We start from the raw sequence: 72,089 nt of genomic DNA, 5'->3' as shown, positions 1-72,089 counted from the left end.
TGCAAAAACCTCCTGTTCAAGTTACGTACCGTGTGCACAGAGCATTACCGTCAAATAAGTAAAAATTATTCCAGATTCGATATTAACTACCCGGGTAGAGAGTATCATAGATTTTGAATAGCTGCTGCCGGACGCCCAAAACATAGGAAACATCCCAAAATCTCTCCAAGAAAGTAGAATCAGACGGATTACCAGGTCCGAATTTAGCGATACCGACGACTACCCCATAATGGACCAAGACGCGGGCCGTTCCGCTAACGCTGTAGATATCGCGACTACCGAATTATTAGAACGAGTGCAATTACTAAAGCAAAAACAAGCGGTAATTGAAAACTTGCACACGAAATTTGTCGAACCCAAAATGCATTCGGGCGTAGCTACCAAATCGGGCGGCCCCACGTTGGAAGGTCTTTCCGAACAGATGCAAGCCATGCAAGGGCTGATAGAAAAACTTCTTGCACCCCCGCCATTCGCGAATAATTTTTCCACGCCTGGTTCCTCCCGTTTCGATAGAAAACCGGTGCCAAATTATAATAAAGTTCCTGAGGCATTGAATCGTAACTATATTCCGGACCAGGATCCAGCACCCAAGATCACGTTAAAAGACGCCATAGAAACCGTCCCTAATTTTAACGGACATAATATACCAGTGGTGCAATTCGCGAGAGCCTGTAATAGGGCTAAGCTCTGGTTTCCCCGCAGGCTGAACCCCAGCTGGCGAGGTTGTTGCGCAATAAACTGCAAGACCACACCTGTTTGGCCGTTGAGGATAGGATTTTTGACTCTGTAAATGATTCAATTAAACAACTTAAACGCACTTTCTCCCCTGTCAAAACTTCGGACCACTATCATGGGGAACTTGCTAATATTATTAAAGGAACTAACGAACACGTACTAGTATAATAGCGAATCGGAGATCTTTAACGCGCGAGATGAATTTTAATTCATCTCGCGCGTTAAGGTTCTCCGATCCGCTATTTTGGAAGTGGGCAGAGAATATTATCGCGACTTCGCACGGAATCACCCCGAGGTCCTAGATCGTTTGACGTTACACTCATTTGTGGATGGCCTTCCTCCCCATATACGAACAAGACTACTCCAACATAATTTCGAAACGCTCAATGAAGCTTTCGAGCTAGCTGTACTCGTGGATAAGAATATTGACAGGGATCGTCAAAGGTTTTCCGAACAAAGGGCTCCTAAATTAATATGTCAAATTTGTAATAAGACAGGACGATATCCCCAAAACCGAGTTGCGGGATATGGTAATTAGGCCCCTAACTCTTTGCTCCCTTACTGGGACAAAACTCGACCTCCTCCCTCAAGACCTACAGAATTGCGTATCTGTGCGTATTGCAAAAGCCCGGACATTTAATCTCAGAATGTAGAAAACGTTTATTCAATCGCAATGAGAGAAACCGTGGAACCTTCCAGGAACGAGACTCGGGAAACGCTCTGCCCCCACGGTCAACTATGGAGGCGTACCGTGGAACGGGCCAAGCGGCAGCGCATCCAATAATAATACAAGCGGAACCGGGAATGCCAAAACTAGTATCGCCACATGGTTAAATACTGTTGGCGAAACCCCGTCCGTAATTATCTAGCCCCCAGACTTTGAAATAGCACCAGAATTAATGATTGATACTAGCTCTGAAGTGAACTTATTCAAAATTCACGCCGTAAAACAATCTCAAGATATAGACATGAACAAACAGGTGCAACTTAGGGGCATTGCTAAGGACCTTGTCTCCACCCTTGGGACAATAAAAATAACTCTATTGGGCAACGATGTTACGTTCCACGTAGTCAAAAACGACTTCCCTATTAAACCACACGGAATACTAGGAACTGAATTTTTTATAAAACAGAATGCCTCAATACATTACTCAAAGAAACAGTTGGAGCTCAACGGAATTCCCATTCCGTTTGTAAACAAGGCTCAACTCGTGCTACCCGCTAGATAAAAAACCGTTTTCTTTATTAATGTATTAAATTCAAATATAAAGGAAGGGTATTTACCCCGGTTAGACTTAGGCACTGGGATTCATGCTGGTAACGCTCTTCTCCGTAATCAAGACGGCAAAGCGTACTTACAAATAATAAATTCTAATGAAATGGACATAACGATCGCAATACCTACTGTTGAATTGGAAGAATTTGAAATTGTGATTCCAGAACCCAAACAAAGACGAACAAAACAGACTATGACGTCTAAATGCGTCACTCCTATCCCCGCCCTAAATTCAAACAAGTCCCTCTTACCCCAGGATCCGTCGATCCACCACACAGAGGCACCCGCGAAAGTGCACTCACTCTCACCCCCTGTGCATTATGCCAGATCAACCCTCCACGCACATTTCCTTGAGTCTCTTATTATTGCGTCGGGTGAGGAAGTATCGATAATTTCTGAAAATCCCACAACAAGGATGGAACAAGTGCCCGAATTAATTTCAACGGAACATATGAATCCGGAGGAAAAACTTCATGTCCAAGGAATTTTAAGTAAATACCATGACCTTTTCCATCTACCAGATGAGAAGTTGGGTCATACGAACGCTATCCAGCATGGGATCCAGACAACGGACCCAGTGCCTGTCAATACTAAACAATATCGCATCCCTCCAGTACACAAGAAGGAAATCGATAAACAAGTGCGGAAATTACTAGATCAAGAAATAATAAAACCATCATTGTCACCTTACAATTCACCCATCTGGATTGTGTCCAAAAAGCCAGGACCCGATGGGGAACCCCTGTGGCGAGTAGTGATTGATTTTAGAGATTTGAACAAAAAGACCGTTCCTGACGCTTACCCAATTCCTAATATCAATGAAATATTGGACCAATTAGGAGGGGCCAAGTACTTTTCCGTGTTTGATCTAGCCCCAGGTTTGCACCAAATACCCATGAAATCTGAGGATGCACATAAAACAGTTTTTTCCACACCACATGGGCACTATGAGTTTTAAAGGATGCCATTCGGACTTTGTAACGCACCAGCTACTTTCCAACGTCTAATGGACCATACCCTTACTGGACTCCAGAGCACGGAAATGTTCGTATACTTCGACAATATCGTCCTTTGCGCAAGTTCCCTTACTGAGCATTTAATTAAATTTAAAAAAAACTCGCTCACCGTTTGCCAGAAGCAACCCTTAAGTTACAACCTATGAAATGTAAATTCCTACGTAAGGAAGTCGCTTACCTGGGACATATAATTACCGAGGAAGGAGTAAAACCGGATCAAAATAAAATCCAAGCCATTCAGAAATACCCTGCACCTCGTACTCTGAAAGGAATTAAAGAGTTCCTCGGTATAACCGGCTATTACAGGAGGTTTATTCCCGAATTCTCTAAGATGGATCGCCCTTTAACCTCCCTATTGAAAAAGGACGTATCATTTGACTGGGGATCGTCCCAGCAAACCGCGTTTGACCACTTAAGATCCGCATTACACAAGGAACCTATTCTGCAGTACCCAAATTTTGAAATGGAATTCTATGTCAGTACTGACGCATCTGAATACGCAATAGGAGGAATACTAAGTTAGGCTGTTGATGGAAAAGAAGTACCAATTGCTTACGGTTCCCGCCTCCTAAATAAAGCCGAAATAAATTACGCAACCATAGGGAAGGAACTTTTAGCCATTGTATATTGCGTTAGACACTTCCGACCTTATCTATATGGAAGGAAATTTATTTTATTTACCGACCATCAACCATTGATTTGGTTACATAAGGTAAAGGACACTACATCACGTCTCGTTAGGTGGCGACTAAAATTAGCTGAATATGAATACGAAATTCGCTACCAACCGGCAAAAAGCAACAAACTTGCCGACGCCTTGTCTTGTAATCCTCCTGTAGTGGAGGAATGTGCCATATGGCCCCGTGAGGAAGCCGATTATCAAGGGGATTATGACCTTACGTTCATCCTGGACCACTCCGAATTCCTTGAAACCCTTGAATACTCCTATCCCCCTTTCTAATTCATAATCCCCCCAAACCTTGTACATAACTCCAAATTTCCTTCCTTCCTATAATCATATCTCCTTATAAATAGATCCTTTTTTTCTAATTATTTCTTTATTTACCATTCTTGCCAAACAAGCTAACCGTTTTATTTTTCTTATTACCATACGTTTTTATTTTTTTCTTTATTATATGCCAAATAGGCGATATCTTTTTATTTTATGCCAAATAGGCTATACATATTATTTTCTCCCCCTTTCGAACCACCCGTACCTTATGGTAAGAAATGTACGCATTTCTTCATATAAGGGGGAAGGTGTGATGACCCACTAAATTTTCGCGCTGTATTATCTTAAGTCTCCCTCATAAACCACTCCGCAACTCCACCAAAATCCCCCAACTCAGGTCTTACCCCTTTTATTCCCCAATCACTGACCGCCTTGGCAATGTACCTTAGCGGTCCCCATTTCAAGATGGTCAGTTACAAAACTCCTTCGACTATTCGCCCTGTGAGGCGCGAAATCCTCCCTAATATCTAAATTCAAACAAGTCCCTCGTCCCAAAACATCTTAATTCGAGACCTCGTCTCACCCCTTCATTACGACTCACCGAGTCAAAGTCATTCAAACCCCTTTCCCGTCAAAACGCCTAAAATCCACCTAATGGGTTGAGTGTTCTCTTATCAATAGCTAAACAGAATCTTGGAAACCTTATTGCGACGCATATTTCACGCATGATTCATAAACATAGTCTAAGTATAGACATTTATAAAAAAAAACGGAAGTACTATTGCGACGCATAATTCGTAAATGGGTCAAGGTGGATACCGCGCAACACCCCTCACACCTGACATTCCTGTATACCATACAAATACGAAGGTTCGAGAGGCCAATTGCTTTTTCTTCGACAGAAATCATTCTTTGACAGTATATTCTTTCTTTAGAAGTATATTTTAAAGTGTTAATATCAAACTAAGTGCTCTACGGCAACTACCGTAAGCAATTATTATTACCTATTATTATTGTGCATATCATCTCCATACCATTTATTATTATTGTCTATCTACGCTTATTGCATATATATAATTCTTGTCTATCAACACTTATTGCATATATATAATTATTGTCTATCAACGCTTATTGCATATATATAATTTTGTATTACTAACGTTTTTCACTTTCATATTCTCTCGTTAACGCTTATTTTGTTTATATATCTTTGTCTTATAACCGCTTACTGCGATCATATTTCTTTATATTATTAACGATCATTATAAAAAGTATTTCATTCTATGACTTATATATTGTACCTCATGACCATACCTATATTATAAATGTCATAATTCATATTATAAATGTTATGTGCCAATGCTCAAAGTCCCACGCATTATTATAATTTAACGTTATAAACGCTTCAGCAAAGTTAATAAACCGCTTTGTTTTAACCACGTCTAGGCGAAATTCTCAGAAATATTACGTGTAACTTCTTGTACCTATGCAACGGTAAATCTAATTAGTGAAACCAAAACAAAGTGCTCTAACGGGTGTCACCACAGGGACCATAACTATTTAAACCTTCCCTGGTCGTTCAGTGCTACGCATCTGGCATTCGCGCCTGCATTCCCTCAAACATTCAGTGCCACGAATCTGGCATTCGCGCCTGCCTTCCCTATTTACTCTCAGTGCCACGAATCTGGCATTCGCGCCTGCCTTCCCTATTTACTCTCAGTGCCACGAATCTGGCATTCGCGCCTGAGTTCCCTCAAATATTACCCATCTATGCCACAGCCCTAATGACCTCACCCGGGACGTGACACATTTATAGATCAATTAATTCAATTAATCAATTAACTGAAATTAAATTCTTAAATTTGACCACCCCCACTTTAGGGAATAAATTAAATTTGTGAATATCCAGGGACTCGCTTGCCCTCTAGAAATCGGATTTCAGATTTTCAAATTTTTAATTTTATTAATTAATTTTAATTACTGCTACAAATTAGAGTACATTTTGTACTGTATTAAACACCCTAAAAAATTATAAATTTGTATACAATCTAATTGACAATCCCTTTTAATTATATTAAAAGGGTTTCTTTATTATAATAATAAATATAATTATGTCACTAATATAAATCAATTTTATATTAAATAATATATATTCATGAAATTATCTATTTTATACAATACTATACAGGGTGTCCCAGAATTGAGAGATATCTCGGAACATGCAATATCCTGATGCAAAAAGACATCGAAAAGTCCTTAACCGTTTTGGCATCTGGGGTTTCGTTTTCGAGATATTAAGAAAAAAGCCCGACCAATCACAGCGCGAGCCTTCCGCTGGAGTTCCCGCGCTAGCGTGGCCGCGCGCCGGGCCGCGCTGCGACTACGAACAAGCAAGGCGGCATGCATCGAAGGAAATTGCGTAGAATGACAATTGAAAAAGACGTAAAAAAAATCTAATCTTTTGCCATGGTTTGTTTGCCATTTTAAGTGAATAATGAATAAAGGATAAATGGATGAAAATCATGTGTAACGTAAAAAGACGAATACACAGTTCTTTTTTTTTTAGAAGAATCGAAAATAATAATTATTTGGAGTGAGAGGATAAGGAACACGTAAATTTCCCTTTTTAATAACGTACAAACGAAAAGGTATGCAACAGGGAACGAACGAAAAGTGATCGTAGTTGGTTATTATGATAAAAATCCGTAGTTCAATAACGGCCAACACTGTTGTTGATAATGAATAAGTCCGTTTAAAAACTGCGAAGAAAAATTTACGTACGGAAATTTGGAGCATTATCACCGGAAATAGCCATAGCCTGCGTTAAATTAAAAAAATAATAGTTGCCAATAATGTAACTAAAACTCACCCTTTCGGAAATTCACCTACAGCTTGAAAACCTGAGTCACTAGGTCACTGAACCGATCCTGGTCATCGACAGACGCGCCGAGTGCACAGCTGATCTCAGGTACACGACACCATCCAAAGTTAAGGGTCGCAACGTAAAGTGCGTCCGAGTTAATGTACTGAATATTCACTTCACTGCACGCCTACTAACACTGATCACTTAATTTATTTTTCATGAAACGTGTTGTTCTTACGTTAAAAAAATTTGTGGAAATGAATAAGAACTTGGCTATCGGAGCCGTGGGTATTCCTGCGCAAATTCTCACACAGCAGCACTTGCGTCCCCGTTGTTCGGGGGGTACACTCAGAACCTCGAGTAATACTCTTGAGCTGAGAACATTTCTGCGACGCGATTGCTTGCTGACTGACAAGATTTTTCTTCCAAGCGACTTCTTCTACCCCCAAATAGTTTCTCTCGTTCCATCATGAATTGACCCCCACCAGCCCAAGAGGCATCAGGTAAAAAGAAGCCAGCACATTTTCGAAACACACGTGCTTGGCAGAAGTGCAACGAACGGACTATCGTGCACTTTCACAAAAGTCCGTGTTCCGATATTTTACTGCCAATGTAGCCATTGCTTCGAGGTAGCCAGCAGACACCACGTGTTTCGGTTCGAAAGGGTCCAAACAGAAGAGAAACAGACAGTGTTCGAGTTGCTATAAAGAAGAAAATCCTGTTTCCCTTTTCTGATACCCTGAGTTCACGTCTGCCACGAGGCGGAACGAACTAAGCCATAAATTACCCAAAACTGTAGGAAACCGTTGTCTACCGTCGACTAGCGGGACAATACGGTCATAAATCGCGACCCTAGCGAAATGCTCTGGCCGATCAGCCTGATTAATTTTTGGCAACTACCAATTAAAAAGTATTATTCAACATCAATGCGGCTCGCGAAGAGACACAGGAAGATAGAAAGCATATAGTTTGCTGACTGCGCGTAGTCTCGCCTGCTTCGTCCTACCTTCAAATTAAAGACGGATCCCTTATCTCTCGAGTATAAACACGCGCTCGAATTTCAAAAGAAAAGCACGCGTCGACGTATTCCGTGCGAGAGGAGGTGGGCCTTGTGGAGGCGATATTGCTGTGAAGAAGGCCTTTTCAGGACAGTGGCCGTTTGGGAGGGATGCAAGGCAGATTGGTTAGTTTGGAGCCAATCGGACTTTAAGTCCACCGTCTCCCGCACGGAATACGTCGACGCGTGCTTTTCTTTTGAAATTCGAGCGCGTGTTTATACTCGAGTGATAAGGGATGTGTCTTTAATTTGAAGGAAGGACGAAGCAGGCGGGACTACGCGCAGTCAGCGAGTTACCCCCTTTCTTCCTGTGCCACTCCGCGAGGCGTATTTAAAATTAATCAGGCCAGAGCATTTCGCCAGGGTCGCGGTTTATGACCGTATTGTCCGGCTAGTCGGCGGTAGAGAACTGTTTCCTACAGTTTTGGACAATTTATGACATAATTGGTTACGCCTCGTAGCAGACGTGAACTCGAGGTATCGGAAAACGGAAACAGGAATGGTATGCCTTTTCTTCTTTATAGCAACTCGAAGACTTTCTGTTTCTCCTCTCTTCGGACCCTTTCGAACCGAAACACATGGGGTCTGCTGTCTATCTCGAAGCAACGGGTACATTGGCAGTAAAAGGACGGAGCACGGGCTTTTGTGAAAGTGTAAGATGGTTCGTTCGTTGCACTTCTGCAAAGCACGTGTGTTTCGAAAATGTGCTGGCTTCTTTTTACCTAAAGCCTCTTGTCCTGGTGGGAGTTAACTCATAATGGAACGAGAGAAACTACTTGCGGGTAGAGGAAGTTGCTTGAAAAAATCCTATCAGTCAGCTAGCAATCTCGTCCTAGAAATGTTCTCCGTTCAAGAATATTACGCGATGTTCTGGGTGTACGCCCGGGACAACGGGGACGCAAGTGCTACCGTGCGAGCGTTTGCACGAGAATACCCGCACATCCAAACCCCCAGCGAGGGTACAATTCGGCGTTTGGCGTCAAGATTATACTCGACGGGGTCGATGATGTCGCGAGGCAGTAACGTGGGTACACCCAGAGCCGCGCGGAACCTTGCGGTAGAAGAGAACGTGTTGGACGCAATAAACGAAGATCCGACCGGCAGCGTGCGCGACTTGGGCCGCCGCCTAGAGTAAGTCACAGTACAAGATAACTGCAGCAATTATTAATTGAGGAAAACGAATGTTATCTAATAATGGATGTTTCTGCATTTTCTTCTAGTGTCAGCAGAATGACGGTACACCGAACTCTGAGGGAAGACATGTTGCATCCGTACAGCTATGTACGGGTGCAACATTTGCACCCCGGGGATGGCGACCAGCGGGTTGAGTATTCAGCGTGGCTGTTGGGAGCGGAATCCGTCGTTCTGCAAATACATATTGTGGACGGACGAAGCGTATAAAGTGTTTTTAGAGTATGTTCTGCCAGATCTTCAATAGGGAAGGGTGCTTCAATTCCCACAATCGGCATTTGTGGAGCGAAGAGAATCCACTAGCGCTTCGGACACGCGCAGCACAAGTTCGTTGGTCGATTAATGTATGGGCCGGCATTTGTGGTGATTACATCGTTGGGCCGTACATGCTGCCAGACAGGATGGACGGCCCAGCGTATAAAGTGTTTTTAGAGCATGTTCTGCCAGATCTCATGAACCATATTCCAAATCAGATCCGAGGGAACATGTTCTATCAGTAAGACGGGGCTGGACCTCACTACGCCACAATTGCCCGCGACTACCTTTTTTTTTTGACTTGGAGAAATCCCTAACGGATACCCCGCGCGCACGAGGCGAGGGGTGAGTGTGCCCCCCAAAACCCTCACCCCGCGACCCCCGCGATCGAAAAGTAACCCGAACAGTGGCCGGGCGGGGAGACGGCACCTGGTCAAATGATCCGCGGGACCGTTCTTCCGCCGCCGCACCCGGGAAGGCCGCAAGCAGCGACCGGGCCTAGACCCGGCGGACATCCCGGGGCAGGGGCAGAGTGCAATGACGGTCCCGTTGACCGCCCAACTCACCCTATCTGTTCGATCGCCTACGACGGGAGCGCGTTAACATAAGCGCCTATAGCGCGGCTCCCAGGGGGTAGCGGATGTTCGGCTACCCCTCGAGGGGGCCCTCTGAAACGAGGAACCCCAGATCTTAACTCCGCCGCCGCACGTCGCGACCTGCCACGACGCGACGCTGACGGCAAACCCGTGGCACTGCCACCACCTCCCTAGATGGCCCCGAAAAGGGGGCCCCCCAGATCTGGTGATTCGCCGTCAGGGAGCGGGGTGACGCACTGAACTACGTCACCACCCGACCTCCCCCGTCTCCAGGTCATCTGCGTCGGCCTCGGCGTCTGGGGGCTGCGAGATGGGACGGGTGACCCGTCATTTCCCGTTCGCGTTCCGCCTCCTCCTTCTCTCCCATGACCGCCTTCGCGTACTCGGAGACGGCCACCCAACACGCCCGGTCTCTCGCCATGCGACGCACGACCATCGGCAGCGAGAGATTCGGGCCCAGCCGCAACTCGAGGACACGGCGATCGTTGACCCACTCCCGGCATCTGGCCAGGGTGTGATCCGCCGTATCCTCGTCGCCCGAGTCGCAGCTGAAGCACCGCGACGTCTCCTCCCGCCCGATGCGACGCAGATAGGTGCCGAAACAGCCGACACCTGTGATGATCTGCGTCAGGCGGAAGGTAAGCCTGCCATACCCGCGCCCCACCCATTCGTTCATGATGGGCAGGAGCGCCCCGACAACGCGACCCTCCCGATGTTCTGGGAGGGCCAACCATTCGAGCCATTTGGCTTCCATGCGCTGCCGGGCCTGGCCCCTCGCCACTTCTTGCCCGTCGGCCAGTGGGCCCCCAGCTTCGCGGAGACCTCGGACGGCGGAATATACTTCCGCCTCCATCTCCGCGAGCAGATGGAAAGGAGGCGACCCGGCCAAGGCGGACAGTTCGACGTGTGACACCGTGCGATAAGCTCGCACGGATCGGAGGACCGCCCGGCGATGAACTCTTGCCAAAAGTTCGCGCCCAACGCGGCAGTCCTCCAGGTCGCCGGCCCAGACAGGCGCGCCGTACAGCGCCATGGACCGAACGACCGTTACGTATAACCGCCGAACACCCTCGTGTGGACCACCCAGGTTGGGCATGATTCGACGAAAGGCGCCTCTCCAACCTGGGGGCGAGGGTCTTGAAGTGGCGCGTGAATCGCCAGTAGGTGTCCAGGGTCAGACCGAGATACTTCATCGATCGGCCGACCCTGATGCAGGCATCCTCGATCCTCAGGGACGCTCCGTTGAGGACACCGCTCCCAACCCTGTCCGCGAGCCACATCGCCTCGGTTTTCTCCAAGGCGACTCGCAGACCGAGCGTCCCGATCGAGGCGACGACGCGTCACAGCGCTCCCTCCGCGAGGCCGATTGCGTCCTTCCACTTCCGCCCGGAAGCCACCACCAGAGTGTCGTCGGCGTAGCAAACCAACGAGACCTCCGGCGATGGCTTCTCAACCCGCAACACCGCGTCGAAGGCTAGGTTCCATAGCAGGGGGCCCAACACGGACCCCTGCGGAACCCCGCGGTGAACCGGAGCCACCCCGCCCCCCTCCCGGCCCACGCACGACACCACTCGGCCGCGGAGGTAGTCCCGGACCAGGCGGCGAAGGTAGAGCGGGACGCTGTGAAACAGTAGCGCCCGCTCGATTGCCGCCCAGGAGATGGTGTTAAAGGCGTTGGCTATGTCTAAAGATACAGCAACGCTCACACCGCCCCCCTCGGCCGCTCGGCGCGACAGCGATCGTACGAGTTGAATCGCATCGATGGTCGATCGCTGCCGTCTGAAGCCGAATTGGCGGTCGGATAGGTCCGGGCCAACGACCTCCAGGTGCGCGTATAGGCGGGCAGCCACGATACGCTCGAGTATCTTGCTCGCCTCGTCCAGGAGGCATATCGGCCTATAAGCCGAGGGTGACTCCGCGGGTTTTCCAGGCTTCCGGAGGAGGACCAGCCTCGCCTCCTTCCAGGCAGGGGGGAATCTGCCAGTTCTCAGAACGGCGTCGAACAGCCGCCTGAGGCCGACTGCAAGGGCACTCAACGCGCAGGCCCATACACGCCCGGGCACTCCGTCGGGACCCGGAGCCGCGTTCCTCTTACGCATTCGCTCCACCGTGGAAGCGAGCTCCTCGTCGCTGACCCCGGGGGCATCGGAAGTATCAACCACGGATCCCCGGACTCATCGGCGCCACCCTCCCCGTGTACCGGAGGAGGGGGGAACAGCGCCACTAGAACTTGATCTAGGAGCCGGGGATCGAGGCCCTCCGTGACGGGGGGCGCCCAAGGACCGAGTTTGACGGACACGGCCTTGTACGGGCGCCCCCAAGGGTCCTCGTTGAGGGTCGCGACGAATTCCCGACAGGATTGATCCTTCGCCCGGGCTATGGCTCCGCGAAGTTCGCGCCGCGGCGCCGAAAAGGCGGAACGCAGCTCGCGGAGCCGTTCCTCCGACACCCGTCGTCTGTCTTGACGACGGGCCCTGGTGTACTGGCATCTGGCTGTTAAATAAGCCGCGCGGAGGTCCGCGATCTCAGCGGACCACCAGTACACCGACCTCCGACCCCCATCCGGCGGCCCGGTCTGTGGCATAGTCGCGTCGGAGATCGCCTGCAACGCCCGACGGAACCAGAGCGCGCCGGCAACGGGGTCATCGATGACGTCACCGAGCAACAGAGGCCAGGCGACGACGGAGGAAGCGAACAGGGCCGCCTCAGCATCGAGCCGCGCGAGCGCCCATCGTGGGGGATGCCCTCCGACTCTGGAGGGGGGGGGGGGAAGGCGTGGGAGCGGAGGTGGCCAGCATCACATACATGTGATCAGAAGCCGGCTCACAATCCTCCGCCACCCAGCAGTCAGACGTTGACGCGGCGGCCGCGGGATTCACCCAGATCAAGTCGATCACCGACTCGCCCCGCGGGCCGCGGTACGTCGTGACCGCGTGGGGGTTCTTTAGCGAGAACCCCATCGCCTCCGTCCACTCGAGAAGCACCTCGCCCCTGGAGTCCGTTCTGGGAGCACCCCACTCGGTGGCGTGAGCGTTGAAATCCCCCAGAAGCACGACCGGCTGAGCTCTCTGGGGGACTATAAACGCCCCCAGCTCGTGTAGCCGGTCCTCGAACTCCGGAACGGAAAGTCTCGAGGCGAAGTAGCATCCAACCGCGAGGAATCCCCCCCGCCGGGCAGCCATCCAGCTTCTCCCGTGTCGGGCGACCGAACACGGCAGGGCACCGCGGCCCACTCCCCACATCATCGCCACCTGCCGATCCGGATTCGTGGACCGAAAGCATCGGTTCGGCAGCGAATACGGATCGGCGGCGACGACCAGCCCGACCCTCAACTCCAGGCGAGCCTGCTCAAGCAGGTCGTGCGCTCGCATGGAGTGGTTGAGGTTGGCGAACAGAATCGGCGGGCCTCGAGGCATTACGTGACCTCGTCAGCGGCCTCCACCGGCTTCTGCTCGGGTCGGGCTCCGACCCCCGCCTGCTGGGGGGCCCCGACGACACTCTCCTCGGCGGGGCAGACAAGCCCCCCGCCGAACGACATGGCGATCGCCTGCGCGAGGAGAATCGCCTCCTCGGTGTCGCACCCCGGGTTGCATCATCGGGGTGGGTCGCCTTCCCGGCCTTTAAAAAGGCCTCTCTCCCCTCGGGTCGGGGACCATTCGGTGGAAGCACTGGGCTGCTTCCCCTCTCCGTCGTCGTCCCTCTCCCCCTCCCCCTCCCGCGCCCCGCGTCGGCGGACGCCGGAACGCGTGTTGGGGGAGCAGGAGGGGGCACGCTCCCCCCCGCACCGGGGGAGGCAAACAGAGGGGGAGGAGGAATAATGCCCCCCAATCCGTCTGCGAACGTCAGCTACGAGGCGGAACCAGCTAAGCCATAAATTACCCAAACCAAATCGTTCTCTACCGCCGACTCGCAGGACAATACGGTAATAAACCGCGACCCTGTAGAAATGCTTTGTCCGACCAGCCCGATTAATTTTTGGGAACTAGCAATTAAAAGTAATATCCAACATCAATACGCCTCGTGGAGAGATACAGGAAGAAAGGGGGTAACTCGTTTACTGCGCGTAGTCCCGCCTGCTTCGTGTTTCCTTCAAATTAAAGACAGATCCATTATCTCTCGAGTATAAGCACGCGCTAGAATTACATAACAAAAGCACGCGTTGACGTATTCCGTGCGAGAGAAGGTGTGCTTCGGGGAGGAGATATTGCTGTGACGGGGGCCTCTTCAAGACAGTGGCCGTTTTATTCTCAACGGTGTCAATGATGCCGCAAGGCGTGCATAGACGCTGAGGGTGGTCACATCGCGCAACTGCTCAACTAACAGTAATCGGCCCCTTTCGGGGTCACCAATTTTATAACGTAGGAACAACACGTTCCATGAAAAGTAAATTAAGTGATCAGTGTTAGTGGCCGTGCAGTGAAGTGAGTATTCGGTACATTAACCCGGACGCAGTAGACGTTGCGATCCTTACCTTCGGGTGGTGTCGTATACGTGATCAGCTGAGCAGTGGGCGCAACCCTACCATAAATCTTTTCGTCCACCGATGGCCAAGATCGGCACATTGACTTACTTAGTGACACAGGATTCCGAAAAGGAAGGAAAGGAATGCTCGTAGGCGTGAGTGTTATTTAATTTATTAGTGATTATTAGGTGTAGAAATAAATTCTGTTCGATTGTAGGGTTCAGTAACAGTTTGATTTAAAAAGTATGAAAACAACTCAACCATCGAAATAATTTCCATTATTGTTAATTACCTTTTGCCATTTTTCTGGTAGCTTACGAATATCACTGGGATAGAAATTTGGTTGCTTTATACTGATTATGTAAATCCAATCGGAAAGACTTTATTCATACACCTAATATTATTTTTTAAATTTAGTTATGTTGGCCGCAATTAAACTACGGATTTTTACCTCAATAACGAATTACGATCACTTGTCGTACATTTTCTGTTACATTACTTTTTCGTTTATGCCTTATTTGAAAATGAAATTTGCGTATTTCTTGTTCTCTCACTTCAAACAATTATTATTTAAGATTTTGCTTTAAAAAAAAACTGTGTAACGCGGTTTCCTTCGATGCATGCCGATTTGCTTGTTCGTACCTTCGTAGTACAAGCGCAGCCGCCTAGCGCGTAGCCAACGCTACAACGGGACCTCGGGCGGAAGGCGCGCGCTCTGATTGGTCGGGGGTTTTTGTTAATATCTCGTTAACGAAGCTTTGGACAATATTTTGGCTAAGGAAAAAGTTGTTTCAAATCACCCCCTGAGTTACCCCTTTCAAGGAACTCCGACATTTTTGGGACACTCTGTATACTACATTTGCTGCAAATGACACGTATGAAATGGTCTGAAAAACGACATATGTATACATACATTTACGACATACCGTAAATGCACATACGACGCGGTGAATAATATGATGCTCACCTCTGATTTGAAGTGGTTATATTAAAGCAGCCAGCAGGACATCGCCTATTAGATGACCAACCGCCAATCGCTGATAATCGCCGCTCTGATCAACGCTCTTATCGTTTCTATCACAGCTCCAGTATAAACGTACCCTTAGACTTCTTTCTGTAAGTGAATTGCTAAAATATCATTATATTATTCTGTGTTTTTACCATTTGTTTGCTTAATAACCAATCTACGGATTAGAGATTGGATTTATAGTTACTAGCATTTTGTTTACAAGTAATGATGAACTTTGATCAGAAAGGACACTACCTTACGTTATTACCTTACGTTATTGTTCTGCAAATGTTACACAACTCCCTCGAGTTACTGCGCTTTAATCGTATTAGGGTAACTCCGGGGCAGTCGGTTGACCTACCATAAAATGGCTATTAAAACTAATACTGATATTATTTCTTTTATCAGAATAAACGTAATATGTTCAGAATTTTATTGTGCTTAAAAAAAAACTGGTCGATATTTGCTTTAAGCCAATACTTGCTTAAAATCGGGTTGAAAACTGAAGTCATGAGATCTGACCATCTCTCCCGAGGTGCTGGGAGAAATGGTTTTCGTCGTTAGGAGAGGTGCTCACGTTTTAGAAAGAACAATATTTTGGTAATTTTTTAAGAAGACGACCCAACGTTTCTGGCCATATCTTGCGTTAGAGTTGACCGATTTGATCGCGACATTCTTAAATTAAAGGCAATTAAATTGCATTCAATTCGTTCTTATAGTGTTTTCCAATCGGACCAATAGTTTAGGCGGAATCGAGCGAAACTTAAGAAAAATGTAATGTTTTGGGGCCGAAATTGAAATCGAAAATTCACTACATAGCCTGGAAGACATAGAAATTATCCTGTGACGTCCAGTTTCTTATTTCTTACGTAGAGTGCGCACCTTTACGAAGAAAATACGCCCAAATAAGGAAGTTATGGGCGATAGAGTGGGAGTGCCTATTTTTAACTTTTCCCCTATTTTTGCATTTCTTCCCGTTTTTTGGCGAATTACGTATTTGTGTTCAATGAAAACAAATTTAAATATATTTTATTTTATTTTATATCATTTTTTAAAAACAATTCTGGCTCTTTCTGTTTCTTTTGCTCGCATTGAGATCAGTTTCTCTTACAAGGAACCAGTTGTAGTCTCCCATCATTGATTCATCCCAGAATCCTTGGTAGCGTTTCTCAATAGTTTTCATCTGCTGATGAAATCTCTCGCCATGTTCGTCGCTTACAACGCACAGTGGTCTGGAGAGCGGCGTTTCGTGGCCAAAATTCAAATAATACTTATATCGATTTTTTTCCACACATATTTTGATCTATTACGACTATTTATACTAATTGTGATGTAATACGATTATTTAGAGTGAATTATTAAAAGAATAGTAATTGTTACTGTGCACAAAAGAATGAAATATCACGGTAAAATTCTAGACATGTTTATGGCTATTTTGTAAGGCAAAATTAATTGCTTTTATAATAAAATTCGATTACATTTAATTAAGTTAGCATTTTTGGAAAAGTAGACAATATTAAAAAGATAAAAAAAAGAACGTAAAGCGAAAGTACGAGTAAAGAAGTAAGACGAAAACTGATTGATAAATATAACTGAAATATACATATAAATGCCTGATTATTATACGTCTTCTGAATCCAATTATTGGCTCTTGTTTATTGTATTAAAGCAATTTTCGCCATTTTTTTTTTTGGCGCGGTTAGGACTTCTTACTGTTTCATTTAGAACTGCAGCTAAATTTTCGTTTCCTCATTTACGTGCTGCCATACTTGTTGCAAGTACGATTAAACCCAATTCTTCATTCATTTATTCCGAAAGTTCTGCTGCTTCCCGTCTTTGTGATCGCGACGATTTTTCTTCATATGATAAACGAGGCCGTCCTACAGATGTTGAAACTTCTGAATTAATGTTACTATATTTTTCAAAAGTAAAATGCCCCTCTAACCATTCCTGATGCTTCGATTTAAATTTGTATAATATTCGGTGAGAACGTTTCCATTTATTAGACAAATTACTGCAGAACACGCGCACTTTACCTTCAACTGATTTTTTGTAACTGTCAGAAATATCAGTCTGTTTTATTCCGTCGAAAATGAAGGCGGAAACGGCAGTTATCTTTTTATTTAAATTACTTTCATTGTGCCATGCGTTGAAATGGTCTTCATTCTTGAAGTAGTACTGGTCTACAAAAATAAAAACTTTTGTGTGCCGTTTGTACGAAAAAAAAAATGTTCGATGCAATATAGAAGTGAAACATACCTGAAGAATCTTGCGACATTATTATACGTATAAAGTCTTTGATATAATTATAACAAAAGTCCACAATATACACTACAACACTGTACACTATACACTGTTTTACTCTAAACTATGAAACTTATGAATAAAACTATAATACATGTAAAATATAACTATAATATACATATATAACTAAATTTTAATTTAGAGAATTTATACTGTAATATATAAAATTAAATGAAAACTTCAAACTGCAAGAGATGGTTCACTGTGCGCATTCGGTAAAAGACTAATTTGAGGAGGCAGAAAGACACTTCGAACGTGCCAATATCCAGTGTTTATACGAATTAATACTAACAGAAGATAAGGTCTACGCAATGAAAGCGTTTCAGATTTCCCTCAACCTCGTCAGGCGCCTTTCAAGTGGTTGCATAGGGACACGCGTTCAGAACGCCAAAACTCCTCGCGCGACGGATTTTAAAATCCCTATAGAGCCAAAGGTTGCAGGAAGATGCACTTAAATTTTACATGATCTGAACAGCAATTGTCTAAGCTTTCATATAAAATAGGTCCGATGTGTATCACTTCTAATCATTTTTTTATATGCCTTCTCAAAGTGTAAATAGTTATAAATTTTACATTGTTTATACACGCATTAAGAAATGCTTATAACACATATAAATAACTAAAATATATTTACTTACCTACTTACTGGTGTAATACAAACCCATATTTTATTTTTCTATAATGAGTAATTACAACAATTAGTTTCACTTAAAATTTCATGATTTACACTTTATGACACTATATCTGATTATAGAATTGCCTGAAATATAAAATATGATTGGAGTTTGAAGGATTCGGGGGTTATCAATACATTGGAAAAAAAAATTTCTGTAAACATTGAAGTTGAAACATTGACTTTTGGCCACAAAACGCCGCTTTCCAGTCCACTGTGCAACGCCAAGATTTGGTGGGAAGAAATCCAAATGTGAGTGGAGGAATGACATCATTCTTCCACCACTGCACATTAAATTGGGCCTTCTAAAAAATTTCGTCAAAGCATTGGACAAAACTGGTGATGCATTCATATATTTGAAGAACATTTTCCCGAAACTTTCCGACGCCAAGATCAAGGAAGGCGTTTTCGATGGGCCGCAGATCAAAAAGTTGCTGGAAAGTGAGCAATTTGAATTGCATTTATCGCGAAATGAAGCTGCCGCGTTCAATTCGTTTCGATTGGTCGTCGGTGGCTTTCTTGGCAAAAATAAAAGTCCAGACTTTGTGAAAATCATCCATGATTTGCTCAAGAACTATAAGAAAATCGGTATGTAGTGCTGTTAGTAATAATTTCATTTGTATCGACCTTCTGCTGTAACATGCTTTTTACTTCTTTATTCTCTCAACATAGGCGTTAACATGTCCTTGAAGATTCATTTCCTCCACTCACATTTGGATTTCTTCCCACCAAATCTTGGCGTTGTAAGCGACGAACATGGCGAGAGATTTCATCAGCAGATGAAAACTATTGAGAAACGCTACCAAGGATTCTGGGATGAATCAATGATGGGAGACTACAACTGGTTCCTTGTAAGAAACTGATCTCAATGCGAGCAAAAGAAACAGAAAGAGCCAGAATTGTTTTTAAAAAATGATATAAAATAAAATAAAATATATTTAAATTTGTTTTCATTGAACACAAATACGTAATTCGCCAAAAAACGGGAAGAAATGCAAAAATAGGGGAAAAGTTGAAAATAGGCACTCCCACTCTATCGCCCATAACTTCCTTATTTGGGCGTATTTTCTTCGTAAAGGTGCGCACTCTACGTAAGAAATAAGAAACTGGACGTCACAGGATAATTTCTATGTCTTCCAGGCTATGTAGTGAATTTTCGATTTCAATTTCGGCCCCAAAACATTACATTTTTCTTAAGTTTCGCTCGATTCCGCCTAAACTATTGGTCCGATTGGAAAACACTATAAGAACGAATTGAATGCAATTTAATTGCCTTTAATTTAAGAATGTCGCGATCAAATCGGTCAACTCTAACGCAAGATATGGCCAGAAACGTTGGGTCGTCTTCTTAAAAAATTACCAAAATATTCATCGGGCGATATCTCAAAAACGTATCCATAGGATTTTTTTCATGTCGATTTTTGAGTTTAGGGGACCACCTTACATAAGAATTTCATAGTGGAGTCTGAATCAAAAATAAGTGTTTGGATTTTGTAAACTAGTGATATTAACACCAGTTAATATTTCACACAGTTACTTGCCAGCAAAATCCATTAGTAACAACACTTACTACCCAGATGAATATACAATTAAAATATTCAATTCAAAAAGCAGAGTAATCACAGAAAAGTACAATTTGTAACGTCAAATGCTTTGAACTACGTAACATTTTAATTTCCACCTTCGTATTTTCATGACATACATGTAACAGTTTTCCGATTTGCAACACGTATATGGTAAAATGCCCTAATTTTATTCGCATTTAAATCAAGTGTAACTACGCATAATGTGCATAATGTAAGCGACAAAAAAAAAGAGAGCCTCGGACGCTGGGCCTTGGATTCGTTGAGCACTGATCAGCCGCCTTAAGGCTGCCGTTCAAATGATTGGCTGGCGACTGCGGCTGGCGACCACTAGTGTAAGGGAGACGTATGTATCTGCTTCTCCCTTGCACTAGTGGCGCAGTCGCCAGCCGCTCATTGGAACGGCAGCCTTTAGCCACCACGACCAACGCCGACTCTCTCAAAAATATAAGCTGCATACTTAACGCACAACACTGTCAGGTCTATGTGCCACTAGCAACTCTTACAATAATTTTTTATTATAATTCATTTTTCGTTGATATAATTAATTCCTACTAACAACACCAATATCCTCAGAAATTTCAATTAAAACAGTCGAGCAGACTTTAAAGGCGTGTGAACATGTTCTTATTGTAAAAAAGAAAGTGTTTACTTACACTCAAAGAAAAAACGTCTTTAATTGCTATGAGTACTTAGGGCTATCCCATTCCTACAAGAAAATGTGAAACCGTTGCCGTTTCTCAAGACCATCGCGTGTTCGTTCTCTTGGTTGCAGAGTTTTGGAGCGGCGCTCGTTGAACTGCCTCCAAAATGGGTAAAACCAATGCACAAACGAACTCGATGCATGGGAACGACGACGTGTACATTAACGGAAGTTCCATCGAGGCGTTCTTCGCCAATTCGGTGATACTGCTGACCGGGGCGACCGGTTTCCTGGGAAAAGCATTACTGGAAAAGCTGTTGCGCTCATGCCCACGTCTGGCAATGATCTTTATATTGATCCGTCCGAAAAAAGGCCAAACAGTCGAGCAACGATACAAGAAGCTCTTAGAAAATTCCGTTCGTACATTTCTATGAATCGCTTTCAGAACGCCACAGGCGCGGGGGTGCCTCTTCTGGTTTAATCGAAGAAAGCCATCGCTGTTCGTATGTGTGTCAAAACGAAGTCGAAGAATTTCTGATGAACGCGTCTCTAACTGTATACAGAAATTTTGCAGCGCTAAAAAACACTTTGATTCTTGTCTAAAGCATGCTGTCACCATTTGTGGTTCAATCAAATGGACTTATAATTAATAAAGTAATGAAAGTACAGAATTTAGTAAAGAAAAGGTAAAATCACGGTGCGATCGATTACATAGTGTGTACCTATATGTACTAGGGTGGCTCTTATTTACTCTGTGATGTCTATATCTTCGATATTTTTGCGAATTTCGGTTCCAAATTTTCAGGAAACGTTCATGATATATCAAACACTGAAAATATGAAAAAAAGTAGTTTATTTCGGTATATGCCCCCCTTAAATGTTTAAAAAATAGTCCTCGAAAATAAAAATTACATTTTTTTCGCCTTCATATATAAAAAGTGTTCAAGACGGATTTAAACTTTAAAAAATTGAAAAATAAAAATATTTTTTTGTAGTTTTTCGGACTTTTTTCGGAAACCCTTTATCGCACGAGAAAAAGTAATAAAACACAAAAGATACTACTTGTCTGGATGTACAACTTTTGTTTGACATATTTTTTTATGTAATCAATAACTTGGAGGATATTATATAAAATCGATTTTGTAAGCTGTTAAATAATTATTTAAATCTTCAAGGGCCCAGTGGCACCCTTTCCCGTTATTCGATTGGGCTCAAACTTTACACACATTTTTTTTTATTATTTGAAACTGTTCTGGGGGATGCCGCGAGGAAAATTCAAAACTCAAAAATAAGAGCCACCCTAGTGTATACTTGCCAAGTAAGGATATAAAAGTTTGGATATACCTGCACACAAACAAAGTTATGTGTGGAACAAATTATGAAATTAAGATTGTATAACTATTTGCTTGGCTAAGGACGTAAAAATCATCTGTACATCTTCGAAAGTAGACGTTCGAAAGATTGCTCGGTGCACCTTCGATTTCGAATTGAATGTGAGGCATGCGGATGGCTGGAAAAGTATATTTGAGAAACAGTGGCGGGTTTAAGGAAATAGGCCCAGGTGGTAAACGTTCTGAGGGGTGGGGGTGTAGAGAGTGTAAAATCATACTTTTCTTTTTTTTGAGGATGGGGCCGTGGGGCCTTCAGAACAGGGGCCCAGGCGTCATCTGCTCATCGGCCGCCCGTTAAATCCACCAGTGTTGAGAAATAGATTTTACTGGGAAATCAAAAGCAGAGCCTGCCCGAGGTCCCTTACGCGTAAGCTCGGAGTTCTCCCACTCTCATCCGCGTTGTCAGAGATACCGCGTGACGCTAGAGAGGCGACCATGACAAAGACCAGCAGGCGACTAGCCTAGCCTAGCTAGTCCGCACTAGTCCGTCATGGGAGCCTTCGTAGCGTCGTGCGGTCTCCTTGACAACGAAAGGCACGCTGCGGGAAAGCAAGATTGGAAGGGGAAGCAAGCGCGCGAGGGGCCCCTACGCTGAACAGCGCTGCTATATATGATGCATCGTTCCTATATTGTAGTAGGCAACCGGCATTTAGGCAACGGCCTATGGTGTGCGATGAGGCCCATAGGTGGCGTTCATTTGTGAGGAGTTCGGAAGACAGGGACCGTGGAGAGTCGGCATAGCCTTGGTGGCATACGCGACTGATCATCACGCGGACGGCTCGGGTTCGATTCCCGGCGCCGTGGCTGTCTTTTTCCGACTCCTACAATATATAGGAATACGCTGGAAGCATTGAAGTTTAGAATAAAGTTGTAATGGTTGTTCGCAGGTTTTCGACCGAATTCGAACAGTTGCCTGATGCGTTCAATAAGATCTACCCGATGCAAGGGGATGTAAGTTTACCGAACCTGGGTCTCTCGCCAGAGGACAGGAACACGTTGATACAGAGGGTTAACATAGTCTTCCACAGTGCAGCCACTGTGAGATTCGACGAACCGTTGAAAGTGGCCGTTAATTTGAATACAAAGGGCACGGACCTTGTCATAGAGCTGTGCAGGGATATGAAAAATCTAGTTAGCATTATCCACGTTAGCACAGCTTACAGTAACGCGAATCTACGCGAGATTAAGTAATCGATTTATACGTAAGCATAAATATCCTTCCGTATCTGAAGGATAAGGGGAAAAAACAGGGAACGTCCGTTTTTTGTGATTTTGCGATTTATAGAATATTTTGTTGGTGGCAACTGGGACTAAATAACAATCGAATCACAATTAATAAAATGAGTGGCTTTTCTGTTTTCATAATAATAGATGTGGACATTTTTTATTTCATTTCAATATGTTGCCCTGTTCAAACCTGAAAAAATATTAAAATAATGTAAAACAATTATTATTTTATTGCTTATTTTTTCTAATGCCTAATTAGGGTATACCAGCGCTGTTCATGGTCGTTCCCGCGGGAGCATGGGGTTCTCCCACTCTCGTCCGCGTTGTCAGGGATACCGCGCGACGCTAACCGCGAAGACGCTAGCCCGTTATAGCAGCCTTCTTAGCGTCGCGCGGTCTCCTTGACGACGGAAGGCACACAGTGCGAGAGAAACATTGGAAGGGGAAGCAGGCGCGTGAGGAGCCCCTACGCTGGACAGCGCTGGGGTATATGAAGGGGTATACATGCCTTCATGTTATGAAGAATTGAACACTAAAGTATTAAAACTTCATTTTCTCGATAAAACTGTTTTGTAACATTCCCTGCTTTTCCCTTTACCCTTCATATAAATCTGCCCTCTCAACTGAATCTCGCCAGACGCTTTTTCATAGTAATTATACGCTTACGAAGAAATTAATTAAAAATCGCCAAAGTGTCGATAAAGTAATGTTGCAAGTAATTATCACACTTTCCTGTAAATTTCTTCCGTTCCCGTTTGCTCCCCTTTGTGCTTGATAAAAACTGGCGTTGGTGACTCTCGTGGCTACAGTCTAATGAGGATACTCGCGTATTATTCATGACGGAGCAGCACAAAGGTGAAACCATCCACGGTGATCGATATGTGCGAGAGCCTGGACGACGAGACGCTGAACATACTCGAGAAGAAGATTTTGGAGAATCATCCCAACACTTACACGTTCACAAAGAATTTAGCCGAGCAACTAATCCTGACGAAGGCGAAGGACTTGCCAATAGCGATAGTACGGCCGAGCATCATCTGCGCCGCCCAAGAAGAACCGTTTCCCGGATGGGTGGACAGTCTCTCCGCAATCACAAGTATTATTACGTCATTTCGATAACAGTACTATATGCAACCTGGAAATACTCGGAGGGGGTTCGCACCACCGAGGGATTTCCAACCAGGAAAGTTTTGTTCAAAACGTGCACAAGTTCAAAATAAACATTCAGGGACTCCAGAGCAATACTTTCAATGATTTGCAGAAATATCGACGCGAAGTCCTCGGCGTGGAAACACGTCGACGTTAGTCAATGTGTCGAACAGCACGAGCAGCGCTTAAATCAATCGGTTTGCTAAGCTGAAATCCATTTAACTCCGTTCCATCGTCGAAGAATTAAGAGCAGGGGTCACTGCCATTGAACAGTTGCGAAGACTCTGTTCATTGCTATTAGACTCGTAATTAGAGTTCGTGTATCTTGTTTATCCCTGAATAGATTGCGACTGTTCTGTTGGAAGTCAGTCCTATTTCATATTTTACAGGTATTATGATGGCGGTTAGCATAGGCGTTGTCAGGACCGTCATATGCGATTCGAATTTGAATCCGGACGTAGTGCCTATCGACTACGTCGTCGACACGTTGATATGCGCTTTGTGGCACAGTATAATGCAGCATAATAACACTATCAAAGTATATAATTGTACGACCAGCGTGGAATCAATCAAGTAACTGATTTGATCTACAGAAAACAACTTTATTCACCCCTACAACTCGTAAGGATTAGCGAAATACAATATACGGGGTATTCCTTCATTAGTGAGCCTATTTTAACTCTTCGTGGTCACGCGGGGTGTATCGCACCCCAGGCAAATTCTTTTTTTAGACCTTAATATTATAATTGAAAAATTTGGTGAATTTTAAGAAAAAAATCGCTTCCTTCCACAACTATTTGTTCAACTACAAATTTCATCATATCAGAATTTACATTTCTACAAAAAGACTATTGCAGCATGATTATATGATTATTACGAATGTACAAATATCACTGAAAAGTTACAAGATTCAAAAATACGGAAATGGTAACTCCAAAATGGTACAATGACCACAGAGGGTTAAAGAACTATAAAAACACATCTGCATCCTGGCACTCCTTAGACAAACGAAACTGGCGCGACTAATTCGAGTTCTACCAATCAATATGCACCCTGTATAGTCGATCTCCATACATAAATGCTAAACATTCTTGATTTCTTTGACTTACATGGGGGCCGATCAAGGATCTTATCAACAAATACGCCATAAAGTGGCCGTCGAAGGACGTGATGTGGTAGCCAGGTGTCATGTTTAGAACCAACAAATTTATGCACAATGTTATGTCGTCCATCCTGCATATTCTCCTGACGTTTGTCGGGGACTTTTTTTTAAGGCGTCCAGGCAGGAAACCCATGTAAGTATTCATCCGTCGAACGGTAGAGAGGGGCAATATCGAGCTAACAGTCACAAGCAACAGTCGTGCGGGTTCTTTCAGGTTGATGAAGATCGTGGAACGATTCGAGCGGGCGATGGATACCTACGCCTTCTTCTCCACCCAGGAGTGGAAGTTCGATAGGGACAATATGGACGATCTGTCGAAGAAAGTGAAAACGCTCAACGATTCCAACCGATTCAACACCGACATGCGCGGCTTCGATTGGGACACGTACGTTTACAGCTACACGTTAGGGATCAGGAAGTACATTTTGAACGAAACAATGGAGACCATAAACAATGCTCGCAGCCGATTATTGATGTACGTATGGTAATATTGGCAACACGTGCCAAGCGGAGTAGAAAGCGAATTTAATTGTTGTTCGGTGAATCAAGTTCGGTTTCGTTCATTTCAGGCTCTACTGGGTCCATCTACTCCTGCAAGGGTCGAGTATAATCATCTTATTGGCGATGATAAAGCTCGCCGTTCACTGACCACATTCCTTCGATGAGGCCAAAGAGAATAAAATCATTGGAGAAGAACGAATTTTCATCTAATTTCAACCTGGTGACTCGTTCTCGTCGCCTTCATGCCGGATTAATTATAAGCGAATAGATAGTAAAATACATATTGGCACTTGATTTATTTCAACCCCCGACGCGTGGCTCACGAGACGAAGTGTGCAACTTCGTTAGGTCTATGACAATCAAGGGTAATATGGGTAATTACCGTTCTTTACCCGAGACAGTTTGAAAAAACCATTTCTCCAGTCTATGCTCGGTAAAACTGTACAAGGAAACATGAATGTAACACGTCGGGTGCGAAGCTTTTCTTAGACGTATGGTGTGTAGCCTATTCTTAGGGTGGCGAGGATCGAAGCCTAGGCTAACATACCATGAGGACCGGGAGATATCTACGACGATAAACACGCAATCGCGACGATTTGTATATTTTTAATATCGATGCGTTCTACGTCAGAGCAAGGACTGTATTTTTGACGTGAATACGTCTTTAAAATCGTTACAGTACTGGGGGGCATGCACGAAAAGTCGAGTGTTACGAAAAGGGTGACGAAAATGGGAGATAATGTTTCGTCTTATACCTTCAAAACTAAAAGCAACATCCAAACAATAAATATAGCGTCGAGGAGACAAAGAATGTTCGTACCTGAGATTACTTTCGGACCGAGTGCGTAACCGCTGTGAGCGTGGGTAGGGGGTCTGCAAAAGTACAGAATTTAAACGTTAAAACTACTGTGCCCCGATGGAAAGAAGTCGGTCGAAAAACTCTAGGGTCCGAATAGTGTATCCCTATTGGCCGGCGCAATAATGTCGACGAATACAAAGTAAGCAAACGGGACACGGGCGGCGGGAGTCAATGCGAGCGAAGAACCCCTCTTGCCCCTGTGACATTTCAACCGTCTTTTTTCCATCGGGCCACAGTACTTAGATTTGGCCGAACGCGAATGAAGAACGGCACAAAGCAGTCGGCGCGCTGGCACCCCGTCTCGCTTTGTCCCTCGCATGCCTGATACTCCATCGCGCACGCAAAGAATAGAATATCTCGCGCCCGAAAGACAGAACGAGACAAAGCATCAACTGTGTCCGCCCCGCATTGCTCCCCGGCCGCCATCAGTCCCACAGACTCGCTCTCGCTTTTGGCAAGAAAAAACATGGACATAAGAATTAAATGGACTGAGCACAAAGTCTCAACATGGACGAGGGGGTCGAGCCAGTCGATCGGGAGGAGAGAAGTCGTGGTGGACAGCTTGTGATTGGCAGAGTAGTACGCATGCGTCGTGCTTTATTTGAAACGGAATGCTTATATAAGGTGTATTAAAATATGGTTATATGTATAAAACTATATATATAAATGTATACTTATATCTTATATATGTATTTACATATGAGCCCCGCAACTGACGAGTGGCATAAGTTTTAACAAGTCTTAAGACATCAAAATATAATGTTGCAATTACGTATTAATATTTCAAACTCAACGACAAACTTAACTCTAAAAAAAATATAAAAGAGGCAATGCCTCTTATCAATGATATGTCACTTTCATTAACCAAGCACCGATCGGCCACCACCACATGCGCTGTACCATGCATCCCCCTTACTGACACGAGCGTAGGCCCCGCAGTTTTGTGCTCTGCAGAGTTCGGAGGGATTCGGCTGCATTGATGGAGGGGGAAACACCTACAGGAGTGGTGGTAATATAACCATGTAATATATGATATATGATATATGATATATACAGGGTGTCCCACTAAGGAATGGACAGCGCGATATCTCTTAAAGTATTGTCGATAAAAATATAAAAAAAAAAATAGGGAATTGCATGGTTCGAGGGGGCCCATTTATTAGCGCGAACGAATTTTGTTTTCGATTATTATTTTAAAAGATACGATGGTCAAGTTCGGTTTTTCAAATTGAACTATTTTTTTGAAGACCTGAGTTGATAGTGCGTTCCAAGATAAATTCAATAAGCTTTAATGTATAAACTTTATTTCCACTGGTTTTTAAGATATTGCGCTTGCAAATTTACTGATTTTCACTGCAAGAAACCCCTCTGGAATGGCAAAAACCGGGGGCGGTCTTACTGGCGCCACGGGTGGCACTGCCTGTTGAAATGGATACTTACCTGCCAAAGGTCTACGCCAGAAATGGCAGGCCCAAAGGCTGGACAATTCTTTTCCGTCAGAAATGCTACTTAGGTAGGTACATCTGCGGTATCGAGAAGCGCATAGTTACTTTTATTTCGCACTTGCTTCTACGCTCGGGTGGCCGGTTCTTTTGTGAGGGATGCAAATCCGATTGGTTCTGATACAATCTGCTCCCTATGGTTGAAATTTAGTCTAGCAACTTTCACTCCTCCTAACCTAACCAATCCAACTTGCATCCCTCCCAAAAGAACCGGCCATCCGAGCGTAGAAGCAAGTGCGAAATAAAAGTAACTATGCGCTTCTCGATACCGCAGATGTACCTACCTAAGTAGCATTTCTGACGGAAAAGAATTGTCCAGCTTTTAGGCCTGCGAACCCTGTCGTAGACCTTTGGCAGGTAAGTATCCATTTCAACAGGCAGTGCCACCCGTGGCGCCAGTAAGACCGCCCCCGGTTTTTGCCATTCCAGAGGGGTTTCTTGCAGTGAAAATCAGTAAATTTGCAAGCGCAATATCTTAAAAACCAGTGGAAATAAAGTGTATACATTAAAGCTTATTGAATTTGTCTTGGAACGCACTATCAACTCAGGTCTTCAAAAAAAATAGTTCCATTTGAAAAACCGAACTTGACCATCGTATCTTTTAAAATAATAATCGAAAACAAAATTCGTTCGCGCTAATAAATGGGCCCCCTCGAACCATGCAATTCCCTTTTTTTTTTATATTTTTATCGACAATACTTTAAGAGATATCGCGCTGTCCATTCCTTAGTGGGACACCCTGTATATATATATCATTATTTATATTTTCTTTCTCCAACTGTTCGTAGTTTTTATTTTTTCTGCGATTTGCACAACCGCTTACTACGCAATAAGTCATTGTTACACTCAGTTAATGTATGATTATTATATACCACGATCACTACGACGCTTTAGAACCGCAACAGTGGTTATGTATTTCGAACACAGCCATTAATGCCGAACCGAATGCATCCGAAGCTAACCACCGAATTGCCTATATGGTTTCTGTCTTTGTCTATATAAGTCTATGGTAATCACCTACGGGCCCGCCGATCCCTGGTCCACTGTAACCATAACCTTAGACCAGCGCTGTCCAGCGTAGGGGCCCCTCACGCACCTGCTTCCCCTTCCAATCTTGTTTTCCTGCAGCGTGCCAGGCTAGCGGCTGGCAGTGTTGCCGACTCAGATTTTTGAAAATCCGTAGAGAAGAGTAAAACTTTCCGTAGAATTGCGTAGATCCCCCTTTGAAAAATCCGTTGATCTACGGATTTTCTTCATAAGTGTTAATTATTACATGTATGAAAGAAGCTAATTCCCTTGCTCATGGAAACCGTCCTTTCCCAAATTCTTTCTAGAAATCTTATATTTCGACCCTCCCCTAACATCCTCAAAAAAATTATTGTCACAACAAAATTTCACAAGTTACGAAAAAAGTTCACGTGCAAAAGTTGTGAAATCGACTTTTACTAATTCCACTTCAGTACAAGAGCTATTCCCCAAAAATAATGTTTCTCCGAAAGTCGTTTTCGCCAAAGACCTTCGTCCCAACGTATTAGTGAAAATTTTGAAATAAATAATATATATTATATATTGAATAATACATAATTAATATTGGAATAAAATTAACTCACTTTCAAATCCTAAATAAATCGTTCTCTCACTCTCAACGTTTCGAGTATCTCGTTGCAAGTCGTAAGATGCGAAAATTGGTTAATTCTTCTGTTTCGTTTTAATAGATCATTGGTTGCATATTTTTTGTGGAAGGGGGAGATTCTATTACAGGACCAATGAACAAAAAATGTCTGGCGACAGATGTCGTTATTATTCTTTACAAAAAAAGTGATTCTTTTGCTGATTATAAGTTACTAACTTATGAAAAGGGTAAAAAATCCGTAGATTTCAGCTTACAATCCGTAGATCCGTAGATACAGTACAAAATCCGTAGATATATGGGAAAATCCGTGGAGTTGGCAACACCGGCGGCTAGTCTGTCATGGGCTGTGTTCCGAATTACGCATACTGCGCATAGACTGCAGAGAAAACCGTTCCATTTCAGTCTATGCGCGCATTGGTGTCGTTGGTGGCACATAGGATTCCCTAGAACTCTCCCACTTCTAGCGCACGAAGCGTGCAGTTTATGCGCGCACGAAGCGTGCAGTTTATGCGCGCATGCGTATTTGTCTCTTTACGCCACTTTACGCACGCTTTGAAAAACATGCACCAAATTATGTGGTCCTCTCCTCAAAGTAATAGAAAATGTAACCTACATATATGCTACATGACAATAAATGTTTATTAGATATTTCGTTATTTTACGCTACATTTGTCAACTTTTTATAACTTAACATCCTTCCAAAATATTATTGTTACGCCGCAAAACTTTATGAAATCGGGTATAAGATCAATGTCCGCATTTCTAATCATGTAAGAGTTCCGCTATCGTAAATATACATTTTTATTATTTATTTGTGCATCAATCGACAAAAAACTTATTAGACGTAATATTTAACCTCCCCTTTACACATAAAACAAACAAGAAGTATTTTGAAAAACATTTTAACCTAATAATAGTCTATTTAATATCTAGTATAAAATGTCTATTTCTGCTCAGCGGAAATGCTCGCATTTCTGCTCACGATCGTGACCCATTCTCTGCTTACATATCCACGTGCTATAATTATATTTTGGATAACATAAATAAACAAAATTATTTAAAGGTTTCAATGCTAATTATTCACCATTCGGAGCTACATTAGCCAGTACAAAAAATCAAATGAACCAAAATTTTTAGAAATCTGGTGATGACATTGTATAATAATGATAATTTATCAGTAATCTTAATAAAGTAAGTCATCTCAATAGTTTATAAATTGTTTTAATTATTATTATGGCGTAATTTATTAAAATATTTAAAAATACATGATTTTTAGTCGTATTATATTAATTTTGCGACAGTATTATAGTAAACTAAATCTAACAAGAAACAGTTTTATCGTAACATTATGTACAATACGTTTAAAAATCATGTCTTTTCAATTATGCAGATTAATTAATAAATTATAAAAAATTAAAACAATTTATAAATTAAAATAAAAGTCTTTAACCGTTGGTACCGAATACACTTCAGTGCATTCGCTGTTTGTTGCTCCTACATACTTATCTCACATAAGCTTTCTACGTTTCAGTCAAACTGAAAATAACGCCTGATACTTTTCTTCTCCGCAACATTCTCGTTGTCTAGTTTCAGTCACTTTAAAAAGATGCAGTATTTTGATGTCTGTACAATTCTCTATAAATGTCTACGTGCATTCATGGGTATTGTGTTGTGCTGTGGAGCTATTTGTATTAATATTTTTCTGCTGCAGTGCTAGATTGTGATTCAATAACTTTGCATAATTGATTGCATCTGCAGAAAGTGGTGCAAGTCCATATGCAGTAAAGCCCATGTGATAAAATATTTGCCAAGTTAAGAGATTGCCAAGCAGTTTGTAGAATTGGTACAGTTTTATTTTGCTACAGCTATCCACCCACTTTCCATTCTCTAATCTGTGACAGCTTTTTTCCAAGCTTCATTCAGTAGACGAAATAAGGCAACATCCATTGGCTGGGTTATATGGATCGAATTGGGATACAATGAAATAAGTTCTATTTCATGTTCCACACAGAAATTACTTAGAGCCATTGTAGCATGTGACGAATGTCCATCTAGGTGCATGACTATTGGAAATATAATTCCATTTTCAATGCACCATGGGTGTAAAACATTAACAGAATGAAGTCAGGAATATTTCTTAACACGCTTCCACATAAAAAACACAAAATGGAGATAAAAGGAAACTAAGAAAGAATAAACTAAAATTTGAATCTTTGCATGTGGTCCATGGGCATATGAAGAATGTTCAGAATGGAATACCCCTGAAGAATACATTTGTGATTCGTGTAGTAATTAATTTCAAAACTAAAAAATAATATTTTTTTTATTAATTTAACAGTTTTCCCACTTCTTTTATAAAGAAAAATCATGGCCGGAATTACCCCACGTTAATTCCGTAATTCCGTAATTTTTGTGTTATTCCTTTCAAATTTGTTATAACGTAAATTTATGCTTTCTCGGTCATACTAATAAAAACTAGACAGTTGAAACTATCAATTCATATAACAAAAACTAGCAAATGTGTAAGTTGCTTAAATTTTATAGCGTTTCTTCCTTATAGAGCCGGAATTACCCTGCTTTCCCCTGTTGGCAGTATTCGAATTCGAAATACATAAACACACGTAAAGCGACAAATACGCATGCGCGTAATATGCGCATTGATGGTACATGCTTTTTTCTGCATTTGCTGCACGCATTATGAGCTAGAAGTTGAAGGATTCTAGGGAATTCTACGAATCAGGTAATACCGTCTATGCACTCGCTGTATGAATCACAACCAACGCAACGGATTCAATTTCGAAGCGAACAACATATCCCTAGAAGGTTTACGGCAGGATCGAAACGGAAGATGAGAAAGGAAGCAAATACGTGGCGCGCATTGTTATTTCTTAAAGGCTTTTACTAACTTTGCAGCTATACTCTAATCCAGAAGACGTATGAGAGCTTGTGATTGTATTCAATACCCTTCAAAACCTTCAATTTAACCCGGGCGCGGATAATAAATAAATTCATTTTTCATTTACACATCTGCTTACCAAATCTCGCTGGGTAAGCAGCAGTTCGTTGTGTAAAACTCATAAAATATGGTCTTCGCTTTCAATAATATGGAATCGCTGTTCAAGAAGAATAGAAAAACTCGGATTGAGAATATCCAGGAACCAATAAAGCCATCAAATTTCGTTAAGAGTCGATCCCCGATCCTTAGGACGAAGTATCCGATGTAGTTAGGCAGCGAGCTTCGACCACCGTCTAAACGTCTCGAATTAAATTTATCGTAATCCATCCAACTGTATAGCTAATTGTAAGTAAGTTTGAACATTCCCGCGCAAGCTCATGCTATGCGCATAATGCGTGAATCGGAACACAGCCATGATCGCCTCTCTAGCGTCGCGCGGTATCCCCAACAACGCGGATGAGAGTGGGAAAACCCCGAGCTTACGTGTAAGCGACCTTCGACAACGCTGATCTAAGTACTACAAAAATGAGCTCACACAGATTGTTGTACATTAATGCTTTATTTACTGAACCGTTTAATTTTAAAACACTTTCCATCGTTCGGAGTAACATTTTCTCAAATTAAGCAATTCATGTATGTGTAATATATATATTTACACATACGCTATTCATTATAGATATTTAGTATACAGGGCGTTACTCTACTGGTAGTCAATACCCTAAGCGATAATTATACAGGCGAAAATAAGACGAAAATCAAGACCGACGAAATTGCGGTAAAGGCTTCGTTTTCGAGAAAACTGACTTTGAATTTCTCGAAAACGAAGCTTTTACCGCAATTTGGTCACTTTGATTTTCGTCTTACTTTCGCCTGCATAATCACCCCCTAGAATATTGACTTCAGTAGAGTACCACCCCGTATAGGATCACAAAGTTATCGCACAACCACATTTCACTAGCGAATTACTCGATAGTCCTGTTAGCACAGAAGTTCTTTCGCTGCGGTTAGTGCAGTCTATAAATAAATTTGGTTAGTACATTCGCAGTGTCTGAATTGTAAAGTTTTTATACGGTTATTGATGGTAAGCATCACGCCGAGCATTGAAAGATTAAGTTTCAATAAACACGGCGACGAAGCCTTGTCGCTTATCATATCTCTCTTAATGCACAGACGATTATACAAATCGCTTTTTCTCCCTTATAAAAATCATTAAACTGTTCCTTACATACGTTTACAATAAGTGTACAATACGTGCTAAAAAAATAAAAGCGTATGTACATGTACGTAACTTATGAAATTCCCAAGTAAACTTATGTACATGTAATTATCAAAATATTTGTTACAATATATTCAGTAAGCGCTTCAGCATAACATTCTTTTATACAAATTTCCTTGTGCGAGAAAATATGCACAGGAACACTTAGATGCACTGATCTTACATTATCGCAAGTTTGCTTCGTTTTTGTAAAAAAAAAAGTAGTATTCGGTTAATAAATACTCGAGGCAATGCAGGCTCCTCTCTTTGCGAATTATCAGTGTCTCATGAACTGACAAGGTATCATTTCGAGCGAATGTAGAAACATTTCCATTCGTATATTACAGATTATCCATATAAATTAGTAAACGGAGAAGCATGCGCTACGCTGAAGTACCTGTATCTAAAGCTGTAGAAAGTATAAAATCAAACATGCTTATGTATCTATGTTTTCTTTCCTTTTTTACATACTTTATATAATCTTTCAACTATGAAACTTTATGCACTTTTATTCACGTCTCAAGTTCTCGAGTCTAGCCAGCAGATCAGCATCCGCATCCGCGAGGTTACCACCTTCCAGCCAGAGGCCTGCGGTAGGCCAGACAGTTGAATAGCTCGGCGACGAGTAAATGATAGCGGTAACGACAGTCGACATACAGGGTCAACGTTATAAGTTGCAACCCGCGCGCGCGCGAACTTGTAAAATGGCAACACCGCCTCACGGACGCATTCCACTAGAACCATGCGCCAATACTTCCGCCATCTATGAGCCAATGATGAAAGTGTAGTTTCTTTTAGGTGCCAGTAGAGGGTGCTTTTAACTTTCGTCAGTGAATATTAAATGTGATGTAGCAGACCGGTAAAAAAACGGTAGCCACTTTAAGAGTGCAACCGCGCCGATCCCGTTATCTACGTATGCAATGGTCCAGCAGCGGTATTAGACCTCGCTGTCGCGATAGTGGCCCGGGTTAATGAATTTGGAGCATTTTTCGCATAACTTTTGAACTACAAAAGATATCGGAATGCAATTTGCACCATAAAATGGGGACAAATTATCACCTTCTAATGATGGAAATTTTACCAAATTTTACGGTTACTTAATCTTTCTTTTTTCAATTATTTAACCATAATAAAATTGTTGCGACGAGCCTTTGCGAACTGTTTATTTAAATACTTTATATAATGCTTTTTTTAAAATTCATAATTCTGTCATTCAAGTGACAGCAATGGATTCCTTGTATTCTTCCGATTAAGTTGGCAAAAAAAAATTAAATCGGACTACCTTTAACGAAACGGGCTTTCAATCCTGCAAACTAATTTTATGCGTAATATCGTTAATTGAGACAGTGAGAGCAAACAACGGACTAACCCACATTCTTTTCGAAATTGAGGTAGTAGCAATAAGGTATTCCAACTTGGAACCATATTCTTGAGCCCGGTGTGCGCCACTATGGGGTGACATACGTTAATATCATCTTTTGAAACGAGACGCCACTTTTGTGTGCTTTGATACGCAGGTGGCGAAAAATCAAGCCAACCCTATCGTAGCTAAAATTATTGAAATTGAGACGGGTACGAGACCAGTCGACACATTGTGTTCATACCTCGTTACAGTAATCTGGGGTGCGAGTGGTAAACCGGCTATAAACGCGGAGCGCCCGGCTCGCTTACCTGAGCCGGGAAATTCCGAATAGCTCTTTGCGACGTTAATTTGAAAGCAACCATCTTAAAATTCTCGAAGCTCGGGCATCACCGCTGTCCAGCGCTCGCTGGCAGCTTCGAACGCCGGACCGGTGCGAGAAGTGCCTTCTCGCATGTTTCGCGACATTCAATTTCTCTTACAAGCCTATCATTATATTTTCCTTAAATTGATTCCGCCCTTATCGTTGATTTCGTCCTATTGTTCACCTACACTACTTTGCTCTAGGTAGTTTTCATATTTATTTATTGCTTGCTCGGCTCGCCCAGGCACGGCAGGTCGGCTTGATGAGCTTGAGTCGGCGAGCCATGAGCGTTCTCAACGCACGTGGGTTCGGTGATTCGCGCGCAAAGGTCGCCGATTCACGTGCCGTCAGATTACACCTTTAGGCGCGCGTAAATAAATAAATATGAAAACTGAGGCGCGAGGAAGTTTACACGGAAGACTATTCCGTGCAATTGTTTTCAGATCAAATTCTAACGCGCAAAGAAGCGGGCGAGTAAACCGATAATACCTAGAGCAAAGTAGTGTAGGTGAACAATAGGACGAAATCAACGATAAGGGCGGAATCAATTTAAGGATAATATAATGATAGGCTTGTAAGAGAAATTGAATGTCGCGAAACATGCGAGAAGGCACTCCTCGCACCGGTCCGGCGTTCGAACCTGCCAGCGAGCGCTAGACTGCGGTGATGCCCGAGCTTCGAGAATTTTAAGATGGTTGCTTTCAAATTAACGTCGCAAAGAGCTATTCGGAATTTCCCGGCTCAGGTAAGCGAGCCGGGCGCTCCGCGTTTATAGCCGGTTTACCACTCGCACCCCAGATTACTGTAACGAGGTATGAACACAATGTGTCGACTGGTCTCGTACCCGTCTCAATTTCAATGATTTTAGCTACGACAGGTTTGGTTTGATTTTTCGCCATCTGCGTATCAAAGCCACAATAGTGGCGTATCGTTTCAAAAGATGATATTAACGTAAGTTTCGTTAAAAGTAATCCGATTTAAATTTTTTTTGTCAATTTAATCGGAAGAATGCAAGGAATCCGTTGCTGTCATTTTCATATTGATACGATGAAAAACAAAGAAATTCCGTTACGGCGCTTCGTATAATAAATAACTCCGGGTTATTTATATTTGATTGGTTTCGAATAAAATTTGTGCCTATTATTGGGAGCCAATTTTTTATTTAAAATAATTTTATGCCCATCTCTGGTTCCAACTACCACTACTGCAAGGTGGGGAACGTACCCTTCAATGCGGCCGCCCGGTCTAGTCAAAATGCGCAGGCTGGATGCGCGTAATCATTATGTGGTCCCCTTTTCGAAATGACTGAAAATGTAACCTATATGCTACATGACAATGAATGTTTATTGGCTATTTCGTTCTTTTACGCTACACTTGTGAACTTTGTATGACTTAACATCCTTCCAAAATATTATTATTACGCAGCAACAGTATTTTTATGAAATTAGGTATAGCATATAGGTTATGTTTTCTGTCAGTTTCGAGGAGGGGACCACATAATAATCACGCGCATCCAGCCTGCGCATTTTCATGTACCATTTCAAAAGATTACATAAACAGAAGTCACTACAGGTAAAATCGCAAAAAAGGAAACCAATTTGTGAAAGTAATGATACCGGGACAACTAGCCTATTTTTTATCGGCGCCATGAATTTTAAAAAGAGCATTATATAAAGTATTTAAATAAACAGTTTGCAAAGGCTTGTCGCAACACTTATGGTTAAATAATTGAAAAAAGAAAAATTAAGTAAACATAAAATTTGGTAAAATTTCCATCATTAGGAGGGGATAATTTGTTCCCATTTTATGGCGCAAATTGCATTCCGTTATCTTTTGTAGTACAAAAGTTATGCGAAAAATGCTCCAAATTCATCAACCCGGGCTACTAACGCGTCAGCGTGGTCTAATACAGCTGCTGGACCATTGCATACGTAGATAACGGGATCGGCGCGGTCGCACTCTTAAAATGGCTACCGTTTTCTTACCCGTCTGCTACGTCAAATTTAATATTCTCTGACGAAAGTCAAAAGCACCGTCTACTGGCACCTAAAAGACCCTGCACTTTCATCATTGGCTCACAGATGGCGGAAGTATCGGCGCATGGTTGTAGGAAATGCGTCCGTGAGGCGGTGTTGCCATTTTACTAGTTCGCGCGGGCGCGGGTTGCAGCTTATAACGTTGACCCTGTTTACAGGGTCTTTCCTGTACTTTCTTTTCTGTATTTGGCGTCGAGACGCTACCGCGTCTCTAGATAAGGTAAGTCGCCAAAATTGTTTTAATACATTTCTTATGTAGAGTCGCAGATTCTGAAGTTCTCCGGAGAAGGTTCGACAGAGAAACATCAAGTTCCTGGAAATTTGTACCATGCATGTACAAAATAATTGTACTAACAAATTGCATTGCATTTAAATTGTCAGAAATGAAAGGGACGCACAAGCTTGAATAGAAACGAAGGGGACACACAAGCTTGAATAGAAACGAAGGGGACGCACAAGCTTGGATAGAAACGAAGGGGACACACAAGCTAGAATAGAAACGAAGGGGACGCACAGGCTTGGAAGTTGTCCAGAGAAGATTATTAGATTGACAAAGCATCTTATTTCGCTCAAGTTTCTGGAAATTTGTCCAAAAGGTAAATCGACAAAATTTATCAAAAGACGTACCATTGCGAAATAAGAAAATAGTGTATGGCAGACTGCTTACACTGTAGAGCCAGTCACATTAGTGTAGAAAGTACGCTGAAAACGCATCTCCCTTGATGCTTTTCAATCTTTCGTGAAAAATATTTGTAATATTTTATTAAAATCCACAGTAGTTACCACGCTATTCATTAATTCATTAATTTCTTAGGTTGCCATTAACAATATTTCAATTCAACAATAAACATACTAACTAAACTAATTTTATCCCAAAACCAAAAAATTGTGAGTTGTAAATATTGGATGGATGTCTTCGTTCATATACGCTGAATTATTGCCATTAGCATTTAATTTCCTGCAACAAGACTTTCTGCCATACGCTCTTACCTCCTTCGGACACATTCTGTAGTCTCTACACTTATAATAGCAAAATGCAACTCTATTTCTATATAAGTTTTACGTTAAGTTGTAACTAAAATAACTAAAATGTGGATTTTATATATTTACAGATAATCGAAGCAGAAGATGATGCAAAGTGATCCACGTCAGAGAAAATTTTTTTTTTAAACATAGTATTATTATTAGTATGTATATTATTGTTGGATGCCAACTAGTCATACACAATATACATCCTAAATACACACCAGCGCATCGCGACTAGTCACCCTCGCAAAATCCTCCATATAGCAATAACATATTAGTCATCATCATTGACCCTTGCGCTTTCCATAGTTCTTTCCACGTCACCCTTATCCCTTCTTCCACAACTCCTGTATATATAACTCAGTCCCAAAATCCACAGTTCAGTTCATTCTAGCATCTAAGAGCGGAACCTCTGTTAAAACACGCCAGTTAGGGTTCTACAAATAAAACCTCTTGTGAGACTTAGAAGTATTAACGTGTTGTACTCGATTTCCTGCTACGGAATCCAACATTATGTATATTACATTTTGTTATTTTTTTTCAATAAAATGATTGAATAAAAATTCTTTATTCTATTCCTAATTATTACTTTCAACGATTCTTCGATTCTTTTTGGAAATAATCGATTCTTAAGCATCGATGTTTCATTAGAATCGTTTCTAAAGTATCGATTTTTTTAACGTATAATAATCTAGAGACGCGATAGCGTGTCGACGCCAAGTACATGAAAGACACCCTGTATATGTCGACTGTGTCGCTACCGCTTATCATTTACTCGTCGCAGAGCTATTCCAACCTAACCTGACACTTATTTCATTAATATCTCATCCAGCCTGCAATATTTTCTAAATTTAAAGGCATTTTTCTTATGTAAACCGCATATAAGCTTTCGAATAAGACCAAATTAAAAAAAATCGGTCCACGCATGACAGAGATATCGTAATATCATGTAATGGATCTGTCAGAAACGGTCAAATTTTTCTTATGATTCTGATTCTTCTTCTCCAATCAAAATTTTCGTCAACATAATATGTATTCGCGTTACACGCACACCTTCAGCCAAAAAAAAACCAACACATGTTTCGTTCGTCGACTCTCGGTACGCGTTATATGCACACCTTCAGCCAACAGAAACTAACACATGTTTCGTTCGTCAATTGCTATCTCCACTATGCAATCTACTCCAAATTTTGACAGCTTACCGTCAAGTTATAACGAAGTTATAAACGTGTTTTTACAAATATGTATCGTTGTACCATTGAATTGCAATCAAAATGTAGTCTCAAACACAAGGTAAGTTGCCGAAATTAGAATTGCGACATGTTTCAATATCATCAAACTGTTTTTTATTTGTAATTAAACTGAGGATTTTATGTATATATAAATAATTGAAGCGTAAAATGATGCTGTGACTGGATTTATCCTTAATTCTGTCCTGTGATAATTAGTAAGTTATAATATTAAAAATTATCTGTAGTTATTCCCTATGCAAATTATCTTTGTAAAAAGAAGTGAGATCCCCATAAAAAAACTTAAAAAAAGTAAAAAAAATTACGCCAAGTACATGAAATCAAATAAATAACAAAAGATTAGAAGATAATAGTAATTAGAATATAAAAAAGATGTGAAATCAAAATGAGCTGCAAGTACATAAAAGTGCTTTCCAACTGCGCTTAAGATGACACAACTACATATACACAAGTACAATGCTGTGTTCATACCTTCCATTACCCATATCGCGGACATTTTAATAATGCGAAGATAAACTGTAACTTACTGAAATCTACAAAAGGGACTTTTGAATTTTCATTACAGGCTCGGAAAAAAAGTTTAAAAAACTACCTTTAATATTTTTTTCGATATTCCGACCAATTATTTTCTAACGCACAAAAAGAGGGATTTGAAAAATACATTAGGTATAGGTTGTAGCAACATTTTTTATGGGTTGACCATTGAAGTCGCGCTTTCTGTGCGACTTCTGCGATATTTAGCACTCTGTTCGTGATTACCCCACGGCAGTCGAGTATTCACGAACACCAAGGGTTTTACTTTTTCATTATAAAGTTGATTTTTATTAAAATTTTTCTAAAATTCGTCACAGTACTTTATAAATGAATAGTTTAAATACGTTTATAAATAATAAACAAATTCATTTCTCACATAGTTTTCTTTTTGTTTGCTTTTTTGCTTAGGTGTAAACAATTACCCCACTCTCCCTTATATCAGTCGGCAGGATAAGGGTTGTGCCGCGTAGTGGGAGTGGTAAGGTTTCCTTGGAGCCTATAGGTAGCAAGGAAATTGCGGCAGTTATCGGAGAACTATCACAAGGGGTGCACGTTATTTTTCGCTACTTTTCATGTACAGATTTTTATTCATTTTATTAATAGTCTCTAGTTTGTTCCTATTTTTTCTTATTATATTACATAGTTAGTTTTAGTATTTTTATATTCTCTTTGTAGTGTCTTTTATCGTATTTTCATCTTATTTGTATCGTATTTTTATCGTATTTTCATAGTGTCTTTTATCGTGTTTTCTTAGTATTTTTATTGTGTGATTTTTTTTTAGTATTAGTCGACGTATTTAAAGTTAGTGTTTAGTGTGTTCCTTTGGCGTGTGGTTTGGGACACATCCATATATTCTCCAGGTAAGTTCTAAATCTCTATATTTCTGAAACCAGTGTTGCATTTTGTCTTTTCTACACTACAGTCAGTTTATTTCTATTTTCTTCGTTACTTTAATAATGACTGGCAAATTGAAATTGAATAAGTACTATATGCGTGCTAACAAGATCACTTAATCTTTCCGTTCAGGAAGCCAGAACATCATTAGATGCTAGATTTTCACATTTAACATCTGCAATCCGCTTTGTTAGTACCCCACCAGCGGTGCAAGTAGATCGCGGGGTCAGGACATTTGCTTCGATTAATAGCGGATTAGCCGTCTAACTCTGTCCAGCAATAAGAGCAGCGTGGTCGTGAACGTCGACGGAGTGGAATGAGAATAGACGAGGGACGACGGCGCGCCTCTTACACGATCCTTTTCGTGTTCCATTGCGCGAGGTCGAGTGTCCGTTGAGGATTGTATAGGGTGTATTAAAGGGTGGAGAGAGGGGAGAAATATGTATTGAGATTTAAAGGGGGAACGGAGGGAACGGAAGAGAAGAGACGGAGAGGATCGCAAAGAAAGGGCAACTGGGGAGAGGAAGGGAGAAAAGAAAGAAAATGTCGAACGGCTTGTGCCGTCCAGAAATATATTTGGCTCGGGTTCTTCTTCCGTTCGGAGCGCGCGCTCGCTGCCGGAAAACTCAAAGCGCCTACCTTCGTGGAATAATTAAATCGGCTCGCGGACTGTGGCCAAGGAACCCTCCAGGGAATGGCAAAACGGCGGCCACGACACCACGACGCCACGACGCCTCGCGCACCACGAGTCGTGGGCTGAACGCCTTCGAAATTTACGCGACTTTTCGCCTCCCTTCTCCTCTCTGCATTGCTGTGCCCTGATCTTTCCTGTCTGCTCCGCCGCGGTGCACTCTGGTCTTCTCTACTTTGAAACTGGCCCGACGTTCTGCTGATCTTCCCTAGCCTTCTTTTCTTTACTACGCTCCACAGGGATCTTTCTTTTCTCTTCTACGGAACTCTGCTCCAACGTCCTCTGTTCTACTTTCATCCAGCTTTGGCGTTCCGTGTCCCACTGATCTTCACTAGTTTTCTTTTTCCTGCTGCTCCTCACAGTGGTCTCTATTTTATTCTCCTCTACTGTGCTCCAACGTTTCCTCTGCTCCGCCACTTTGCCTTACGCTTTCCTCCCCCTTCGATCGATCCCCGTCTCGCTCGCGACAAACACAGACGTCTCTGTCCCATTGTCATAATTTAGCAATTCGCTCTAATCGTCACGTGTCGGCGAGAGGCATGGAGGGTAGACAGAGAAGGGCAGAGAAGGCAATTCATTGAAATTACAGTCACAAGAGGAGGCACGTCGAGCCGTGAATTAAATCTCATCGTCCAGAGAGGAGGTTTGAACGCGAGAGTAGGAAGGCATACATAGCTTGACCCACTGACACCAGAGGGTATAGCTTGACCCAGCCGTCGAAAAAAAACAGCAGACAATAGCGAATTTCGTGATGTTTAATCTGGAACTAGTTCACAATCATGTTCAATCTAGTTCAGATCAGTTTCCAGCACGTTACATACCAGAACGCTTTTAAAAACAGACAGAAACGTATAATAATTAAACATATCAAAACAGATAATTATCATCATTTTCGATTAAAAAATAGCACATTCCGTACTTTGCGGCGAGAACTAGCACATTATCCTGTTTCGCCACGAAAAATTACATGTTTTGTGTTCTACTGCAGAAATTATCACGTTTCCGCGCGTGGTTAACATAAATTGTTGAAGTGCATTTTGCAACGAATAATTCAATTTTTGAAAATATTATTTAATAAATAATATAACTCCGTCTAATCTCCAAAAGCAAACGCGTATGAAAATTTTAATCTACATAATTTAAGTACGGCATTGTAATGTTTAATAAATTACCGTCCTAGTTGATGGGATGGGTAATTCGATGGCAATCAAGTACAGCGCGAGGTAGAGAATATATATAAAGGATTTATTGCTGCGGTTAGAAGCCACACCCGTCTCGCACAATAGGGCCCTTTACACGGACGTTCCGGCGCGCGGTCCGACGCGCCACACGCCGCGCGGCACGCAAAAGCACGCGAAGCCGGATCGCGGCGCTCCTTCGCGCAGGCCAGAAGGTCGTACTCGTCACTACTTAGAGACAGCGAGTTCGGACTCCCATTTCTACGTCGATTCCTCATGCTTTTTACACGATTCACCGCAGTGGTGTATTGTGTACTACCTGTTCGATGTATATCATTGATCTGCGAAACGATCGGCAAGACACGATCGCGATATACGTTCGCAAAAAGTATACAAATTCCTCGATATACCTGGCTTATAGAGGATATCATAAATGCTATTACTGTAGGGTACACTGAAACATCTGTTTTTACGAAGCTATATTTGGTTAACCTGAAGGTGCTACAAATTATGGAAATGGTTTATGACTCAGTTACGAGTGTAAAATTTTACAAGAGTACATTAAAAAATGTGAAAATGTTTCCCTGGCAATGCGTTAGGAAATGAAATTGCAGTTAACACATTCACTGTTGTGACGATCATAATTATTACTATTGACGGCAATAATCACCATGTCATTGCTTGTTTTAATATAAAAACTAATATTGATAGACAATAAATATACATAAGATAAATGATGAAGAGATGTAATGTGCAAGATGTTTTGAAGAAAGGGGGTAGTCTTCTGATTGCTCGTGAGGCAGGTAAAATTTTTCACCCACGCTCTTGCGTGACGCGTTCGAAAAGGTTGTGGCGCGCCAGAAAGCACCACAGTCCTGCCCGCGCGCCAGAAAACACCACGGTCCTGCCCGCGCGCCAACCTCGACTTCAGAAGAGTTTACATAAGAGACAGATAAGGTAGTTGGAAAAGGAAAACGGCAATCCTGGAGCGCGCGCCTAGCCTGGCAGCCAAGCCTCTGCGAGCCGCTACAAGCGGTAGGAACTGAACGCGAATTTTTTAAAACCAACCAATTAAATATATTTATTTCCAGCTTTGTGGCTTCATTTGTCAATGTTTAGGGAATATGACACAAAATTGTATGTAAAAATAGTGGTTATATCCAGAGTTATACAGCTTAAAATGGAGCGCCTTACAAAACTCATATGCGCACTGTTATCATAAAATCAGCCGTTGTAGTCGTCTGAAATAGATTAATAAACGATTAATAGATTAAACTTTATTAACCAAAATCATGATGTTATTTGTTTTCTTCTGCAACCTAGTAAATTATGTCTATACCTACCTATCGCAAACTATTTGCGTAAAATCTAAACATTCGGATATTTAGTTAAAAAATTAAATATGGATATCTTAATACACGTGAATTTCAGTACACGGGTACACGGATACTACGATCCGTGAATTTCGCAACACGTATACACGTGTATCTTCAATACACGTTCTACGCCGGGATCTCTAGTACGAAGTGAACGCGATTTAAGAAAAGGTCAAAACTGATTTGACTGACAACTATGCGGGTGGTTAACTTCCGCATATTTAAAAAACAGAACTTGACCATCGTATCTTTAAAAATAATAATGTAAGAAAAAATTGTCTGGCCTAATGAATTTGCCCCATGGAACCATGCAATCCCATATAAACATTGTTTTTCTATCTCGAATGCGTTAGGAAATATCCAACTGTTTACTGTTCCCGCGGACACCCTGTATGTACCTTTTTATTACTTTCTGTCGTATCTTCTTCTTCCATCTACATACATACCTAGTTTCAAGGGTTCGCACAGGCCTGGTCATCGTCAGAAACATTTGGCGGCCAGGCGTTTGCGAACCGAAGGACACTTTTCTTATCCCACGCTTTCTCTTCACCCTGTCTACGTTTTTCTCTGTTTTGCCCCTTTCATCCCCGTTTTTGGGCTTGCACTATCTTTCTTTTTCGCTATCTCTAACTCTGTCTAGTCGTTCCTTTTTAACCGGCAAAAATTCACGAAGCGGTCACTTGTTCTCGAACCGGCTTACAAACTCCACGTATCGCGCACGCATTATTTCATTTTTACTGTTAATTGTTATTATTATTTGTTACTGTTAAGTGTTACTATTACTTGTTACTATTAATTTTTACTGTTAATTGTTACCATTAATTGGTACTGTTAATTGTTCTTGTTAATTGTTACATTTAATTGTTGCTTATAATTGTTTCTTTTAATTGTAAATTAATAAGTTGGGTTAGGTTACGTGTGTTCGTTACACCGAACCACCTGCGGAATCAGTGACGTGCGTGACAACAAAAACACAATACTACCCACAGTTCTGCGTGGTGTGTGGAGATTCCGGCAGTGATCAGTTCGGCGTGTTGGCAGCCAAGTTGGTGTGAGCCAGTTATTAAAAAAACCTTGTGATGTTGGCGATAAACGACAATCGTCGTCGGAACTTGGTCATTGTTGCTGCTGCTGCTGCTGCTGCTGTATATTTAACAGAAGCAGAGCGGAGAAGAGACAGAAGAAAGAAGCGCCGTGTTTGGGTGAAACAATACCGAGGAAATTCAAATGATCAAGCCCTTGTTCGAGAGCTGAGAGAGGAGTACCAAGAGGATTACAGAAATTATTTGAGGATGGATTCTCAAGCGTTCGATGAACTGTTGAAATTAGTTCAAAACAGAATCGCGAAGCAGGACACAGCCATGAGACGGAGCATCAGTGCAGAGCAACGTCTCATCGCCACGTTACGATTTTTGGCTACTGGACGATCTTACGAAGATTTAAAATTTAGTACGGGGATATCAGCTCCTTCATTATCCAAGATAATTCCCGAGACTTGCAAAGTACTATATCAGGTCCTACGGACTGAATTCTTAAAGGTAAGGGTTACAAATTAATAATACGTATACATAGAATAACAATAATGCTGTATTAGAGGCGCTCCGTTGGAAAAGTTTCTGAGCGGCGTGCACCATTGCGTCGCTCTATTTTTCCTATTCTCAGTTTCAAAGAAAACGATAATACCGTTAAGGAACTAGTTGGATGGCGTCTTTAATGCTTCGGTGCATGTTCGGTAAAATTCGCTTGCATCTTGTTCTGGCTTCCTTTTCTTGCCACCTTTCCTAGTAGCCTTATCTGGCCGATTGTTCGTGACAGGCACTTCTTCTTCCTTCAAACAAAAATAAAAATAATAAAATAAGGAATAGGAAAGAAATTAAAAAACAATAAGTCCGTGTCTGTCTGTCTGTATGAATCTTGTGTGGTGCGCAGGTCACGCCACAGACGTTTCGCTGTCAACATCATCTCTGTGCGCGCTTCCTATTTAACTTTTTTATTTCTGTATTGTATTTTTTATCATAGTTCCCGAATACCAAGGACGAGTGGAAAAAGATAGCAGAAGGGTTCCATAACAAATGGGATTTTGTCAACTGCGGAGGTGCTATGGATGGAAAACATCCGAATTGTTCCACCACCGGATTCTGGAGCATTTTATTATAATTATAAGAATTATTATAGTATCGTACTAATGGCGTTAGTCGATTCTAATTACGAATTCATTTTTGTCGACGTCGGCAAAAATGGAAGGATATCGGATGGGGGTGTTATCGAACATACGGAATTTATGAGACGTTTAAATAACGGGCAGTTGAATTTGCCGCAAAATAATGAAACAGTAAACAATTTAAACTTCGTATTTTTAGGCGATGAAGCGTTTGGTTTAACTAACAATTTTTTAAAGCCTTATGCGCAAAGGGAAGTGGACCATGACAAAAGAATTTTTAATTATAGATTGTCGCGAGCTAGGAACGTAGTCGAAAATACATTCGGTATATTATCCTCGAGATTTCGAGTCTTACATACTGCCATCAATATGAAGGTGGAAAATATATCATATGTCGTATTGTCTACAGGCGTTCTGCATAATTTCTTACGGAGACGGAATGCAGCATATATAAGGAACCACAGGAGTATGCAGGAGGGGAATTGTTAAAACGATGCTGTACAGATGGATAATTTGCAACCCGTTGATCATAGGAATATAAATAACTCTGCGAAACAAAATAGGAACCGTTACAAAGAATATTTTGTAGGAGAAGGAAGTGTTCCGTGGCAGGAAGGTACGTTGAATGTGTATAGAGCGTAAGTGGTTGATGTATTAAGGGGTCACGCCTATCTGTCAAGTCTGAAAACACAAGTTTTTTAGGTTTTTTTGCAAAGACTTGAAGACTTGTTTAAATAAACGGTTGTGTTTTCAAAACTATATATTTTAAAGTTCTTGTTTTTTGCAATGCAATATATAATTAAATAAAGGAATTATAGGCGATCTCCCAACAGCGTTTTTTATTTAAGCACTTTAGGGTGACTGCGACTGTAGGTTTCATCTGGTTCATTAGAAATAACAAATTAGTTCAAGTTTAGTTAGTATATTCAATTATCTAACGATTTAAGATGATAAGAAATGAGAGCGATTCTGTGGCGAAAGTCGATACTTTTACTATGAAACAGTCGCGATTTTGTAGGAAATTAATTTTTCGGGATAATGAACGTTTAAGTACTAGATAATTTAATATACTAACTAAATTTGGTCGATTTTTTTTTATTTCTGATGAAACTGTTCATAGCTACATTCACGGTCACCCTAAAGTGCTTAAATAAAAAAACGTTGTCGGGAGATCGCCGATAAAACCTTTATTTATTTATATATAGCATTGCAAATAAAAATAAAAGAACTTTCAAATATATACTTTCAAATACACAGCCGTTTATTTAAAAAAGTCTTTAAGTATTTGCAAAAAATAAAAAAAAATAATTGTGTCTTCAGACCTCACAGGTGGGCATGACTCCTTAATAGACTGTGTCATGCAGGATATTATGTGTAGAGTGTGTCTAAGAAGGAGACGTTTCTAGGATGTACGCCTTCGATTGCTTTAGTTTTTGGATGTGTTGCAGAACAGTAAAAAATAAGAAAAACGTGTTTTTATTATATCGTCTCGTTTGCACATGTAGATGGTGTAACCACCCCTCATAGTCCATTAGAAGAGGTACAAAAGATTCTATTGTTAGTTTCAGAAATATTATCACATTAAAATTGTTTTGAATAAAACATGATATAGATTTCATTTGCGTCATAAGTTGCTGTATGCATGATGTTCTTGTCGTCAGTTACATTTGTACCTCCTTTTGTGAACTTCGTAGGGTTCTTTTACTCCATAAATATGTAAATGCGCCAATATAAGAAAAACTGTATTTCTTATTTTTTGCTCCTGTAAAAAACATCCAAAAACCAATATAATCGGAGGCGGATACCCAAAAGCCTCACCTTCCGAATGAGTGCTGGGGAACGAATGAAGCAGGGAGAGAGGGAGAGAGGGAGAGAGGGAGAGAGAGGGAGAGAGAGGGAGAGAGAGAGAGAGAGAGAGAGAGCGAGCGTGATGTAATATGACGTGAGGGCGTGATGCGATAATTATTGTCAAAAGGAGCGAGAGCAGGTGACAGAGTGGGAGAGGAAGGATTGTATGGACGGGAATAAGGAGAGAGGATGAGCGTAATGAAGTCGTGCGAGTATCGTGTAGGTAATTGTACAGTTGTGCTATTTCAATTACACCGTAATTTCATTACATTGTACTTCAATTACATATTAATTCAATTGCGCTGTAATTGAATTACATAATTCTAACTTTTCAATTAATTAAATTGCTAATTAGTGTAATGATCTGAAGAACTGAAATAAATGTTTATATTTATCTTTCATGTCTATAATCGGGTAACAGACACCGGTTAGCGATATTCCATTTCTTTTATTTACCTTTCTTTCATTTCTTGTACAAGCGAATTAAATGTGTTAAATAGTATTAATATACGTATACGTTAATAATAATCATTTGTATACCCTGTACAGAGTGTTAAAAAACTAATGTTCACTAGTCTGGTGGGTGAATGTAAACCTGTGGACCGGTACAGATTTGTCAACAAATCTTGTTACAAATTTGTTTATTACATTGGAAATTAATGTTTCAACGATTCGATTGTGTAGAGTTGCACGCAGAGGTATGGGCATACCACAACTGTGCCCGTTTGGTAGTATTTACCCAAACGGTGGTGCCTGCCACAGCGCGTACCCCCAAACGTAAACAAACACAATACGACGTTTAAAGGGACAGAAGATAGTGCAAGGTGCATTGACCTAGTTAGGCCCACCAAGCCACTGTGCCAGACCCCACCATTCGGGTAGAAACTATCAAAGCGGCAGAGTAGTAGTAGGTACATGCCTCTACGTGCAATTCTGCACAATCTAATCGTTCAAACATTAATTTCCAATGTAATAAACAATTTCGTAGCAAGATTCGTTTACAAATCTCTACCGGTCCACAGATGTATATTCACCCACCAAACCAGTGAACATTACTTTTTTAACACCTTGCACCTTAAGTCAATTTGCGCATGTGTTAATATTACTGTTTCAATATGATGTAATTGAATTACTTTGTAATTATAATTTATGGAGTAATCAATTGTAATTCTGCACAACACTGTACAATTATAATACATAGTCAATCGAAGAGTGTGAAATCGGTATAATAGAAAATAAACTATAATTTCATAACTGTTTATGTTCCTTTTCTTATGCCAATGCAAAATTGTCAATAAAATATTTTTCATTAGATATTCTGTTTCTTGTTTATTTTCAGCCCTACATTAAAATGATTTTTCTCCATAGTTAGTACTTTTGGCCCGTATTTGTAATAATAATAAAATAAACAAATAAAGTTACTCAATCATCAGGCTGAGTTCCACTTTCAGCGGGGCCCGTTTTAATCATTACTGCCTCTGCATCTTCTAAATTAGTTATGGCTGTATTGTCTCCTTCCACCTCGGAAGGTTCCTCCGGGAAAGATGTTCCTGGATCTGCTTCATCCATATTGGACATACTGGTGCTTGGGGTCTCCTGATCTACCGTAAATGACATCTGCTCGTAATACCATAAGGTAGGGGCGTATGTATATCTCTTCTGTCCCCTTGCCGGAACGTTTCAACTCTGCCACTTTTTTTAACTCTTTCCGGAAAACTCCACGAAGACTTTATATGTTTTTACGGATGAATTCTTTATCGGCTTCCGGAAAGTGTGGTTTCAGCAAGTCGCTGAGTCTGTCGTACGATTCCGTTTTTAAATTCTTATTTGAATACAATTTGGTTTTTATTTTCCACAGCCAAGGCATTTGCCTGTATAAATCAATAAATTCAGTTGTCAATTTCTTGTCCCAGGAGTCTGCAATTTCTTATGTGTGATTATTATTATATTTAAAATGACACGGTACACTCACAAGTCACTGAACTATCCAATGTTCGAACACTTTGACTTTTCGTTTGATTCTGCCTCTGTTCCGTGTTTTTCCTTAAGGGGGGTTTGCGCCTTGTTGGGCCGAAAAATAGGTAATTCTTTGTGAATTTTTTCTATAAAAACGGTGCGTCAAATTAATTTGAGCTTTGGCAGGTCGTCTTATTGCATCTTGAACTATTGTTCTGAATTTTTGTGTGACAGTGAAAAAAAAACATGGCAGATACAAAAAGAGCGTTGGAAATTAATCGGGTGGTCCTGGCGTTGACGAAAAGTACTGTAAAGTTTATCCGAAACCAAACAAAGAAAAGAGATTCTTAATCTATATGAATGTGGCTATCGGTGGTAGTAGATTTATTGCCGTATCTGTTACCATTTCTTTTTTATTTAAAGAAGTTTTCCCAATTTTACGGCAAAACCTGTTTCAGACTCAAATCAGGACGCTTCGCCTTCTTCAAAAGGCTGTCATTTTAACATTTTTTATATGTATTAATAAATCTACTACCACCGATAGCCACATTCATATAGATTAAGAATCTCTTATGTTTTGTGTGTTTCGGATAAACCTTACAGTACTTTTCATCAACGCCAAGACCACCCAATTATTTTTCAATGCTCTTTTTATATCTGCCATGTTTTTTTCACTATCATACAAAAATTCAGAACAATAGTTTAAGATACAATATGACGGCCTGCCAAACCTCAAATTAATTTGACGAACCGTTTTTATAGAAAAATTCACAAAGAATTACCTATTTTTCGGCCCAACAATGCGTAAACCCCCCTTAACACGTAAACATTGGATCCTCGCTTCGTAGCTGAAATTCCGGGTGGAGGTGGTTATGGCAAAATCTAATTGGTCAAGGTGTCACATAAGTTGTTGGTGACCATTCGCCTGAGATTCTTAAGGTCTAGGCCAGCAATAAAAATTAAAAAGGCCATCGGTGAAGACGGCGCGGACAGTCCCAGAATTATGGCAATTCGAATTGGCGACCCAGGTGTAGCCAGGCGCAGGGAATAAACGTAAATACCCCAAGTCTCAACAGTCATGGTTAAAGGTGCTAAATATGTAGTCGTGAGAGCAGGGCAAATAGAATATCTTTTTTTCACCCATTAATAAACTAATTTGAGTTTCATTATAAGTATGTGGAAATACGTGTGGTTACATTGCACACCTTGCAATCAATCCGCCGCGTTCATCAGCAATGCACTGCTAATATATTTTTATAAACAATTGATCTACATATACAGCTTCAACTGTACTAAAAAATCACACGCGATTACTCGCGATAAGCGTTAAAGACACTTCGAGGAGGCACCCGGGGACAGAAGGGGTAGTTTGCTCGTATTCTTGTCTGCGCCATCTTCTTTTCAAATTACACACGGATCCCTTATCGCGCGAGTATATACACGCGCCCGAATATACAAACAGAAGGACGCGAAACGATTGGGTGCAAGAGAAGGTTCGCCATAGGGAGGAAATATTACTATGAAGAGGTGGAAACTTCGCGTCTGCATCCTTACACGTACGATTGGTCATAATACCTTCTCTCGCGGCGCATACGTGGAGCTAGCTTTTGGTTTGATATTCTAACGCGTGTTTATACTCAAGAGATAAGGGAGCCGTGTTCAATTTTAAAGGAGGGCGATGTAGGCGGAACCACGCGCGGACAGCGGACTACCCCTTTTCTTCCTGTATCTCTCTAGTCCACGATACGTATTGATGGTGGACTTGGTGGGTAATACTTCTTAATTGCTATGTTGGTGGCATCTTTCTCACGTGCGTCGGGACAAAAGGGGGCTCAGAGCCAGGCGAAAATTCATTCGTTCTTTACGATCGATAATTTATTATTTTTCCAAGAACCTTTCGACAACATCTGTTTGCCAAATTTGTAAAGGTCAAGAAAAAACGTGGAGACATTGTTCAGTCTGAGTTAATCCGTATATTGCTCTGTCGGTGGGTAGTGCGTACGATGACTTTGAACGCGCAGGTACCGTCGTCAACCGCCAACTCGCGGGACAAAATGGCCATAAACCGCGACCCTAGCGAGACTCTGACCGATCAATCTGGCTAGTTTTGGTAAGCAGATGTCTAGGTTAAAACCTCTGCGGTATCGGGAGGGAGAGGAGGGTCCCTCCTACAACATCGAATTCACAGAAGGAAGGTCCCTCCTCTCCAAGGAAAATTTGGTCAATCAGCACGGTTCGTTGCTCGTTCTGGTCATCGTTCGGACCACGGAATCCGAGTAGCCTTCATAAAACAAAGTTTTCACAATTATTTTGATCACCGTACGGATCACAGAGTCTACATCGATCTAATCATTGTTTTGGATAAGTTACACTCTCGTGGGGCTCCAAGGTGAGCCAGGAATCATTGGGGACACTTCCATATCGATACGATAAGAGAGTGTGGTAAAAAAATGCCTACTCCTTTTATGATTCGTATTGCTTGTGTAAAAGTACTCCGATTTGCATCACATTTGACATGATTTTAATTGGGAGAACGCCAGGAATCCATTGGTGTTACTTTCATATCGATACGATAAAAAATAAAGAATTTCTTAATACGCTGTAATGAATATTTCACCCCCGACTGTGGGTCGCCGACCTCGATTCGCTGTGGTCAGCCGAGGATTCATACCTGTTTCAGAAAAACTGTATTCTTTATTCTTTATCGTATCGATATGGAAGTGATGCCGATGGATTCCCAATGTTTTTTCAAATGAAAATTATAACAAATTTCATGTAAATCGGACTATTTTTAACATGGACTATTTTTAACGAAGCTAGCGAGTACTTTAGGTATGGAACTGCTTAAAATTAATGAGAAAAGACTGGTATCACGGAGACAAGACACAGGAAGAAAAGTGGTAGTCCGCTGACCGCGCGTGGTTCCGCCTGCGCCGTCCTGTCTTCAAATTAAAGACGGATCCCTTATCGCTCGAGTATAAACACGCGTTGGAATATCAAAACAAAAACTAACTCCACGTATGCGCCGCGAGAGAAGGTAAGCCGTAGGACGGAGATTGTATTATGACCAATCGTACCTGTAAGGATGCATACGCGAAGTTTCCACCTCTTCATAGTAATATTTCCTCCCTATGGCGCACCTTTTCTTGCACCCAATCGTTGTGCGTCCTTCTGTTTTTATATTCGGGCGCGTGTATATACTTTCACGATAAGGGATCCGTCTGTAATTTGAAGGGAGGACGGCACAGGCGGGACCCCACGCGCGCAAAGTACCTGTTCCCGGGTCCCTACGCGAAGTATATTGGCCCTCGTCGCGAGTAATTGCGTGTAATTTTTTAGTACAACAACGCGTGGGTGAAATTGTATAGATCTATAGATTAAGAGGTTGTTTTACATCAGGTGTTTATGAAAATATACTAGCAGCGGCTTACTGATGAACGCGGCGGATTGATTGCAAGGTATTCAGTGGAACCACGTGTATTTCTATAAAACTGAATTTAGTTTATCAATGTCTGAAAACAAGATATTCTAATTACCCCGCTCCTACGCCTACATATTCATCTTTTTTAAGCATTACTCCTAAGACTCGGTATATTTAAGTTTATATCCTGCGCCTGGCGAACACTTGGCAATTCTAATTGCCATACTCCTGGGACTCTCCGCAATGCCGTCACTGATGGGCTTCAGCCCATAACATCTTTATTGCTCGACTAAACCTTGAGAATCCCAAGACAGTGGTCAAATAAGGAAATAACTCGCGGAGCTTCCACATCTGGCCGCCAAACGTAAACTAAAGACGTATTTACAACCCTTGATTTTTATTACCCGACCGCTGTTCGGGAAGAAGGACGAAAGCGTTTTGCATGTCCTCCTGGGCTCAAATCAGCCCCTTTTGTAACGCCTTAACCAATTATATTTTGCTATAACCACCTCCACTCGGAATTTGACTTATGGAGGGAGGAACCAATGCTTACGTTTTAAGTGAAAACACGGAGAAAAGGCAGAATCAAATGAAAATTCGAGGTGTCAATACGTGTTCGTATACTTCGGCTACTTTAGTGACGTACTGTGTGATTACTGTGAAAATTATGTCAGACGATTCAAAGTGGTGTCACAACGCAGTGACAGAGCTCCTTAATTTATATAGAAGAATGCCTTGTCTGTGGAAAGTCAAATCAGTTGATTACTTAAATCGTAATTTACGCAAGAAGTGTTACGATGAACTCATTGCATATTGCAAGCCCATATTCCCTCAAGCAGACAGGGATTTTGTTGCTAAAAAAATTCAAAAGCTCCGTGGGTCGTTCAGGAAAGAATTTAGAAAAGTAGAGGCATTCAAACGGTCTGGGAAGGGGGCTGAAGATGTGTATGTGCCATCATTGTGGTACTATGAGTTACTGACATTTACCAAGGATCAAGATACCCCAAGTGCCAGTGTATCTAATATCGAAGAGGAGTCAAATCAGCCCTTGGATGAGGCGGAGGCGAGGCGGGACGAACCCGAACTCGAAGAAATTGAGGTTCAAGATGCAGATGCAGATGCAGATGCACATGACATGGACGATACTGAGACACAGCCTCACAATCAAGTAAGTTTATTTATGACCTTATTCATTTTATTACTACATTCCTCAAAAAAAAAAAAAAAAAAAGCGATGACCTTCCTGTGTAAAATCAGTATTCATTTTCATTGGTGGTTGTAGGTACGTTTTTTTGCCCGAGTTATTCAGGTTTGAAGCAAAAAACGTCCCTTTCGCTTTAATTGCTCCTACAAAGCCAGGAAATCATTGTAGAACGTTCAACAATAAAGCAATAGAAAGATCAGTCTTTCCTCTTTAAGACGCAACGTTTGCTTTTTTTCATTTCAATTAACATTTCGGTGAACCATGTCCTTTCTAAAATACGTTTAAAAATTGCACTTTTATTTTCTCTTCAAGGGAGTACTCTAGTGTACAGATCGCGCATTATAACTTTGCCTCCGAGTGGCCACAGAGTAGGCCGTACGTGCGGGAGAGTCTAACCGTCGGCGTTCTTTTAATTCCATTCGAAAAACATACAAACCTATTTTTTAAAATGTTGTCACTGCAAATTTTTATTATTTTATTCCTTGGTGGGGTCTGGCATTTTCGGCATTTTTTTAGGAAAATAATGAATTAAACAGAAAATTCAATATGAAGCCTGTTATTATACAACTCTCGCCGGAAATAATCCGATTTTTTTCCCTACAAAATGGCGACGGCAGAGCCATGATATGCAAGATCTTGAGGAGCGACGTTTTCCACGGTGTTCAATCTTACGGCTATACCGTTTGACTTATTACCCCCTTTCTTCCTGTATCTCTCCCCGAGGCGTATTGATGTTGGATATTACTTTTTAATTGCTAGTTCCCAAAAATTAATGAGGCTGATCGGACAAAGCATTTTTCCAGGGTCACGGTTTATGACCGTATTGTCCTGCGAGTCGGCGGTAGAGATCGATTTGTTTTGGGTAATTTATGGCTTAGCTGGTTCCGCATCGTAGCAGACGTGAACTCAGGTTATCGGAAAACGGAAACAGGAATGGTATGCCTTTTCTTCTTTATAGCAACTCGAAGACTTTCTGTTTCTATTCTTTTCGGGCCCTGTCGAACCGAAACACGTGGTGTCTGCTGTCTATCTCGAAGCAACGGGTACATTGGCAGTAAAAGGACGGAGCGCGGACTTATGTGAAAGTGTAGGATGGGTCGTTCGTTGCACTTCTGCAAAGCACGTGTGTTTCGAAAATGTGCTGGCTTCTTTTTACCTACAGCCCCTTGTTCTGGTGGGATTTAACCCATAATGGAACGAGAGAAACTACTTGGGGGTAGAGGAAGTTGCTTGGAAAAAATCCTGTCAGTCAGCTAGCAATCTCGTCCCAGAAATGTTCTCCGCTCAAGAATGTTACGCGATGTTCTGGGTGTACGCCCGGAACAACGGAGAAGCCAGTGCTAACGTGCGAGCGTTTGCATGGGAATACCCGCACATCCAAACCCCCAGCGAGGATACGATTCGGCGTTTGGCGTCAAGATTATTCTCAACGGAGTCGATGATGCCGCAAGGCGTGCATAGACGCTGAGGGTGGTCACATCGAGCAACTGCTCAACTAACAGTAATCGGCCCCTTTCGGGGCCACCAATTTTATAACGTAGGAACAACACGTTCCATAAAAAGTAAATTTAGTGATCAGTGTTAGTGGCCGTGCAGTGAAGTGAATATTCGGTACATTAACCCGGATGCACTTGACGTTGCGATCCTTACCTTCGGGTGGTGTTGTATACCTGTGATCAGCTGAGCACTAGGCGCAACCCTACCATAAATCTTTTCGTCCACCGATGACCAGGATCGGCACAGTGACCTACTTAGTGACACAGGATTACGAAAAGGAAGGAAAGGAAGGAAAGGAATGCTCGTAGGCGTGAGTGTTATTTAATTTATTAGTGATTATTAGGTGTAGAAATAAATTCTGTTCGATTGTAGGGTTCAGTAACAGTTTGATTTAAAAAAAAAAAAATAAAAACAACTCAATCATCGAAATAATTTCCATTATTGTTAATTACCTTTTGCCATTTTTCTGGTAGCTTACGAATATCACTGCGATAGAAATTCGGTTGTTTTATACTGATTATGTAGATCCAGTTTGAAAGTATTTATTCATACACCTAATATTATTTTTTAAATTTAGTTATGTTGGCCGTAATTAAACTACGGATTTTTACCTCAATAACGAATTATGATCACTTGTCGTACATTTTTTGTTACCATACCTTTTTGTTTATGCCTTATTTGAAAACGAAATTTGCGTATTTCTTGTCCTGTCACTTCAAACAATTATCATTTAAGATTCTGCTTTAAAAAAAAAAACTGTGTAACGCGGTTTACAAGCACAGCCGCCTACCGCGTAGCCAACGCTACAACGGGAGCTCGGGCGGAAGGCGCGCGCTCTGATTGGTCGGGGTTTTTTGTTAATATCTCGTTAACGAAGCTTTGGACAATATTTTCGCTAAGGAAAAAGTTGTTTCAAATCACCCCCTGAATCACCCCTTTCAAGGAACTCCAACATTTTTGGGACACCCTGTATATGCTGCATTCCGTCTCCGTAAGAAATTATGCAGAACGCCTGTAGACAATACGACATATGATATATTTTCCACCTTCATATTGATGGCAGTATGTAAGACTCGAAATCTCGAGGATAATATACCGAATGTATTTTCGACTACGTTCCTAGCTCGCGACAATCTATAATTAAAAATTCTTTTGTCATGGTCCACTTCCCTTTGCGCATAAGGCTTTAAAAATTGTTAGTCAAACCAAACGCTTCATCGCCTAAAAATACGAAGTTTAAATTGTTTACTGTTTCATTATTTTGCGGCAAATTCAACTGCCCGTTATTTAAACGTCTCATAAATTCCGTATGTTCGATAACACCCCCATCCGATATCCTTCCATTTTTGCCGACGTCGACAAAAATGAATTCGTAATTAGAATCGACTAACGCCATTAGTACGATACTATAATAATTCTTATAATTATAATAAAATGCTCCAGAATCCGGTGGTGGAACAATTCGGATGTTTTCCATCCATAGCACCTCCGCAGTTGACAAAATCCCATTTGTTATGGAACCCTTCTGCTATCTTTTTCCACTCGTCCTTGGTATTCGGGAACTATGATAAAAAATACAATACAGAAATAAAAAAGTTAAATAGGAAGCGCGCACAGAGATGATGTTGACAGCGAAACGTCTGTGGCGTGACCTGCGCACCACACAAGATTCATACAGACAGACAGACACGGACTTATTGTTTTTTAATTTCTTTCCTATTCCTTATTTTATTATTTTTATTTTTGTTTGAAGGAAGAAGAAGTGCCTGTCACGAACAATCGGCCAGATAAGGCTACTAGGAAAGGTGGCAAGAAAAGGAAGCCAGAACAAGATGCAAGCGAATTTTACCGAACATGCACCGAAGCATTAAAGACGCCATCCAACTAGTTCCTTAACGGTATTATCGTTTTCTTTGAAACTGAGAATAGGAAAAATAGAGCGACGCAATGGTGCACGCCGCTCAGAAACTTTTCCAACGGAGCGCCTCTAATACAGCATTATTGTTATTCTATGTATACGTATTATTAATTTGTAACCCTTACCTTTAAGAATTCAGTCCGTAGGACCTGATATAGTACTTTGCAAGTCTCGGGAATTATCTTGGATAATGAAGGAGCTGATATCCCCGTACTAAATTTTAAATCTTCGTAAGATCGTCCAGTAGCCAAAAATCGTAACGTGGCGATGAGACGTTGCTCTGCACTGATGCTCCGTCTCATGGTTGTGTCCTGCTTCGCGATTCTGTTTTGAACTAATTTCAACAGTTCATCGAACGCTTGAGAATCCATCCTCAAATAATTTCTGTAATCCTCTTGGTACTCCTCTCTCAGCTCTCGAACAAGGGCTTGATCATTTGAATTTCCTCGGTATTGTTTCACCCAAACACGGCGCTTCTTTCTTCTGTCTCTTCTCCGCTCTGCTTCTGTTAAATATACAGCAGCAGCAGCAGCAGCAGCAGCAATGACCAAGTTCCGACGACGATTGTCGTTTATCGCCAACATCACAAGGTTTTTTTAATAACTGGCTCACACCGACTTGGCTGCCAACACGCCGAACTGATCACTGCCGGAATCTCCACACACCACGCAGAACTGTGGGTAGTATTGTGTTTTTGTTGTCACGCACGTCACTGATTCCGCAGGTGGTTCGGTGTAACGAACACACGTAACCTAACCCAACTTATTAATTTACAATTAAAAGAAACAATTATAAGCAACAATTAAATGTAACAATTAACAAGAACAATTAACAGTACCAATTAATGGTAACAATTAACAGTAAAAATTAATAGTAACAAGTAATAGTAACACTTAACAGTAACAAATAATAATAACAATTAACAGTAAAAATGAAATAATGCGTGCGCGATACGTGGAGTTTGTAAGCCGGTTCGAGAACAAGTGACCGCTTCGTGAATTTTTGCCGGTTAAAAAGGAACGACTAGACAGAGTTAGAGATAGCGAAAAAGAAAGATAGTGCAAGCCCAAAAACGGGGATGAAAGGGGCAAAACAGAGAAAAACGTAGACAGGGTGAAGAGAAAGCGTGGGATAAGAAAAGTATCCTTCGGTTCGCAAACGCCTGGCCGCCAAATGTTTCTGACGATGACCAGGCCTGTGCGAACCCTTGAAACTAGGTATGTATGTAGATGGAAGAAGAAGATACGACAGAAAGTAATAAAAAGGTACATACAGGGTGTCCGCGGGAACAGTAAACAGTTGGATATTTCCTAACGCATTCGAGATAGAAAAACAATGTTTATATGGGATTGCATGGTTCCATGGGGCAAATTCATTAGGCCAGACAATTTTTTCTTACATTATTATTTTTAAAGATACGATGGTCAAGTTCTGTTTTTTAAATATGCGGAAGTTAACCACCCGCATAGTTGTCAGTCAAATCAGTTTTGACCTTTTCTTAAATCGCGTTCACTTCGTACTAGAGATCCCGGCGTAGAACGTGTATTGAAGATACACGTGTATACGTGTTGCGAAATTCACGGATCGTAGTATCCGTGTACCCGTGTACTGAAATTCACGTGTATTAAGATATCCATATTTAATTTTTTAACTAAATATCCGAATGTTTAGATTTTACGCAAATAGTTTGCGATAGGTAGGTATAGACATAATTTACTAGGTTGCAGAAGAAAACAAATAACATCATGATTTTGGTTAATAAAGTTTAATCTATTAATCGTTTATTAATCTATTTCAGACAACTACAACGGCTGATTTTATGATAACAGTGCGCATATGAGTTTTGTAAGGCGCTCCATTTTAAGCTGTATAACTCTGGATATAACCACTATTTTTACATACAATTTTGTGTCATATTCCCTAAACATTGACAAATGAAGCCACAAAGCTGGAAATAAATATATTTAATTGGTTGGTTTTAAAAAATTCGCGTTCAGTTCCTACCGCTTGTAGCGGCTCGCAGAGGCTTGGCTGCCAGGCTAGGCGCGCGCTCCAGGATTGCCGTTTTCCTTTTCCAACTACCTTATCTGTCTCTTATGTAAACTCTTCTGAAGTCGAGGTTGGCGCGCGGGCAGGACCGTGGTGTTTTCTGGCGCGCGGGCAGGACTGTGGTGCTTTCTGGCGCGCCACAACCTTTTCGAACGCGTCACGCAAGAGCGTGGGTGAAAAATTTTACCTGCCTCACGAGCAATCAGAAGACTACCCCCTTTCTTCAAAACATCTTGCACATTACATCTCTTCATCATTTATCTTATGTATATTTATTGTCTATCAATATTAGTTTTTATATTAAAACAAGCAATGACATGGTGATTATTGCCGTCAATAGTAATAATTATGATCGTCACAACAGTGAATGTGTTAACTGCAATTTCATTTCCTAACGCATTGCCAGGGAAACATTTTCACATTTTTTAATGTACTCTTGTAAAATTTTACACTCGTAACTGAGTCATAAACCATTTCCATAATTTGTAGCACCTTCAGGTTAACCAAATATAGCTTCGTAAAAGCAGATGTTTCAGTGTACCCTACAGTAATAGCATTTATGATATCCTCTATAAGCCAGGTATATCGAGGAATTTGTATACTTTTTGCGAACGTATATCGCGATCGTGTCTTGCCGATCGTTTCGCAGATCAATGATATACATCGAACAGGTAGTACACAATACACCACTGCGGTGAATCGTGTAAAAAGCATGAGGAATCGACGTAGAAATGGGAGTCCGAACTCGCTGTCTCTAAGTAGTGACGAGTACGACCTTCTGGCCTGCGCGAAGGAGCGCCGCGATCCGGCTTCGCGTGCTTTTGCGTGCCGCGCGGCGTGTGGCGCGTCGGACCGCGCGCCGGAACGTCCGTATAAAGGGCCCTAATAGGGTTACACGATCCACCGCAGTGGTGTATTGTGTTCTACCTGTTCGATGTATATTATCGATCTGCGAAACGATCGACAAGACACGATCGCGATATACGTTCGCGAAAAGTATACAAATTCCTCGATATACCAGGCTATCATAAATGCTGTTACTGTATGCTACACTGAAACATCTGTTTTTAGGAAGCTACATTTGGTTGACCTGAAGGTGCTATAATATCTGGAAATGGTTTATGACTCAGTTATAACGAGTGTAAAATTTTACAAGGGTACATTAAAAAATGTCCAAATGTTTCCCCGGCAATGCGATGGCAAATGAAATTGCAGTTAATACATTCACTATTGTAGCGGAGTAAACCTCTTACTTAAGGAATTAACAATCACTTTATTTTATGCGAAAATAATACACAGAGTTTGCATTTGCTAGAGACCGTTTAAAACGGTCGACTGCCTTCCTCGACAGTTACGTTCCGAGTCTGCCAAGCGCTCTTTTCCGTTGGCCACCAAATTTCCCCTGGCACGTCCTTTTCCTCGGCTTAGGGCAATAAACAGCCCACTCAAGTGGCCTTGAACTCTCCTGCAGGCCAGGATGGGTTTTGTGCTTACATTCGGCCTCCCTGACGTACAAGCCGCCCTCGGCTAATTGGTTACCGACTAATTTAGTCCTAATATCTTCAGATCTAAAAGTTCATAAACATTCCAAAATTCGGATACCTAGTCACATATATAACTTTCGGGAGTAGCAATCACGACACCCCGATCCCCACTCCCAATTCAACGGGGTGATCAAACCCGGTTAAGAGTGCAAATCGAAATGCAATGACTACTGGGATGGCGCCTAAGGAATGATCTATAGGAAAAGTGAGGGAAATTCGGTCTGCTCCGGGACTTTACCCCGTGAAACTGCTGCATTACAACAGCCAATCCCAACGAGTGCCCGATATGAACCGAACCTGGTCGCCAGCCTCGCCAGGGGCCACCTACAATCGAGCGTGCGACCAAAGCCGCTCGACCAGAAGCTACCCTGACTCCGACTGCCCGTGGTCCCAGCCTCGCCGTAGGGCCTCCGCCCACACGGCCCTGACCAGGGACCGTGCCAGAGAGCCCCCGACTCCGACTATAAATTAACTGTACTAATAATCCTTTTCTTTTCTTTTATACTTCCAAACAATTTAATACTCTGCCTTGACTTTACTAATAAATTCAACGGCCTCTATGTTTATATTGTCCAGTTCCAATATTATTTCAGTCAGAACATCCCGAACTGTCATTAAACTGTAAATAAACATTTAGCGTTAGCAGCAACTTACCCTTCACTATTCAAGAGCATCAAAAATAACCCATTTTTGTAGACTGTCCACCGCAACCACACTTCTATGGCCCCGTCCTTTTTTAAGCTGTCGCATATCTTCTACCTCGTAACGATCATTAGGCAAAACAGCAATAATTTTAAAAGGACCCTTCGACTTCGCCATTAGCTTTCTGCTGTGACCCGTTGCTGGTGGACTTGAAGACACCATGACCACATCTCCTAATGCATAGGAAGGCGGTTTGAATCGCCGCGCATCAAACCTTGCCTTTTGTTGCGCCTGTTCTATCTCTGTTGAGCGTTTTGCTTTCTTACGTAACGCTTCCAGATCTACGCGATCCAACGTTGATTGAATTGCACCTAGCAACACAGCGTCGGCAGTGCTCCGGGGTTTAAAACCGTACAAAAGCTGAGCGGGGCTACTACCTGTAGTACGATTGGTTGCGGAATTTATACCACTCTGAACCTTTTTAACAAATCCGTCCCATTCTTCCTCAGGCGCACCAGCGCTAGTAGTTGCCAGTGAATTCAAGATGGTCCGATTCATCCTTTCGCATTGCCCATTCGCCCTGGGGGTAGCCACTGCGTTTAATACATGCTTAATCCCATATTCTTTGCAAAAAGCAATGAAACGATGCGATGTAAAACTCGTGCCTCTATCGCTCACTATTCTCGTAGGGACTCCGAGTATTGCAAATAATTGGTCTAAAGCCTTCAAAACCCATTTGGTCTTAGTGTTTCGTACCGGCTCAATAACACAAAACTTCGTAAATCCATCTACTATCGTCAATATTTGCGTGTTTTTACGTCTGCTTGTAATAAAAGGACCAACATGATCCAGGTGAAGGGTATGGAATGGTATAGCAACTTTCTCTATAGGGTGTAACAATCCAGGTTTTCGACCCGACGTGGATTTATAGTATAAGCAATTTAAACACGCTCGCACGTACTTAGCAACAAACCTTCGCATGCCCTTGAACCAATAATTATCACGAACCTTTTCAATGGTTTTTTCAAATGCCAAGTGTCCCTGGTCATCGTGACACATTTTCACAACGTTAAAACGTGAAGCTCGAGGGACTACCCATTTATTCCCTGCCTCTGTTCGACGAAATACAACCCCACCCCTCAGGTCATACTTTTCGAAATACTGTTTCGTTTGGGGTTTTACATCCCCTGACTGTAAAATCTTTTGTATAATTACAATATCATGATCTTGAATCTGTGCCACTTTAATCCACTCTGCTTCGGTAATATCAATAAGCATGCAATTAATCGGATTTCTACTTAAATAATCTACATGAGCAGCCTGAGTACCCGGGCGATAAATGATCTCAAAATCAAAATCCTGCATGTACACCCACCATCTGGCAACTCTAGGTTGAATATCTCTTTTTGCTACTGTAGCTCGCACAGCACTGCAATCCGTGACTACTTTGAACTTAATTCCTAATAAATAGACCCTAAACACTTTTAACGCAGCGACCACCGCAAGAGTTTCCAAATCGTAAGAATGGTATTTCTGTTCCTCTACAGATGTTTTACGACTGTAATAGGCGACCACTTTTTTCTCGGAGCCGGCCTTTTGTATTAGAATAGCGCCTAACCCAACCGAACTCGCATCGGTGTGCAACTCCGTTTCGAGCTTAGGGTCATAAATAGCTAAAACCGGCCGGTCACAAAGTGTTTGCTTTATCATAGTGACAGCGCGCGACTGCTCCAAACCCCATACCCACTGAATATCCTTACGTAAAAGATCAGTTAATGGCGACACCTTCCTTGCAAAGTCCTTCACAAACTTACGAAAGTACCCCGCAAGCCCGAGAAACTGACGTACTTCTTTTACATTGGATGGAGTCGGCGCCTTCATCACGGCATCAACCTTGTGGCACCCAGGTCGCACTCCCTCAACGGATATCTCCCTACCTAAATACTCAATTGTCTTTTGAAAAAACTTGCACTTAGCTGGATTAAGCGTAAAATTGTATTTCCGCAAAGCCTCTAAAACCAACTCAAGATGTTTAAATCCTTGTTCAATATTCTCAACAGGTATTAAAATATCATCAATGTAAACCAAAGCAACATTATACCTTAATTCACCCAAAGCTTTGTTGATAGCTCTCTGAAATACACAGGGAGCGTTCGCCAAGCCAAAAGGCATGCGCAAAAATTCGTATTGACCGTCTGGTGTAATAAACGCTGTCTTCTCAATAGATTCTGGATCCATCGGGATCTGATAAAACCCGGACGTAAGGTCAAGTGAGATAAAATATGATTTACCCCCTAAACGATCAATTTGATCGTCAATAATCGGTAAAGGATATTTATCCCGTTTCGTTATTTTATTGAGTGCGCGAAAATCTATACACAACCGCTTTTCACCATTTTTTTTTGTAACCAAAATAACCGGACTAGTATGTGGAGAATGACTTTCACGTATGATACCATTAACCTCTAATTCCGCCACCATTTTTTTTACTATCTCACGTTCTGAAAATGACATACGGTAAGGTCGATGACATACCGGCTCATCACTAAGCAATTCAATTTTCATAACTGTCGCGTTAGCTGTACCCATCTCTTCAATCTTAAAAGAAACATTCTTTCGATAAACATTCAAGAGATCCACCAAACGTTCTTGATCCCTCACCTCAAGACCGGGACAATAAATATCATCGATTTTAATTTCCTTCCTATGTAATAACTCGATAACATTAACATCAGCGGCTTCATTTATAACCTTTTTTGCATTTTGTTTAAAAAATGTTAAACCTGATGCATCTACTGATGCTATAACGCCCGGACTACCGAGAACATCCCGCGCAATTAATATGTCCCGCGTAAGTTGGTCATCTGCTACAATGAAAACTCCGACCTCAAACAGGATATTGTCAATTAGAAAAGTAATTTTCGAGCAAGCGATCGGTGTTACTAATGTATAATTAAATGCTGACAAAACCCTTTCAGTTCCGTGCAAAGTTATATCCAACTCCCTAGCCACACTCTCTTTCATTAACGTGCAATCACTGCCTAAATCTACCATACATTCCTTCTCCAAACCATTTATAACACACTTTTTAAACGGTTTGCGCACATCAGTGACCAAACAAACCTCTAGCGGACTTCGTGAATTAGCCACCGTTAGTCAAGAAGACTTCACTTTGCCTTTCTCAGACTTCTTACGGTAACATTGATCTTCCAAGTGACCCGATTTATGGCAGTACCTGCACGTGAGCTTATCCCTTTGCGTCCCAACTAATTTCACTTCCCCCTTATCCGGACAATTCCTTTTCAAATGCCCTGTCTTACCGCAAGCATAACACGAACCCTCCCTAATAACACCAGTCATTTTGTAATCTCCCTGTTTCTTTACGTTTTCGACTGGAACATCCCGTTTTGCATAATGCTTAGTTTCCTTTGCTTTTAAATTCTCAGACGAGAAAATACTCAAACATTTATTAAACTCCGTAAGTGTTTTACAACGGGCAGCCTGAAGAGTCACACGAACGTTCTGATCATGTATCCCGTGCGCTACAAAATCTACTAACTTTTCCTCCGAAAGCCCAAGTTTTAACTTATTAATTTTTCCCAACTTTGTAAAACAATACGTTTGCAAGTCCTGACCTGGGGAGCTCGTATAATTTGCTGCGTCGTGAAAAAGCTTACCAAACTGTGCTTCTCCCGAAAACTGTTCAATTATAGCATGCGAAAAGTCTTGCCACGACATACGCGAGTGGTGTAGCTCATCATACCACAGTTTTGCATTACCCTTTAATTTGCATACCGCCAAATACAGTTTCGTTTTGTCATCCCAGCCATATATTGACGCGTTAATATTAATTTTATCAATCCAATCCGCTGAGGTTAAATTTTCTGCGGCTGGATCAAATTCCGGCAGAAACTTCTCGTTCAAAAAATTATTTGAGCGCACTGAGCCTGCTTTCACAATACCTGTTAATGCATCAGCTAACCTCGCAAAATCGGAGTCTCGGGTAGGCGAACTGCCGCGTCCCGAACTTTCGCCATAATTTCTTAGACTTCTTGTGGGAGACCTCGTTGAACTTTGATTTCGATGGGACCTTTTTGAACGACGATAGCTCCTCGTTGTGTCCTGATCCCGCGAATCATTCCTAGTTCGTTTCTTTAATCTTTTCTGACGTTGGTCATCATTCCTCTCTGGAGTACCGTCCCGCCCCATTGTCACAGCACCACAATATTCTACCAATTTGGAGCGTTGATTAGTTTGCCTCCTAATCCGTTTACGCGTTCACTACACCTCACACGATAACTGATTGTGAGCTAGAGTGTATCCCACTTCTGATCTGTAGCGGAGTAAACCTCTTACTTAAGGAATTAACAATCACTTTATTTTATGCGAAAATAATACACAGAGTTTGCATTTGCTAGAGACCGTTTAAAACGGTCGACTGCCTTCCTCGACAGTTACGTTCCGAGTCTGCCAAGCGCTCTTTTCCGTTGGCCACCAAATTTCCCCTGGCACGTCCTTTTCCTCGGCTTAGGGCAATAAACAGCCCACTCAAGTGGCCTTGAACTCTCCTGCAGGCCAGGATGGGTTTTGTGCTTACACTATTGTGACGATCATAAATATTACTATCAACGGCAATAATTACCATGTCACTGCTTGTTTTAATATAAAAACTAATATTGATAGACGATAAATACATATAGGTATGCAAGTGATGTTATATCTAAGATAAATGATGAAGAGATGTAATATGCAAGATGTTTTGAAGAAGGGGGGTAGTCTTCTGATTGCTCGTGATGCAGGTCAAATTTTTCACCCACGCTCTTGCGTGGCGCGCAGCAAGAAAGCATCACAGTCCTGCCCGCGCGCCAGAAAGCACCACGCTCCTGCCCGCGCGCAAACCTCGAATCCAGAAGAGTTTACATAAGAGACAGAAAAGGTAGTTAGAAAAGGAAGAAACGATACTTGAAACCAGGCTCGTTGCGCGCCTCAGGATTTCCGACAGTGCGGACGAGTCTGAGGCGCGCGACGAGCCTGGCAGCCGACCCTGGCAGCCAAGACTCCAGACGCAACGCCGTTGATAAGCCGTGCCTCGATGGGTTTCGGAGGACTTCGACCTTCGAGACCAGGGGGGCCGTACCATGTTGTCCTCTAAGACGTGGCGAATCGAAAATTCTACATTTGGGCGTGAGAGCGCCCAAATACAAACGGATCTCTTGTCACAATATGTACATCTTACAAACTAACATGTAGTATAGAAAATATATGTATACGCAAAACAAAACCATTAAAAGAAACTGTACAATTAAAAGGAGGGTCCAATCATCTTTCGCTATCGCGAACACGTATATAATTCGCATAATCCGTTTACGAACAGACCGTGATTTTAGATCCAAACTGTAACACACTCATTACACAGGCGTATCAATTTAAAAAAAATACCGGAAATTCACATGATAGATTCATTTGAGGAAATTCAAGAGGTTGAATATATGCACTTAATGTGTCTAGGCGTTGTAAATCAATTACTACTAAATTTCTAGTATGAGCCGTTCGTGGTCAGTAATTAAATTTTTGGAGGACGGATTCGTCGAAGCTGTGCCATCATCATGGCTTGAAGGCGAATTCTCCTTTTGGCCACCGATTGCTGCTAAAATGGTCACCGCAGTAATAAAAAAGTGCGAGCCACCACCACCGAGTTGGCCAAAGCATCAGGTCAAATTGCTTACACGAGTCACTTTTGGTAGGTTGAAATTATTATACTAATTAATTTCGAATTATTATATCAAGTAATTACTAATATGTACTTCCAGATACTTACCTCAAAGCGAGGGAAAAAGCAAGACTGGCAGAAGACACTAGTGACCTGCAGTCAGACGAGCCACCGGCCAAGCGCAGGCGCATACCAAAAACATTCTGGAGCAGTAAGGACTCCGGAAACGAAATTGAAGATTTAGGTGAGTTAATACAAAGGGGAAATATGCTGTACAAAATTATAATATCTGAAGCTGCTTAATTCTTTTTCTTGTACGAAGTAGCCCTTTCAAGTAAATATCATTTTCAGACAAATCGACACAGAACATCCAGGTCGGCTCCTTTAACGAAAAATATTTAGAGGAGCGCGTAGACGATGCAGAGGAGCACTTAGATGTAGATATAGAGCAACGGTTGGAAGAAATTCGTGGAATGGACACTTCCTCGTTCCAGAGTACTCCTATCGGTAAATTAATTTTTTTCTAAAGATATTGCACACGGAAATATTTTTTAACGTCAACAGTTGCAGTGAAAAAATATGAAATGTAATAAATAATTTGCAGAAAATTGTAGCAGTGCCCAGCTGCAGCGGCTGCATCGAGAACAGTAAAAAAATAGAATCTTTCACAACGCAAATCTTTTTACTTCGGGCTCTTATGGCGGACACGCTGCAGGAGGTAAAAAGTTTACGAAAAGACATAATAACCGGCCGAGCGGCAGAGGACCAAGTTACGTCTATTTTTAATAAATATAATATTCAGTTCCCTTTAAGTACAATGGAGGATTTGAGCAAATTTGACGAAATTCTAAATACGGACAGTCAATTTAAAGACGCAGTAAGTATAATACCGTCATTTTTATTATCTGTATTCTGTATGTAGAAAATATGTTTTTGGTGGACGGACAGACGGAAATAAGTCGAATTTTGCTCAAAACGGGATAAGTACACTAACATTTTCTACATTACTAGCCTTTGCTTATGGTTCCAATAGTATCAGTCCACATTTAGCGTGTTACATTCGCGCTCCCTCCCCCATGTTATTACCGCCCCCCGTTCTACCCTACTCGATTACCCGCCAACCAGAGATGGAGTTTCGATTTTTGAGAAAAAAATTGTTGACTTCTTCGAAACAAAATTATTCTTAACTTGTTAATGTTGAATAAATTTCAAATTTTAGGTCAAAGAATTGGCCGATTACGGGCGAGCAGATAATTACAATTTCGTTAAGCGAGTGATGACAGCATTGCTCAGCAACGAAGTTGCCATCCTCTTCAGTTGGCTGGGCAGAAAAGGAAAAGGAGACTTCCACCGCTTAAACATTGCAAGGCTTGTAATATGTAACTATCGCCCTTATTTTACTGATCCTAATATTGATTACAGTAAAATTCAATGTAATGTTCCCTCGAAATTCTTCTTGAAGTTCCAGCAAAACAGGGGAAAATGGCGGAAAATGACAAAGAGTCTGAGCTGTCCATACAAGGATGGCTCGAAAGAGCTGCAGACAAGAAAGGATCGAAAAAATTTTAAGAATGTGTTGGATCAGGGATCCCGAAGCCTATAATTCAAAAAATTCTGAAACTTTATGAATATCTAGGGGATTTCCTCCTGGCTACAACGCAATTTTTGTTTGCTACTCAAATTCACTGGAAGCGGGTGATAAGCGGGAATTAACCCCTAAAAATTCGGCTATTTTCCGATTTTGTGTTACAACTCGCGAACTGTAAGAGATAGAAAAAAAGTTTCAAGACAAAAGTTACTTCTTTTAATTAGATCTATCATTTGGTAAAGAATCTCTCAAGCATAAATGTATTATGCAGCATATTTCACGTAGAACTACGTTTTTTTTTTTGTTATTTTGCAAATTATTACAAGGACTGTTATCAAACGCTATAACAAAATTCGTATTTACTTTAAATACAACGCTTAACACACGTTCGATACCGCAGCAATCTCCCTACAAACTGCCATATTTATTCGATGAAGAAAATAAAGAATTTTATTTTTCGCATAAGCTGTAAATCATCGCGTGAGCAACCGGTGAAACTCGGTGAAGATGAAACGGCATCGCGCGGCCGAACGCGAAATACATACGTATATACACTACATTCTGGCGGAACGTGGTCGCTGCGTCGAGCTGAAATCAAAGTTCACTTTCGCAACGCTGTCGGCTCGTTCACTTTCGCAACGCTGTCAGCTCGCTCACGAGGGGCGGACGCGAATGGGACGAGCGATGTTTTAACGAAATCGGGCAGAAAATGTCGAGGCTGGTGTGTATAAACAAATTCCAGAATATTAGCTGTGAATGGCCGGCCATTTTTATAAAAAATGGCTTTAAACATTAAAATTATGAAGTCGTGGGATCCATTTTGTACTTCATTAAATGGTAGATCTTGATGAAAGCAATACAAAAGTCTTATATGTTATTGCCATGGGATCAATAATTTAACCAGAAAATGATTTTTTGTCGTACTATAGCCCGTTAACTAGGCTTGTGGCGAAGTACTTTTTAACAGCCGCATTAGCCCAGGTGTTTTCCTCTCCTTACATTTTCATCATTGCGCGTATTGTGATTAATCCAAATTCCATAATTTTATTTTTGATATCTCGATAAAAAATTTAAATATATTTGTAATGGTGTATAATTACTAATCACAGTATAATACCTGCGATATAGGATAAATAATGTGGGAGTTACAAATGTATTTACACTATCTATTAGTTTACAATTTACTGTATTATTCCACCTGGGTTAATGCGTCTGTTAAAAAGTACTTTGCCACAAACCTATTTAACGGGCTATACTAAGACAAAAAATCATTTTCTGGTTAAATTATTGATCCTATAGCAATAACACATAAGACTTTTATATTCCTTTCATCAAGATCTACCATTTAATAAAGTACAAAATCGATCCCATGAATTCATATTTTTAATATTTAAAGCCATTTTTTATAAAAATGGCCGGCCATTTATCCTAATATTCTGGAATTTGTTTATACACATCGGCCTCGACATTGTCTGCCCTCTTTCGTTAAAAAATCGCTCGTCCCATTCGCGTCCTACCCTCGTCAGATTCAACTGATAATAACGGTTCATATAGTTTTAGGTGCAGGACTCGTTCCTCTATCTAACGCTGTA

General features: G+C 41.6%; 3 protein-coding genes and 1 pseudogene across 5 annotated transcripts; 3 read left to right on the top strand and 1 right to left on the bottom strand.

The window, feature by feature from the left end:
• Window positions 1-13,477: 13,477 nt before the first annotated feature.
• LOC143367245 (uncharacterized) lies at window positions 13,478-19,887 on the top strand. Its single transcript, XM_076808870.1, has 3 exons — window positions 13,478-13,541; window positions 18,600-18,977; window positions 19,062-19,887. Exons 1-3 carry the CDS (start codon window positions 13,478-13,480, stop codon window positions 19,250-19,252), a joined length of 633 nt encoding a protein of 210 aa, XP_076664985.1. The 3' UTR covers window positions 19,253-19,887.
• On the top strand, window positions 15,383-26,302 carry LOC143367077 (putative fatty acyl-CoA reductase CG5065; annotated as a pseudogene). The gene is made up of 8 exons (XR_013084924.1): window positions 15,383-15,519; window positions 20,748-21,031; window positions 22,894-23,208; window positions 24,082-24,329; window positions 24,772-24,954; window positions 25,488-25,677; window positions 25,759-26,019; window positions 26,114-26,302. The product of XR_013084924.1 is annotated as a putative fatty acyl-CoA reductase CG5065 (transcript).
• Window positions 26,303-58,232: 31,930 nt separating this feature from the next.
• Window positions 58,233-60,140, bottom strand: LOC143367244 (uncharacterized). Its single transcript, XM_076808869.1, is given in 3 exon segments — window positions 58,233-58,512; window positions 58,514-58,608; window positions 59,090-60,140. Coding segments are annotated over 3 exon segments (834 nt in total). The 5' UTR covers window positions 59,549-60,140.
• A 7,852-nt stretch (window positions 60,141-67,992) lies between these two features.
• On the top strand, window positions 67,993-71,313 carry LOC143367053 (uncharacterized). 2 transcript variants are annotated; one of them, XM_076808669.1, is made up of 8 exons: window positions 67,993-68,135; window positions 68,740-68,939; window positions 69,010-69,153; window positions 69,261-69,416; window positions 69,514-69,627; window positions 69,712-69,786; window positions 70,129-70,288; window positions 70,372-71,313. In XM_076808669.1, the coding sequence occupies exons 1-5, from the start codon at window positions 67,993-67,995 to the stop codon at window positions 69,558-69,560; spliced, it is 690 nt and encodes a 229-aa protein (XP_076664784.1). In that variant the 3' UTR covers window positions 69,561-69,627; window positions 69,712-69,786; window positions 70,129-70,288; window positions 70,372-71,313. The 2 variants fall into 2 exon arrangements, with proteins under 2 accessions (XP_076664784.1, XP_076664783.1); XM_076808668.1 differs by having other exon boundaries at window positions 69,514-69,786.
• Window positions 71,314-72,089: the final 776 nt, after the last annotated feature.

This window comes from Andrena cerasifolii, chromosome 3 (genome assembly GCF_050908995.1).
Source record: "Andrena cerasifolii isolate SP2316 chromosome 3, iyAndCera1_principal, whole genome shotgun sequence".
NCBI lineage: Eukaryota > Metazoa > Arthropoda > Insecta > Hymenoptera > Andrenidae > Andrena > Andrena cerasifolii.
This window is presented reverse-complemented; position numbering and strand designations above follow the sequence as displayed.

Bases quoted from the DNA above. Each gene is read 5' to 3' on its own strand.
- LOC143367245 (XM_076808870.1), top strand. From the start codon at position 13,478: ATGGCGATCGCCTGCGCGAGGAGAATCGCCTCCTCGGTGTCGCACCCC. The intron at 13,542-18,599 runs GTGGGTCGCCTT...GCCGCTTTCCAG, and splicing joins CCCCGGGTTGCATCATCGGG to TCCACTGTGCAACGCCAAGA. The intron at 18,978-19,061 runs GTATGTAGTGCT...CTCTCAACATAG, and splicing joins CAAGAACTATAAGAAAATCG to GCGTTAACATGTCCTTGAAG.
- LOC143367053 (XM_076808669.1), top strand. From the start codon at position 67,993: ATGCAGGTCAAATTTTTCACCCACGCTCTTGCGTGGCGCGCAGCAAGA. The intron at 68,940-69,009 runs GTAGGTTGAAAT...ATGTACTTCCAG, and splicing joins GCTTACACGAGTCACTTTTG to ATACTTACCTCAAAGCGAGG. The intron at 69,417-69,513 runs GTAAATTAATTT...AATAATTTGCAG, and splicing joins GTTCCAGAGTACTCCTATCG to AAAATTGTAGCAGTGCCCAG.